The sequence below is a fragment of the Quercus robur genome, chromosome 4, assembly GCF_932294415.1.
Source record: "Quercus robur chromosome 4, dhQueRobu3.1, whole genome shotgun sequence".
Classification (NCBI taxonomy): Eukaryota; Viridiplantae; Streptophyta; class Magnoliopsida; order Fagales; family Fagaceae; genus Quercus; species Quercus robur.
Window position 1 is genome coordinate 47,723,955 of NC_065537.1, and position 67,550 is coordinate 47,791,504.

The 67,550-nt window shown below is 33.5% G+C and overlaps 4 protein-coding genes and 3 pseudogenes across 4 annotated transcripts; 5 read left to right on the forward strand and 2 right to left on the reverse strand.

The window, feature by feature from the left end:
• The first annotated feature begins 13,449 nt into the window (after positions 1–13,449).
• LOC126722488 (F-box/kelch-repeat protein At3g06240-like) lies at positions 13,450–15,216 on the forward strand. Its single transcript, XM_050425646.1, has 2 exons — positions 13,450–14,793; positions 14,997–15,216. The coding sequence occupies exon 1, from the start codon at positions 13,558–13,560 to the stop codon at positions 14,752–14,754; it is 1,197 nt and encodes a 398-aa protein (XP_050281603.1). The 5' UTR covers positions 13,450–13,557; the 3' UTR covers positions 14,755–14,793; positions 14,997–15,216.
• Positions 15,217–22,216: 7,000 nt separating this feature from the next.
• LOC126722020 (putative F-box protein At3g16210) lies at positions 22,217–23,841 on the forward strand. Its single transcript, XM_050425158.1, has 3 exons — positions 22,217–22,598; positions 22,717–23,444; positions 23,648–23,841. The coding sequence occupies exons 1-2, from the start codon at positions 22,217–22,219 to the stop codon at positions 23,403–23,405; spliced, it is 1,071 nt and encodes a 356-aa protein (XP_050281115.1). The 3' UTR covers positions 23,406–23,444; positions 23,648–23,841.
• A 14,169-nt stretch (positions 23,842–38,010) lies between these two features.
• LOC126722022 (pentatricopeptide repeat-containing protein At2g03380, mitochondrial-like) lies at positions 38,011–39,174 on the forward strand (annotated as a pseudogene).
• Positions 39,175–43,110: 3,936 nt separating this feature from the next.
• Positions 43,111–45,720, reverse strand: LOC126722023 (putative pentatricopeptide repeat-containing protein At1g69350, mitochondrial; annotated as a pseudogene).
• A 2,957-nt stretch (positions 45,721–48,677) lies between these two features.
• Positions 48,678–49,682, forward strand: LOC126722024 (protein BEARSKIN1-like). Its single transcript, XM_050425159.1, has one exon. The coding sequence runs from the start codon at positions 48,678–48,680 to the stop codon at positions 49,680–49,682; it is 1,005 nt and encodes a 334-aa protein (XP_050281116.1).
• A 3,987-nt stretch (positions 49,683–53,669) lies between these two features.
• LOC126722490 (putative pentatricopeptide repeat-containing protein At1g69350, mitochondrial) lies at positions 53,670–56,247 on the reverse strand (annotated as a pseudogene).
• Positions 56,248–59,144: 2,897 nt separating this feature from the next.
• Positions 59,145–60,149, forward strand: LOC126722025 (protein BEARSKIN1-like). Its single transcript, XM_050425161.1, has one exon. The coding sequence runs from the start codon at positions 59,145–59,147 to the stop codon at positions 60,147–60,149; it is 1,005 nt and encodes a 334-aa protein (XP_050281118.1).
• The last annotated feature ends 7,401 nt before the right edge of the window (positions 60,150–67,550 follow it).

Sequence of the window (67,550 nt, forward strand, 5' to 3'; positions counted from 1 at the left end):
AACTAAAATTTTTGATATTTATTGTTATTTGGAAAGGGTGTTCTCTTGTACTTTCTTTTATGTTTGGAACCATCTGCTTTGATAAGGAGCTGCCATTCCTTTCTGTTGAGGGCCATTTGTGGAAGCCTAAGCAGACAGAAAAGCCCAATAATGAGGGCTACAAAGAATTGACAAGATAAATAGCAAAAAACCCATTAGGCCCAAGCGGCAGGAATAATGGATCACAGGCCCAACAAATAAATAAATGGGTCTTGAAGAGGCAAGCGGGCTCAAAGAAGCCAGGAAAGAAAGAAATAGCATTCCATGAGCAGTGTATAAGGTAGAAAAGTGAGAAAGGGCCACCACAGGCCCAAGGCAATGTAAATTAAGAGAGTAAGGGGTTTATGGCAGGCCCATGAACCCCAAAGATAAGAATAAGGTTATTGGGTCGGGGAAGCCCAATGAAGTTAGTAAAAAGCTCATGGGAGTGTGGAATTAGCAAACGGGCCGAGGAAACCCAAAGAAAGCAATCGAGCCGTGGATGCCCAAAGGAAAGCCCAAAGGGACATAGGGGCCCATGAGTAAAAGCAAAACAGTGCTCATAACAGGCCACTGAGAAAAGGGATGAACGGCTGGCCCAAAAGAGATACAGCAGGATTAAGTTATTACGGCAGGAATAACAGTTCAACGTTGTAGGAAATAAAGAAAATCAAGAGTGGGCCAAAGAAATGTAAGGCCCATCATCATGCAAAGCCCAGCTTCTGAATGGAGCGGGAAACCAAAGAAAAGCCCACATGCAAGGCCAGAAAACACAGACTGAGAGTCTCCAGATCACGGCAAACGCATAAGCGGCAGGCAGACTCTTGGACATATCTGAAAGGGAAGCACGCGCAAGGCCCAGGCACCACCAGCCTGTACCCAGCCAATATAGGACCAGAGGTAAGAGGCAAGGGGGGTATGGTTTGGTGGTGGGGAGAGGGGAAAAGATCTATTTGCGGCTCCTGCCCAAGCCCTTTTGGGAGGTACGTCCTGCTGGGATGACAGACCACCCAAAAGAGGCAAGTTTGAGGGGGAACCATTGGATGCATGCCTTGAGAGTAGAGAGAGAAAACATTTATACCGTAGCAGGAAAGAAGTGCTATGGTAGACGGAGAAATGAAACCTGCCTTTGTCTGGCAAGAGTGAGTGGCACACACCTCTAGTGGTCAGCAAGTATGCCTAGACCAGACAAAGGCGGTTAAGGGGCAAAATGGTAAAACTTTGGTCACGGCAGACACTATAAAGAGGCCCTTGCTGTGCCCTGAACAAGGGATCGAAAAACAGAGCATTTTTATGGAGTGAAAAGAAAAACAGAGTAAGAAGAAAAGAAAAAAAGATAAGAAAGAAAACAGAGAAGAAAAGAGAGGGAACTAAGGAAAAAAGAGAGATAGTTCAATGGACATGCATTAGTAGATCGGTTTCCCTCTCTCCCCTTCAAATCCTTTTCTCTTCCTAAGCGTAAACAATGATTCATTTTTTTTTGGGCAATAACCATTCAGGTCCGACTCCTTCAAAGCCATTAATCCCCACGACAAGATCTTTTTCCTGGGAGATTATTTGTATTGAGAAGAGGCGTTCTTCCCTCTTTGGCTTTGCTTCGGCAGATTAAGCTTAAAACTTGTTCAGCTGCAAGAACCTGATCTGAAGCACCCTAAGTAATAAAAGATCGACCCCCAGCACCCAACCTAGTAAAGGGGAGAAAGTCGAGTCTCCTCGGATCTCACATCAGCAACTGCTCTCTCAATGTCTGGTGGAGGAACTCGATGTTGAATTGAGGATCTAACATTCTCGAACTCGGGCCTCAAGCCCATAAAAATCTTAGAGAGCCCCTTTATACTCTATAAGGCTATTCTATGTTATATGAAATTCTTCCCGACAAGAGCCTTTAGGGTGCCCCTATCTTAGAAAAGGGTCCCTCATGCTCATCAGCTGGTCCCATAGAAGCCTAAGCCTTCGGTAATATTTTCTTTACTTTCTCTGTGATTGACATTATCATGACTGTAATCATGCCTTATTAGTAGGGATTACATAGCCATTTATTTAAATAGTCAGAATACTCTGTTTTGGTTATTGTTATTATATCTGCTTACCGTAACTCGTCTACAACAGTTCTGCTTGCTGTAAATTTACTCCTGGCAGACAAGGCATAACTTTGTGCACAAATCGGTCCAAGTTGAGTTACAGTTGGACCGGCCCCAACTCCTTTACTCAGAAAATATTCGGGCTCATCATCACAGGAGGCAGCCCAGCCCAATACACCATACACAGAAAAGGCCCCTACACTTTCTAAATCGGCTTGATGTTGGAACCAATGCCACTTCCCACATTTGTGTGTACTTATTATCACATAAGTCCATCATAAGAGGACCATTTTAAGCTTATTGTCACATAAATCCATCATAAGAGGACCATTTTAAGTGCTACTTAAGGGTGTGTTTGGTTGGAGGGGAGGAAAAATGGGAGGATAAAAAAGTGAAAGGATAGAAAAGATTTTAATTTCCTTCATTTTTGTTTGGTTGAGAGTAAAAAAGTGGAGGGATAGAAAAAGTGATTTTGTATAAATTTACTTATATACCCTTATTAAAAAATGATGCACAATTAAAATAAAAAAATGACAAGCAATTAAAAAAAAAAGAAAACAATCACCCAAATTTATTAAACAATAAAAATTATGTCCAGGAAAAAAAATCATGTCTAATTAAAAAAAAAAAAAAACATAACACTACGTACAGCCTAGAAAATCAAAAGAAAAAAGGATTAAAAAAAAAAAGAGTAGGCATCGTTCTCAGAAAGTGAAAATAATAATAATAATAAATAATGCCTTAAAAGGAGCAAACACCTAGGAAAGTAGGCAGAAGAAAAAAAAAGGGGGAAAAAAAAAAGACAATGGGACGAAATTAGTGCAGTGGGCAATTTTGTCATTTACCCATAAAACTCCTCCCACCCTATTTTCTCTCCATTTTGGAGAGACAAGTTTTAGGTGGGCCGGGTGGAAAATGCCTGGACCCCACCAAAAAATTTCCTCTCCCTCCCTCCTTACCAAACAACACCCTTTCTCATTTTCTCTCCTATTTTCTCCCCAAATTTTTCCATCCTCCCTAAAATCCACCCATCCAAACATATTGTAAATGTCCACATGTATAAATTTCTAAGATCATGAATATTGTGAACTAGAAAAAAAATTTACAACTACTTGAGAGTGGCAAGGATAGTGTCCATATGATGTATGTGGTCCTTATGGTGCATCATCATGCATACCAGAGGAAAATATGAGGGGTGGTTGGAGGAATTTCTCCTGATTTATTAGAAACAAGTCAAAGCTGTATAGGCTTACAAATTCCTCGCATAAATTTGTACTGTGTAACACATCAAATTTTTCCAAATTTCCAATCAACCAAATGAATTAAAAACAAGTCAAAGCTAAAGGGTGAAATTTGCAATTTAGATTTAAAAAAATTTATTTGAAAATAGAAACTCAACACATGAAACTTAAAAAAAAAAAAAAAATTAATTTAAAAACATTTATGAAGTTAAAATAGTTGTGGAAAATTCTATAATTCTAACCTTGTAAAGATGTCTTCAATTTCCCATTTCCTCGTATGTATTGCCTATTGGTAATTTACCGACATATATTCTGTGGGAAGCATGCCCAGCCATATCTATACAAGGACACAGTTCAGTAATTACAATTTCTTGCATTGTCTGCAGTCTGCACACATAAGAAGAAGAAAAATAAATACATAAATAAATAAAATCAAAGTGACTTTTGGCAGGGGTTTTTTCCCCCTACACATTTCCTAATGGGCTGGAATGCAATATGGAAAACAGTAGCAGTGTGATTTTAGGCTACCACCGGTTTTTAGGCTCCTTTTAATGTTTTGTTATTCGAATGGAGTCAATGGACTACATACGTCACTTGTTTTATTAAAGTGTTTGGATTTTACATGGGTTATGAAGGTCAGGTTTTTGGGTTGCTCTTTTATCTTGGTTGCACTTCAGTTAATACATTGAGTCATTCAATGACCCGAAGTAAAAAATAATAATTCAAGTAAAGTTGTCTTTAGATATAGTGCAGTGCCATACTGAATTCAATGTCTTTGACAAAGTACACATATTTGACTGTCAAGTAACACTAATACAACAATTTTTTTTTTCCAGTTGTCGATGACCTATTGTGATTAGAACAACAAAAATTTCACCTAAAGCTAGTCCATTTTTATTTTGCACCAATCAGAACAAATTATGTCAGGAATTGTGAAAAATGTTATATCCTTAACACTGATTGATGACAACATGCCTCCTCCAACTGGCTACAATAGTGCGGCAGATGGGTTTTGCCAGCTTTATCACTGGTGGAAGATAATTCTGAGAGGTATGAGTATCAAGTCATAATTGGGCTCCTCTTGGTTTTGTTAATGCTGAGGAAGATGACTTGGTTCAATGGATTTTGTCCCCTAGTAAATAGATATGGTACAGATTCTACATAAGTACTTAAAACAAATATTGGCCAAGAGATAAACCCAACCTGGTTTCATAGAGAAGCTCGGAGCTTTTAAGATTCGACAATTGAGATAAGCCAAATTACTCTATTCAGTACCCACAATTTATCCTAAAAAATTTAGAGGATATATTCTCTCTATTGTGATGCATGATACACTCATCTTGCATACTATAATGAAAACGAATTCAAAATTGTTTAAAAGGAAAAGATGATGTTGCACCTTTATCCTTTGTAACAAATAATAGTGAAACTTACAGTATATCAATCAACACTCACTCTTTTCCATGACCGAATAGTCTGGCTCTGGTATAGTGGGCTATTATCATTATCATAAAATGAGGAAAGAAGCTTTAGAAGTAAAAGTGGAATATCTATTCGCCATGATCGCTTATCCTATAATAATAATAAAAAATAAAAAATAAATTCGGCCCCCTTATTTTATGCTGTTGATGTTGCACCTATTGCATTTCGCATGCAAATTCTATGGTAAGAATGGATTGTATTTTACTTAAAAATGAACATTGGAGAATGGTTTAAAATATATCACCTGTGCTATTAGTTGTTGGCATTGAAGAAGGAAGAGAAAGTATCCCAGTAGAGCCATAGTTCTGAGGCAAATATGGGTATTGTACCATTTGGGGATATTGAACTCCAAAACCCTGAGCCTGCTACTTTGTGCGTATTGTGCAAAGAATGGGTAAAAATTGTGTACATCCCAGGTGGTCCTGCTGCCCAAGAGGTGGCAAAATAAGGAGAGAATTGTTGACCCCCATAAACACTGTAATAGTTCTGTAATATTGACATCAAACTCAAAATCAAGCAATGTAATGTAGTATTTACCATTTGCAATATATGCGCACACAAATGTACTAACCAAGGGGAAACTGGCTTTATCTACCTGGGAATATTATTATGGAAATTCTGACTTCCAGTACTGCATATGGATGATGGAGTATGGTGTGGTTGAGTCTTGGAATAAGCTTTTTGTTTTTGGATCATTTAAATAGAACATTCATTGTAGTGCCTTTACCAAGTACGGTTCACTTATACTCTGCTTCGTCAATCATCGAGTAGAGAGGACGGGATTTGAGTTTGTATTAATTGACACTGAAACTCTACATGAGAAGAAGGATCCTGATATCAAATATCCTTCATATGTAGCTACTTTCAAGGAGAGCCTTCTTTTACTAGATGGATCAAATGTGGTTTCCTACTAAACAGATGGTGCTGTGCATATAAGAATGAAGTCATTAGTGGTATGGATGAAGTCAAACCCTTGTTATTCCTTTTCCTTAAGTTTAGTATTAGGTATGATAGTATTGCAAAAAGCTTCATTTTTATCCCTGGTTTATATTAAACTTCATTTGTGAATACCTTTAATTTTTGTTTCTTGAACTTTATGGTTTCAAAATCATGGATTAACTTGATTATTATTATTATTTTTTCTGTGTTTTGGTAGAATAATTGGCAGAGAGGTGCAAAAAGAAAGAATGAGATGGCTTAGGGCTGGCATTCTGGGTTGAAAGGTGAATTGCTGCCTATATATTTAGGTTGTATTACCAATAAGGTTCTTGAATAAATATCAGGCAGTGTGGAAGGCTGTTAACAAGTATATGGTCGAATTTTTGGGATGCAAATGTAGCTTCTTTGCCTACATCTTATTTAAGATTCTTGTGTACTTGGGCTACACGCCTTTTTTGATTAATAAATATTGTTATTTATCAATTATCTTATATATACATATAACTCTTTTAAACTTGCCAGCTGTTAACTGTTCATATGACAAATGTGAAGGAACTGAAGTGTGTTGCAGTAAAGAAATGAGTCGGAGAAAGTAGAAGAATAAGAAAAGAAATGAATGCATAGTGAGAGAGAAGGAGAAAGACGCACCAAAAATTAAGTGAAAAATAAATTCAATCTTATTCGAATGCCCCAATTTGTAGTACACTACCAATGATCCAATTGGTCTGATGTCACCTCCTTAGGTACTAAGTACCTTGAGGTTGAGGGGGAAGGGAAGCTGGGAAGGGTTCAGGTAGTAGAGTAGAGATTTCTAACCATTTCAAAAAAAAAAAAAAAAAAAAAAATCTATAGTGCATTGATATGTATTTTATACTTGAATCTGTGCGTGTATTGAAGCCAACTAATCCTGTTAGTTGTATAATCTGTTGTAACAAAACATAACAGTAAACGTAATAGACTTTCCACTAGTTAACACAGCTGTAGAAACTGTCTTCAACCGATGATACTACGACATTCGTTTAGCATTATATCATAGGGAGGGAACGATCAGTTGCACTGCTAGGTATAAACGTTTGATGCTTTGTACGACATGTAGTTTGCTTAGTTTTATCATCGCTTGACAAAGATCGACCCAGTGAATTTGAGTGAGCTGCCATTTACTGGCCTAATTACTGCATGATCTTGTGCAACATGTCATATTGTCTCAACAACAAATAGGATGAAGTTGAAGAGACTTCTTTTGGGTGGGGTTGTTGACAAGTTCAGGTTCTTTTTATATGGTTGTAAGGATGTCCATAGTCCATGCTCCTAGTTAATCAAGAGGCTTGGATATTAGAAAAATTAGCCTTATTGGCGGTATGTGGAGTCAACAATCCTAAGGTTTCACCCGATTTCACACATTGTTTTGCCGTTAACTTATGATAGGAGTAACATCACTTTTACATGTGTTATCATTGACACTATTTTTATTATTCTCCAATAATAACTCGATGTGTTAGTTCGTTGTGTTCCTAGACTTGTTGATGTTTACCTTCCTTTTATTTTATTTTCTATGGTAAGAATCAACTTCCATTTTAATTAATTTTTTTTTATGACATGAGTAATAAAATACGTTTATATATAAAAAAAATATAACTTAAAAAGTAGTTAATTCCAATTTTTGGATTTAATTCCTTTTGTTCTTCCTACTCACAATTTTTACTAAGGATTGGCTGGTTCTGGGGAAGAAGATTGCCACCTTCGTCAAACAATGCTGACAGTGAGGTGCAGCACCACTGGAATTTACTTAGTTTCTCTGCTAGTGTCTTGACTTGAGGCCACTACAAATGTTCATTACATGCCAAAGCCTTAAGCAAAATTTTCTTTATTGATATAAAGCCATTGCTCTGTACATTTGAAAATGATAACACAGTTTCTCACTAATTCCATCAATTACATTGCCTGGTACAGATGTTCATCACTTTATAATCTCATCAATTCTACAAAAATAGATGAGATAAGGCTCATGCACAATTAAATTAAGTGCTGCACATAATCAAGACTCGTAGCGATCAAAGATCAGAAATGACCTATGAACCTCTTTGGGAAAGTATCAGTATTAAGAGCTGCTGAAGAAGCTGAAGGAGAAGATGACCACAAAGAATTCTTTGGTGATGAAGCTAGCAAGTTTTTTGCACTAACATCTCTGTCTTCTTCATTTATTGTATCCAGCATCTTTCTTGCTTTGTGCCTGATGACACTAATATATTGTGGAGGTGCAACCTCTGTTACAAACCTTGCTAAACGTGAGTTTGCCATCAAGGAGTTAAGTTGAAGCATTAAACAAAAGTGGAGAGCACTTGTATTTCTTGTAGGAAGAGGATTTGGTTGTGGATGAGCTTGAACACAAGGTATGGTTGATATTTATAGGTGCATTGCCTAAGCTTTGATTAGTCAGTAGTCCCAATCAGTTTCAACAGTTAGTGCCGCCCCTAGCTTTTGATATTGATTGCATTGGAGTCAATCTTGATGTTTGCATGACATTTCATGAAGATATGTTTTTTGATGGACCATATTTTGGTATGTGCCAATTTATCTAAAAGTATGTTTCTGGCTAGGTTCAGTAGCTTCCAAATTTGCACTCTTTTGAGCTTAATCCGAAGCAGCACGTGTCAGTGAATGGTTTGGATAAGCAATGAGTGGCAGGATGAGCTGCAAGTGAGTGTACGAGGTTGGTTTGAAAGTGATGCTACCGTTGCTTTTCTTGACAACCTCTTTCCTTCTCCTCGAGGAAAAAGGGGCTAGTTGGCCGCTAGCTGATTCATTTACTGTGAACCATGATAAAAATTAAAAATTAATATGTATACACACACATACGCATTAGGGCAGCTCGTGCAAGACACATGCTTGCCGTGGAAAAAAATTTATGATTAAGGTCAATTCTAGATTTTATTTCTTTCACAAAATAAAGATATAAATCATTTGATTTTTAAAGTATATAAAAATTTATATTAATCAAAAGAGATATTAATTTTAAGAATTATATTAATTATGTCATAAAAAGTTAATATCATTTGTATAAGAATTTTGATCAACTACAAAGTTAGGATAGCTGTTTAACATATAAATATTTATTTTACTATTATAGTTTTTTAGTAACTACTTGCTAAAGACAATATATCTACTCTCTAAAAGCATCTAAGAATGATAATGAATATCATCATCTTCTAACAATAAACAATTGAGTTTTGCCAAGAATTTTTTATTTTTTATTTAAAAGGATATCAAAAGGAATGTGTCATCGAATTTTTCATTAGATAAATTATATGTTTTAAAAATTTAAACCTAGAAATCAAAGTTCTTTAGATAACAAATAAAACACCTTATATCATCATTTCAACTTTCTAAGAATTTCTACATTTTAATACTCAATACATAAAGAAAATTTTTGGGATGCTAAAATTTAGTAAGAGTAATTTAGACACTACATAATAAAATATTTTAAGAATTATAAGATTTTATTAGAGTTTAACTGAGAGAATGACAATATGACATATTTGCTCTTTTCTAAAATATTAAGGGAAAAATTGTCTGATTGTAAAGTTTAGGGAAGAATTGTAAATTACTCTAAACATAAAGGATGAAAAGTGTTTTTTTCCTAAGTTTTTGTTTTTGTTTTTATTTTTGTGTGTAAAACTACGTGTTTTAACTTAAAATGGTGTATAAAGAAAAATATATACAAAAAGTTAACCCAAGAAAATTGTGTGTGGAATAGTGAATTTTGGCTAAACAAAATTGATTAAACCAACAAGAAATTTCTAAAAGCACAATAGAATGATGCAACATTTTCATAATACATTTATAATTTTGTTATATTATATTTTAATTTGTAAAGAATTGACAACTCAGCAGTTTTAAAAATATTATGATGACATCAAAATGTCCTAACAATTTTCACACAAAAAAATGCTATATATCCTTGATATTTTTACAACAAATTCTAAATAGTAGGTTACTACAAGTTGTTATTTGTGGGCAAAAAAGTAGTTTCATTGGTAAGTTTAAATTAGAACTAATAACAATTTACCACATCTGATTTGTTATGAAAGTGTTGTGAAAATAATTGTGGATGTAGCACTTATTTTTCACAATACTTTTATTTTTAGTTATGGTTGGTTCCAGTATGATTTTTTATTATTTTATTTTGACTTATAATAAGTTAACAACTCAACAATTGTGAAAATATTGTGCCAATTTGTGGTGTTAATATTTTATTATAATGTGAAATAGCGCAAATTGAACAAATCAAAAATAATATAGCAAAATCTATTATAGCTTTATGCGTTCACAAAAAAAGAAAAAAAGCAGCAGTCAGCAAAACAATAAAAATTGAACAAACTAAAACTACTGTAGCGAAATAAATGTAACTCATCCGATTAACTAATTTTATATATAAAAATATATATTTCACTTACAATGTAAATTTATATTGTAAACACATAAAAATTGACAAATGATGTTCACATTTGCAAAATTTGTACAATTTTTTTTTTTTTTTTTTTTTTTTTTTTTTGCAAATGTATATAATATTTTCCACTTTCTGTGTGTATACAATGTAAACTTACATTACAAGTATAAGGTAAACACATAAAGATCATTAAAAAAAAAAAAAAAGCTCAAAACAAATAGGAGATCTTGAAGAAAAAAAAAAAGGAAAAAGGAAAAAGACAACTCGCTAAATCAAAAATACTGTTCATAACACTTTTCATGAGCCTATTGGCTCTTTTTATGTATAGATATTCTTAATAATAGGAGGAATAGCATTGAAGTTGTAAAAGCAAGAGAGTCAAGAAGGGTTTTTATTTTATTTTTATTTTTAACCTGTAGAAGCTGTTTAACCTTAAATCTATTGACTGGTTAAAAATGCTGTGATAAATATATAGATTTATGTTAATAATGTAGTAGAGGAGGGATAAAGAGAGAACTAAGAAATTCAGATTCATGAAAAGAGAAGGAGATTGGTAAATAGAAGTCATGCTAAACCATAGTAATAACAGTCAATAGAATCAATACAAAAGACTTGATTTGGACAAATTGTAAGATACACATAAGAAAGACTAAACTTATTTTTAAGACAAGACTCATTGACTAAAACCACATTTCTAAGGGGCATTAAACTTCTAAGGACTGAGCTTAATACCAAATTATTTTTATTTTACCTAAAATGCATGTTACATATTTTGTTAAAAAACTTATTGTTACTTTATCTAAAGAAATTGATTAGAAAAAATAAATTGTTGTCTCTATCAACTGAAACTTAGATGTATGTTGCATGTTGCATGTTTTGTTAAAAAAACTTATTATTATTTTATCTAATGAGATTGATAAAAATAAATAAGTTGTTGACATTATGACCAACTAAACCTTAAATGCATGTTGCATGTTTTGTTAAAGCAATTATTGTTATTTTATCTAAAATGCATGCTACATGTTTAGTTTAAAAAACTTATTGTTACTTTATCTAAAGAAATTGATAAGAAAAAATAAATTGTTGTCTTTATCAACTAAAATTTAGATGCATGTTGCATATTTTGTTAAAACACTTATTGTTATTTTATTTAAAGAAATTGATAAGGAATAATTAGTTGTTGTCTTTATCTACTTAAACTTAGATGCATGTTGCATGTTTTGTTAAAACATTTATTGTTATTTTATCTAAAATGCATGTTGCATGTTTTGTTAAGAAACTTATTGTTAGTTTATCTAAAAAATTGATAAGAATAAATAAATTATTGTCTTTATCAACTGAAACTTAGATGCATGTTGCATGTTCTTTTAAAACACTTTTTATTATTATATTTAAAGAAATTGATAAGAGCAAATAAGTTTGTCTTTATGAACTTAAACTTGGATGCATGTTACATGTTATTTTAAAACATTTATTTTTATTTTATTTAGAATGCATGTAGCATGTTTTGTTGAAACACTTATTGCCACTTTATCTAAGGAAATTTATTTTGAGAAACACTTTATTTAAAGAAATTGATAAGAATAAATAAGTTGTTATCTATACCAACTAAAACTTAGATGCATGTTACATGTTTATTGCTGCAATTTAGTGAAGCAATTTAGCACAACCTCGACTTATGAGCCAAAATTTTATTATATAATATATGATAATATGATATGATATGATGTTTAATTAGGTGATACTATCTCTAGCAATACATAACTTGACATGTACAACAGGACACAAACCGTTATATTTAAAAAAATAAAAAATAAAAAAAAGAAGAACAAGCGACATGAAGCTATAGATCACATACATACTCAAATACATAGTATAAAATTTATTTTTTAAATTTTAGGAAAGGATTTTTTCCGCAATAGTTTTGGAATACAAAAAGAACTTTATTATATTTTCAGAATATTTATTTAAAGTCTATTTCTTTAAAATATCAAAATTTTAATTGGTTTTCCAACTAGTGGCCCGGATGGTAAAATTTTAAATGGTTTTCCAACATTTTGCATTAGAATATGAAGTTGGGCGGGGTGATTGTAGAATAGGTTGGAGGGGAAAGGAACTGTATTAAGGGTTAGTTTGGATATCGCTTATTTTGCTGAAACTGAAAACTTATTACTGAAATTATTATAGATAAATGTAAAAGTTAGTTAAAATAGAACAAAAGAGTTCATGAATAGTACTAATAAGTGCAGTGGAATCCATGAATAGTAGCAAAAATAAGTTGATAAGTAAAATAATTTTAATTTTTAATCTCTTCCCAAACGCACTCTAAGGGCCTATTTGGATACCGTTTATTATTGAGAATTAAAAACTGAAAACACTGTAGCAAAATAATTTTTAAATGTGTGAATTGTATCATGGGATTCAGTTTTAAAGTTGTTTTCCTAAAAAAAAAAAGTACTTGTGAGTCCCATGAACAGTGCACAGGACCCACTAAAAAATGTTGGATGCACAAAACGTGCTTGACTTGCCGCTATCCAAACAAACACTAAGAGCGCGTTTGGATTCGGCTGAAAAAACTGCGTTTTTGCGTTTTGTCTGTTTTTTTTTTTTTTTTTTTTTTTTTTTTTTTTTTTCACGCGTTTTGGAGCGTTTTGGGTGTTGCAGCTACTGTTCATGCACTGTTCAATGAACAGTAGCCGCAAACTTTGACTTTTCAAATTTTTTTGGACCAATCACAGCACATCGTGTACTGTTCATGGACCCACAAATTTCACTTTTCAGCAACTTTTTCATTAAAAATGGGTCCCACGATACTATTCACACATTTAAAAATTATTTCACTACAGTGTTTTTCAGTTTTCAGTTTCAGTTTTCAGTTTTCAGCTGTATCCAAACGGATCCTAAGTGTGTGTGTTTGGCAAAAAGTATTTTTGTCAATTTATTTTACTATTCAGCTTATTTTTGCTACTATTTATATTATACTTTTTGGTACTATTTATGGGTTCTACGGTACTATTTTAGCTAATTTTTATCTTTATCTACTGTATTTTTAATAAAAAGTTTTCAACTTCAGTAAAATAAATGGATCCAAATAGAACCTAATTCTTTTCTTTTGTATTTTGAATCAATTTACAGTGTCCCCAAAGTTTAAGAGATGATGGTTGGTATGGTATTTTAAACAATATCATACATATTTCCACACACCTTTTCACTTATACATATTTAAAAAAAATACAAACACCCTTACAAAGAACATCGTTAGCAAAGGCCACTTTAGTCTTCCTAACTCTGTTTCTTTTACCCTTTACACACATCTCTCTCTCTCTCTCTCTCTGGAGTGTCTCTCAAAATGTCCCAAATGGGAGAACCACAGATTCTCCAGCGGTGGAAGAACCATCTACCACACGACATCGTACTAAACATCCTGGCTAGACTACCGGTTAAATCAGTGACAAGATTCAGGTGCGTTTGCAAATTCTGGAACTCCTCAATTACCACTCCTTATTTCATCTCCACTCACCTTAATAACAGCAAAAGTAATGATGATAATGATTATGTCATACACATGCCCACGTGGGAAGATAGATGCCGCATAGCAACTTGGGAAGGAAGACCATTAGCCGATACGGTCGCTCCTTCTGACACATTAGTCTGTACGGTTGCTTTGGGTCGCACGTTTGATAGGATTTCTGAGGTTAGAATTCCCTTTGATTTTGATTCTGAGTCTGTCCAAATAGTGGGTTCGTGCAATGGCTTATTGTGCTTTGCCACTTCCGGGGGTAATGTTATATATTTGTGGAACCCCAGCATTAGAATGTTCAAGAGATTGCCTGATACTAAGCGCTTAGGTAAGTTAGACTCTTTTCAACTCGGATTTGCCTATCATTCCGAGAATGATGACTACAAGGTTGTCAGGATTTCACATTCACAATTGCGTATACATGAGATTGTGAGTGAGGTGTACACATTAAGTTCAGATTCATGGAAGAAGGTTGTAATCTCATTGACAATCGGGATTTTCTTCTGGCATCAGAATAATCATTTGCCAGCCCCATTGGTTAGTGGAGCTTTGCACTGGGTGGCAGAAAATCGCGGGGTTGGTGGTAGAGTGATTTTGTCTTTTGACGTCAATAGTGAGACATTAAGAAAACTAGCACTGCCCAAATATTCTACCCATGCCAGTCCCTGGATTGGATTATTCAAGGGGAAACTGGCTTTATCTACCTGGGAGTATAATTATGGAAATTCTGACTTCCAGTACTGCATATGGATGATGAAGGAGTATGGTGTGGTTGAGTCTTGGAATAAGCTTTTTGTTATTGGATCTTTTAAACAGAACATTCATTGGAGTGCCTTAACCAAGGATGGTTCACTTATACTCTGCTTCGTCAATCATCGAGTAGAGAGGACGGGATTTGAGTTTGTATTAATTGACACTGATACTCTGCATGAGAAGAAGGATCCTGATATCACATATCCTTCATATGTAGCTACTTTCAAGGAGAGCCTTCTTTTACTAGATGGAGCAAATGTGGTTTCCTACTAAAAAGATGGTGCTGTGCATGTAAGAATGAAGTCATTAGTAGTATGGATGAAGTCAAACCCTTGTTATTCCTTTTCCTTAAGTTTAGTATTAGGTATGATAGTATTGCAAAAAACTTCATTTTTATACCTGGTTTACATTAAACTTCATTTTTGAATATCTTTATTTTTTTGCTTCTTGAACTGTATGGTTTCAAAATCATGGATTAACTTGATTGTTATTTTTTTTTTCCTGGGTTTTGGTAGAATAATTGGCAGGGAGGTGCAAAAAGGAAGAATGAGATGGCTTCGGGCTGGCATTCTGGGTTGAAAGGTGAATTGCTGCCTATATATTTAGGTTGTATTATCAATAAGGTTCTTGAATAAATATCGGGCAGTGTGGAAGGCTGTTAACAAGTAAATGGTCGAATTTTTGGGATGCAAATGTAGCTTCTTTGCCTACATCTTATTTAAGATTCTTGTGTACTTGGGCTACACGCCTTTTTTGATTAATAAATATTTTTATTTATCAATTATCTTATATATACATACAACTCTTTTAAACTTGCCAGCGGTTAACTGTTCATATGACAAATGTGAAGGAACTGAAGTGTGTTGCTGTAAAGAAATGAGACAGAGAAAGTAGAAGAATAAGAAAAGAAATGAATGCATAGTGAGAGAGAAGGAGAAAGACGCACCAAAAATTAAGTGAAAAATAAATTCAATCTTATTCGAATGCCCCAATTTGTAGTACACTACCAATGACCCAATTGGTCTGATGTCACCTCCTTAGGTACTAAGTACCTTGAGGTTGAGGGGGAAGGGAAGCTGGGAAGTGTTCAGGTAGTAGAGTAGAGATTTCTAACCATTTCAAAAAAAAAAAAAAAAAAAAAATCTATAGTGCATTGATTTGTATTTTATACTTGAATCTGTGCGTGTATTGAAGCCAACTAATCCTGTTAGTTGTATAATCTGTTGTAACAAAACATAACAGTAAATGTAATAGACTTTCCACTAGTTCTATCAATCGTAAGTAACACAACTGTAGAAACTGTCTTCAACCAATGATACTACGACATTCGTTTAGCATTATATCATAGGGAGGGAACGATCAGTACTGCTAGGTATAAACGTTTGATGCTTTGTACGACATGCAGTTTGCTTAGTTTTATCATCGCTTGACAAAGATCGACCCAGTGAATTTGAGTGAGCTGCCATTTACTGGCCTAATTACTGCATGATCTTGTGCAACATGTCATATTGTCTCAACAACAAATAGGATGAAGTTGAAGAGACTTCTTTTGGGTGGGGTTGTTGACAAGTTCAGGTTCTTTTTATATGGTTGTAAGGATGTCCATAGTCCATGCTCCTAGTTAATCAAGAGGCTTGGATATTAGAAAAATTACCTTTATTGGCGGTATGTGGAGTCAACAATCCTAAGGTTTCATCCGATTTCACACATTGCTTTGCCGTTAACTTATGATGGGAGTAACATCACTTTTACATGTGTTATCATTGACACTATTTTTATTATGCTCCAATAATAACTCGATGTGTTAGTTCGTTGTGTTCCTAGACTTGTTGATGTTTACCTTCCTTTTATTTTATTTTCTATGGTAAGAATTGACTTCCATTTTAATTAATTTTTTTTATGACATGAGTAATAAAATATGTTTATATATATAAAAAATATAACTTAAAAAGTAGTTAATTCCAATTTTTGGATTTAATTCCTTTTGTTCTTCCTACTCACAATTTTTACTAAGGATTGGCTGGTTCTGGGGAAGAAGATTGCCACCTTTGTCAAACAATGCTGACAGTGAGGTGCAGCACCACTGGAATTTACTTAGTTTCTCTGCTAGTGTCTTGACTTGAGGCCACTACAAATGTTCATTACATGCCAAAGCCTTAAGCAAAATTTTCTTTATTGATATAAAGCCATTGCTCTGTACATTTGAAAATGATAACACAGTTTCTCATTAATTCCATCAATTACATTGCCTGGTACAGATGTTCATCACTTTATAATCTCATCAATTCTACAAAAATAGATGAGATAAGGCTCATGCACAATTAAATTAAGTGCTGCACATAATCAAGACTCGTAGCGATCAAAGATCAGAAATGACCTATGAACCTCTTTGGGAAAGTATCAGTATTAAGAGCTGCTGAAGAAGCTGAAGGAGAAGATGACCACAAAGAACTCTTTGGTGATGAAGCTAGCAAGTTTTTTGCACTAACATCTCTGTCTTCTTCATTTATTGTATCCAGCATCTTTCTTGCTTTGTGCCTGATGACACTAATATATTGTGGAGGTGCAACCTCTGTTACAAACCTTGCTAAACGTGAGTTTGCCATCAAGGAGTTAAGTTGAAGCATTAAACAATAGTGGAGAGCACTTGTATTTCTTGTAGGAAGAGGATTTGGTTGTGGATGAGCTTGAACACAAGGTATGGTTGATATTTATAGGTGCATTGCCTAAGCTTTGATTAGGCAGTAGTCCCAATCAGTTTCAACAGTTAGTGCCGCCCCTAGCTTTTGATATTGATTGCATTGGATTCAATCTTGAGGTTTGCATGACATTTCATGAAGATATGTTTTTTGATGGACCATATTTTGGTATGTGCCAATTTATCTAAAAGTATGTTTCTGGATAGGTTCAGTAGCTTCCAAATTTGTACTTTTTTGAGCTTAATCCGAAGCAGCACGTGTCAGTGAATGGTTTGGATAAGCAATGAGTGGCAGGATGAGCTGCAAGTGAGTGTACGAGGTTGGTTTGAAAGTGATGCTACCGTTGCTTTTCTTGACAACCTCTTTCCTTCTCCTCGAGGAAAAAGGGGCTAGTTGGCCGCTAGCTGATTCATTTACTGTGAACCATGATAAAAATTAAAAATTAATATACACACACACGCATTAGGGCAGCACGTGCAAGACACGTGCTTGCCGTGGAAAAAAATTTATGATTAAGGTCAATTCTAGATTTTATTTCTTTCACAAAATAAAGATATAAATCATTTGATTTTTAAAGTATATAAAGATTTATATTAATCAAAAAAGATATTAATTTTAAGAATTATATTAATTATGTCATAAAAAGTTAATATCATTTGTATAAGAATTTTGATCAACTACAAAGTTAGGATAGCTGTTTAACATATAAATATTTATTTTATTATTATAGTTTTTTAGTAACTACTTGCTAAAGACAATATATCTACTCTTTAAAAGCATCTAAGAATGATAATGAATATCATCATCTTCTAACAATAAACAATTGAGTTTTGTCAAGAATTTTTTATTTTTTATTTAAAAGGATATCAAAAGGAATGTGTCATCGAATTTTTCATTAGATAAATTATATGTTTTAAAAATTTAAACCTAGAAATCAAAGTTCTTTAGATAACAAATAAAACACCTTATATCATCATTTCAACTTTCTAAGAATTTCTACATTTTAAAACTCAATACATAAAGAAAATTTTTGGGATGCTAAAATTTAGTAAGAGTAATTTAGACATTACACAATAAAATATTTTAAGAATTATAAGATTTTATTAGAGTTTAACTGAGAGAATGACAATATGACATATTTGCTCTTTTCCAAAATATTAAGGGAAAAATTGTCTGATTGTAAAGTTTAGGGAAGAATTGTAAATTACTCTAAACATAAAGGTTGAAAAGTGTTTTTTTCCTAAGTTTTTGTTTTTGTTTTTATTTTTGTGTGTAAAACTACGTGTTTTAACTTAAAATGGTGTATAAAGAAAAATATATACAAAAAGTTAACCCAAGAAAATTGTGTGTGGAATAGTGAATTTTGGCTAAACAAAATTGATTAAACCAACAAAAAATTTCTAAAAACACAATAGAATGATGCAACATTTTCATAATACATTTATAATTTTGTTATATTATATTTTAATTTGTAAAGAATTGACAGCTCAACAGTTTTAAAAAATATTATGATGACATCAAAATGTCCTAACAATTTTCACACAAAAAAATGCTATATATCCATGATATTTTTACAACAAATTCTAAATAGTAGGTTACTACAAGTTGTTATTGGTGGGCAAAAAAGTAGTTTCATTGGTAAGTTTAAATTAGAACTAATAACAATTTACCACATTTGATTTGTTATGAAAGTGTTGTGAAAATTATTGTGGATGTAGCACTTATTTTTCACAATACTTTTATTTTTAGTTATGGTTGGTTCCAGTATGATTTTTTATTATTTTATTTTGACTTATAATAAGTTAACAACTCAATGATTGTGAAAATATTGTGCCAATTTGTGGTGTTAATATTTTATTATAATGTGAAATAGCGCAAATTGAACAAATCAAAAATAATATAGCAAAATCTATTATAGCTTTATGCGTTCACAGAAAAAGAAAAAAAGCAGCAGTCAGCAAAACAATAAAAATTGAACAAACTAAAACTACTGTAGCGAAATAAATGTAACTCATCCCATTAACTAATTTTATATATAAAAATATATATTTCACTTACAATGTAAATTTATATTGTAAACACATAAAAATTGACAAATGATGTTCACATTTGCAAAATTTGTACAATTTTTTTTTTTTGCAAATGTATATAATATTTTCCGCTTTTTGTGTGTATACAATGTAAACTTACATTACAAGTATAAGGTAAACACATAAAGATCATTAAAAACAAAAAAAAAAGCTCAAAACAAATAGGAGAACCTGAAGAAAAAAAAAAGGAAAAAGGAAAAAGACAACTCGCTAAATCAAAAATACTGTTCATAACACTTTTCATGAGCCTATTGGCTCTTTTTATGTATAGATATTCTTAATAATAGGAGGAATAGCATTTAAGTTGTAAAAGCAAGAGAGTCAAGAAGGGTTTTTATTTTATTTTTATTTTTAACCTATAGAAGCTGTTTAACCTTAAATCTATTGACTGGTTAAAAATGCTGCGATAAATATATAGATTTATGTTAATAATGTAGTAGAGGAGGGATAAAGAGAGAACTAAGAAACTCAGATTCATGAAAAGAGAAGGAGATTGGTAAATAGAAGTCATGCTAAACCATAGTAATAACAGTCAATAGAATCAATACAAAAGACTTGATTTGGACAAATTGTAAGATACACATAAGAAAGACTAAACTTATTTTTAAGACAAGACTCATTGACTAAAACCACATTTCTAAGGGGCATTAAACTTCTAAGGACTGAGCTTAATACCAAATTATTTTTATTTTACCTAAAATGCATGTTACATATTTTGTTAAAAAACTTATTGTTACTTTATCTAAAGAAATTGATTAGAAAAAATAAATTGTTGTCTCTATCAACTGAAACTTAGATGTATGTTGCATGTTGCATGTTTTGTTAAAAAAACTTATTATTATTTTATCTAATGAGATTGATAAAAATAAATAAGTTGTTGACATTATGACCAACTAAACCTTAAATGCATGTTGCATGTTTTGTTAAAGCAATTATTGTTATTTTATCTAAAATGCATGCTACATGTTTAGTTTAAAAAACTTATTGTTACTTTATCTAAAGAAATTGATAAGAAAAAATAAATTGTTGTCTTTATCAACTAAAATTTAGATGCATGTTGCATATTTTGTTAAAATACTTATTGTTATTTTATTTAAAGAAATTGATAAGAAATAAGTAGTTGTTGTCTTTATCTACTTAAACTTGGATGCATGTTGCATGTTTTGTTAAAACATTTATTGTTATTTTATCTAAAATGCATGTTGCATGTTTTGTTAAGAAACTTATTGTTAGTTTATCTAAAAAATTGATAAGAATAAATAAATTATTGTCTTTATCAACTGAAACTTAGATGCATGTTGCATGTTCTTTTAAAACACTTTTTATTATTATATTTAAAGAAATTGATAAGAGCAAATAAGTTTGTCTTTATGAACTTAAACTTGGATGCATGTTACATGTTATTTTAAAACATTTATTTTTATTTTATTTAGAATGCATGTATCATGTTTTGTTGAAACACTTATTGCTACTTTATCTAAGGAAATTTATTTTGAGAAACACTTTATTTAAAGAAATTGATAAGAATAAATAAGTTGTTATCTATACCAACTAAAACTTAGATGCATGTTACATGTTTATTGCTGCAATTTAGTGAAGCAATTTAGCACAACCTCGACTTATGAGCCAAATTTTTATTATATAATATATGATAATATGATATGATATGATGTTTAATTAGGTGATACTATCTCTAGCAATACATAACTTGACATGTACAACAGGACACAAACCATTATATTTAAAAAAAAAAAAATAAAAAAAAAGAAGAACAAGCGACATGAAGCTATAGATCACATACATACTCAAATGCATAGTATAAAATTTCTTTTTTAAATTTTAGGAAAGGATTTTTTCCGCAATAGTTTTGGAATACAAAAAGAACTTTATTATATTTTCAGAATATTTATTTAAAGTCTATTTCTTTAAAATATCAAAATTTTAATTGGTTTTCCAACTAGTGGCCCTGATGGTAAAATTTTAAATGGTTTTCCAACATTTTGCATTAGAATATGAAGTTGTGCGGGGTGATTGTAGAATAGGCTGGAGGGGAAAGGAACTGTATTAAGGGTCAGTTTGGATATCGCTTATTTTGCTGAAACTGAAAACTTATTACTGAAATTATTATAGATAAATGTAAAAGTTAGTTAAAATAGTACAAAAGAGTTCATGAATAGTACTAATAAGTGCAGTGGAATTCATGAATAGTAGCAAAAATAAGTTGATAAGTAAAATAATTTTAATTTTTAATCTCTTCCCAAACGCACTCTAAGGGCCTATTTGGATACCGCTTATTACTGAGAATTAAAAACTGAAAACACTGTAGCAAAATAATTTTTAAATGTGTGAATTGTATCATGGGACCCAGTTTTAAAGTTGTTTTCCTAAAAAAAAAAAGTACTTGTGAGTCCCATGAACAGTGCACGGGACCCACTAAAAAATGTTGGACGCACAAAATGTGCTTGACTTGCCGCTATCCAAACAAACACTAAGTGTGTGTGTTTGGCAAAAAGTATTTTTGTCAATTTATTTTACTATTCAGTTTATTTTTGCTACTATTTATATTATATTTTTTGGTACTATTTATGGGTTCTACGGTACTATTTTAGCTAATTTTTATCTTTATCTACAGTATTTTTAATAAAAAGTTTTCAACTTCAGTAAAATAAATGGATCCAAATAGAACCTAATTCTTTTCTTTTGTATTTTGAATCAATTTACAGTGTCCCCAAAGTTTAAGGGATGATGGTTGGTATGGTATTTTAAACAATATCATATATATTTCTACACACCTTTTCACTTATACATATTTTAAAAAAATACAAACACCCTTACAAAGAACATCGTTAGCAAAGGCCACTTTAGTCTTCCTAACTCTGTTTCTTTTACCCTTTACACACATCTCTCTCTCTCTCTCTCTCTGGAGTGTCTCTCAAAATGTCCCAAATGGGAGAACCACAGATTCTCCAGCGGTGGAAGAACCATCTACCACACGACATCGTACTAAACATCCTGGCTAGACTACCGGTTAAATCAGTGACAAGATTCAGGTGCGTTTGCAAATTCTGGAACTCCTCAATTACCACTCCTTATTTCATCTCCACTCACCTTAATAACAGCAAAAGTAATGATGATAATGATTATGTCATACACATGCCCACGTGGGAAGATAGATGCCACATAGCAACTTGGGAAGGAAGACCATTAGCCGATACGGTTGCTCCTTCTGACACATTAGTCTGTACGGTTGCTTTGGGTCGCACGTTTGATAGGATTTCTGAGGTTAGAATTCCCTTTGATTTTGATTCTGAGTTTGCCCAAATAGTGGGTTCGTGCAATGGCTTATTGTGCTTTGCCACTTCCGGGGGTAATGTTATATATTTGTGGAACCCCAGCATTAGAATGTTCAAGAGATTGCCTGATACTAAGCGCTTAGGTAAGTTAAGACTCTTTTCAACTCGGATTTGCCTATCATTCCGAGAATGATGACTACAAGGTTGTCAGGATTTCACATTCACAATTGCGTATACATGAGATTGTGAGTGAGGTGTACACATTAAGTTCAGATTCATGGAAGAAGGTTGTAATCTCATTGACAATCGGGATTTTCTTCTGGCATCAGAATAATTATTTGCCAGCCCCATTGGTTAGTGGAGCTTTGCACTGGGTGGCACAAAATCGCGGGGTTGGTGGTAGAGTGATTTTGTCGTTTGACGTCAATAGTGAGACATTAAGAAAACTAGCACTGCCCAAATATTCTACCCATGCCAGTCCCTGGATTGGATTATTCAAGGGGAAACTGGCTTTATCTACCTGGGAGTATAATTATGGAAATTCTGACTTCCGGTACTGCATATGGATGATGGAGGAATATGGTGTGGTTGAGTCTTGGAATAAGCTTTTTGTTATTGGATCATTTAAACAGAACATTCATTGGAGTGCCTTTACCATGTATGGTTCACTTATACTCTGCTTCGTCAATCATCGAGTAGAGAGGACGGGATTTGAGTTTGTATTAATTGACACTGAAACTCTGCATGAGAAGAAGGATCCTGATATCAGATATCCTTCATATGTAGCTACTTTCAAGGAGAGCCTTCTTTTACTAGATGGAGCAAATGTGGTTTCCTACTAAACAGATGGTGCTGTGCATATAAGAATGAAGTCATTAGTGGTATGGATGAAGTTAAACCCTTGTTATTCCTTTTCCTTAAGTTTAGTATTAGGTAAGATAGTATTGCAAAAAGCTTCATTTTTATCCCTGGTTTACATTAAACTTCATTTGTGAATATCTTTAATTTTTGTTTCTTGAACTGTATGGTTTCAAAATCATGGATTAACTTGATTATTATTATTATTTTTTCTGTGTTTTGGTAGAATAATTGGCAGAGAGGTGCAAAAAGGAAGAATGAGATGGCTTAGGGCTGGCATTCTGGGTTGAAAGGTGAATTGCTGCCTATATATTTAGGTTGTATTACCAATAAGGTTCTTGAATAAATATCAGGCAGTGTGGAAGGCTGTTAACAAGTATATGGTCGAATTTTTGGGATGCAAATGTAGCTTCTTTGCCTACATCTTATTTAAGATTCTTGTGTACTTGGGCTACACGCCTTTTTTGATTAATAAATATTGTTATTTATCAATTATCTTATATATACATATAACTCTTTTAAACTTGCCAGATGTAACTGTTCATATGACAAATGTGAAGGAACTGAAGTGTGCTGCAGTAAAGAAATGAGTCACAGAAAGTAGAAGAATAAGAAAAGAAATGAATGCATAGTGAGAGAGAAGGAGAAAGACGCAGCAAAAATTAAGTGAAAAATAAATTTAATCTTATTCGAATGCCCCAATTTGTAGTACACTACCAATGACCCAATTGGTCTGATGTCACCTCCTTAGGTACTAAGTATCTTGAGGTTGAGGGGGAAGGGAAGCTGGGAAGAGTTCAGGTAGTGGAGTAGAGATTTCTAATCATTTCATAAAAAAAAAAAAAAAAAAAATCTGTAGTGCATTGATATGTATTTTATACTTGAATCTGTGCGTGTATTGAAGCCAACTAATCCTGTTAGTTGTATAAGCTGTTGTAAGTGGCGGAGCGACATGTTAGGGTGGCCCCCCCCAAATTTTTGAAATTTTTTTTTTACCATAGAGAAATATTTAATATTTTAATAATTAGCCCTAAAAAATGGGACTCCCCCCCCCCCCCCCCCCCCCCGGCGCCCCCCGCCCCCCAACTATTTGAGTTGGTCCAATAATGTTCTTAAAAAAAATTGTCCAATTTGTCTGGTAGTTATAGAGAACGTATTGTTTCTCAAATTCATTTTTTATGGTAAAATGTGTTCTCGTATTTTTAAGGTTTTGGATCATTTATGTCTTTGAACACTTCATTAATTCAATTTAAATTTTTTTACTCATAATGGCAGACAATTTGGTAACTTATATTAAAAATGAAAATTGTAAGAATTTCACTATGGAAGATGGTGAAAGATTGTGAGAGTGCCTTTTCCGTAACACTTAGGCCCAAGGATTCCGGGCCGAATAGTTGTAGTTTGGTGGACCGGGCTTTGATTCACCGCAGCTAACGGGCTGTTTAAAAATCAAATGGTGCACAAGGCATGCTTCCTACAATACATATAAACTGACAAACAAGGATATTTGTATTGAACAACAAATCAAAACAACAAAGTAAATACAGAGAACACAATAATAAAAGCACAAAGTAACGTTTAGGGATCCTTAAATCAGTGGAAAGTCTTTCATTGAATTTTCTTTATTATGATTACAGTATGCTCACTAAGACGTGATACAAGGTTCAAGCAAGTTCAAAAATTACAGTCTTAAATGGCTATCCTAACCTTTAAGACTTGCAAAATTTGATTATTTTTGAATCCGAGTATGTGCTATAATGGCTTTTTTCTAGGATACGGGGAAGTAGTTTTTACTAGTTTTCTCTAAGTTTTCTCCTCTTGACAGAATTTTATCAATAGTTCTCCCATTTCCAAATTCTCTGCCCTTCTTCGCAATCCCTCCACCCTTTTTATAGTGATATTCTGGAGTCCCAGGGGAACCATCGGTTCTCCTGTTTTGTCCTTTGGTCACCAGAGCATGTATTGTGCCCATCGCTCAGCAGGTTCAGTTTCCCTGTTCTTCATCCTTTCCTTCCTTTTAGTTTTGTTTCTTTGAAAGTCTATGGTTGGCTACCTATTTCGGAACATGCTGAGGTCACGCCTTTCTCGATCCAACTTTTGGGCAGTTCTTCTTCTTTATCTTTTTTCTCAGTCGAGCGGAATCCCATTCTGCCGATTTGAAAGTCTTCCGCTGCTATTCCCTTTTTTATACTTCTTCATTCTGGTTCCCCAAGGCACTTCCCACTTGCGCCATGAGAGGTCGCTGATTCTTTCCTCTTTTCTTGCTGGGTCGTCTGGTGCTTAAGAAGGACGTGGCTTCTCCTTTATTTCTTATGTTTCTTTTTATCTGTTTTTTCTTTCAAACTATCTTAATCTTTTGTTGGCTATGCTTACACGCTTAGGGGGATCCGAGCTTTTTGGTGGTCTCTGAGGATCCCGGCTCAGCTTTCTTTTTCAATCCTCTGACATGGGCTTCTTTTCCTTTTCTTTTTTCTTTTCTCATAAGCCTTTGGGCTTCCCCCTTTTTTCCTTCTTGATGCTTTTTTGGCCTTCAAGCCTCTTGGGCTTACCATTTCTTCTCTTTTTCATAGCCCCTTTGCACTTATTTCTTTGGGCTTGGGTACTGTGATTTTTTAGACCTCAACAAAGATTATTTTAATTATATGAAACATTTAATTTTAAGGATTTATTATGAAAGATACTAATTTTTTGTGTGTGTATAGATACATGTGTTTGTGTATGTGTATAAAAATTTGTATAGACTAATAAATTAGCAACACAAATCGGCCCTCTCAAACAAAAATTTCTGGCTCCGCCCCTGGTTGTAACAATACATAACAGTAAGTGTAATAGACTTTCTACTAATTCTATCAATCGTAAGTAACACAACTGTAGAAACTGTCTTCAACCAATGATACTACGACATTCGTTTAGCATTATATCATAGGGAGGGAACGATCAGTTGCACTGCTAGGTATAAACGTTTGATGCTTTGTACGACATGTAGTTTGCTTAGTTTTATCATCGCTTGACAAAGATCGACCCAGTGAATTTGAGTGAGCTGCCATTTACTGGCCTAATGACTGCATGATCTTGTGCTACATGTCATATTGTCTCAACAACAAATAGGATGAAGTTGAAGAGAGACTTCTTTTGGGTGGGGTTGTTGACAAGTTCAGGTGCCTTTTATATGGTTGTAAGGATGTCCATAGTCTATGCTCCTAGTTAATCAAGAGGCTTGGATATTAGAAAAATTACCCTTATTGGCGGTATGTGGAATCAACAATCCTAAGGTTTCACCCGATTTCACACATTGTTTTGTCATTAACTTATGATGGGAGCAACATCATTTTTACATGTGTTATCATTGACACTATTTTTATTATGCACCAATAATAACTTGATGTATTAGTTCAGTGTGTTCCTAGACTTGATGTGGAATACCTTCCTTTTATTTTATTTTATTTTTTATGGTAAGAATTGACTTCCATTTTAATTAATTTTTTTATGACATAAGTAATAAAATATGTTTATATATATAAAAAATATAACTTAAAAAGTAGTTAATTCCAATTTTTGGATTTAATTCCTTTTGTTCTTCCTACTCACAATTTTTACTAAGGATTGGCTGGTTCTGGGGAAGAAGATTGCCACCTTTGTCAAACAATGCTGACAGTGAGGTGCAGCACCACTGGAATTTACCTAGTTTCTTTGCTAGTGTCTTGACTTGAGGCCACTACAAATGTTCATTACATGCCAAAGCCTTAAGCAAAATTTTCTTTATTGATATAAAACCATTGCTCTGTACATTTGAAAATGATAACACAGTTTCTCATTAATTCCATCAATTACATTGCCTGGTACAGATGTTCGTCACTTTATAATCTCATAAATTCTACAAAAATAGATGAGATAAGGCTCATGCACAATTATGTGCTGTCAAGACACAATTATGTGCTCAGTCTTCAAGACTCGTAGCAATCAAAGATCAGAAATGACCTGTGAACCTCTTTGGGAAAGTATCAGCATTAAGAGCTGCTGAAGAAGCTGAAGGAGAAGAAGATGATGACCACAAAGAACTCTTTGGTGATGAAGCTAGCAAGTTTTTTGCACTAACATCTCTGTCTTCTTCATTTATTGTATCCAGCATCTTTCTTGCTTTGTGCCTGATGACACTAATATATTGTGGAGGTGCAACCTCTGTTACAAACCTTGCTAAACGTGAGTTTGCCATCAAGGAGTTAAATTGAAGCATTAAACAAAAGTGGAGAGTACTTGTATTTCTTGTAGGAAGAGGATTTGATTGTGGATGAGCTTGAACACAAGGTATGGTTGATATTTATAGGTGCAATGCCTAAGCTTTGATTAGTCAGTAGTCCCAATCAGTTTCAACAGTTAGTGCCGCCCTTCGCTTTTGATATTGATTGCATAATTTGCATTGGATTCAATCTTGATGTTTGCGTGACATTTCAAGAAGATAAGTTTTTTGATGGACCATATTTTGGTATATGCCAATTTATCTAAAAGTATTTTTCTGGATAAACAATGAGTGGCAGGATGAGCTGCAAGTGGGTGTACCAGGTTGTTTGGAAAGTGATGCTACCATGGCTTTTCTTGACCTCTTTCCTCCTCCTCAGGGAAATGGGGCTAGTTAGCCGCTAACTGACTCATTTACTGTGAACCATGATATAATATATATATATATATATATATATATTCTTAATAATAGGAGGAATAGCACTGAAGTTATAAGAGCAAGAGAGTCAAGAAGGGTTTTTATTTTTTATTTTTTATTTTTAACCTGTAGAAGCTGTTTAACCTTAAATCTATTGACTGGTTAAAAATGCTGTGATATGAATATATAGATTTATGTTAATAATGTAGTAGAGCAGGGATAAAGAGAGAACTAAGAAATTCAGATTCATGAAAAGAGAAGGTAAATAGAAGTCATGCTAAGCCGCTTACTAATTACAATCAATAGAATCAATACAAAAGACTTGATTTGGACAAATTGTGAGATACACATAAGAAAGACTGTACTTATTTTTTAAGACAAGACTCATTGACTAAAACCACATTTCTAAGCAGCTTTAAACTTCTAAGGACTGAGCTTAATCCCAAATTACATAGCCCACTATGACTATACATCAATTTTCTTTAAAGGAAGCATTAATTTGTTGGGTCACTCTTAGACATGGCAAAACGGGTCAGAATTTTCTAACCCGACTTGAAAAATACTCGACCCGAACCCAATTTTTTTTGACCCGAAACCAAAACGGGTTGATCCGTGACCCGACTTGTGTTTTTTGCAGGTCAACCTGACCTGACCCACAGCCCAACTAGAACCGAACCATTTTTTAAAATTTGTTTTGAAAATAAATAAATAAAATTTAGACAATATTGGTTTAATTGTTTGTTGTAAGCTTTAAGGAAACAATTGAGACATTTACATAAATGCATGTAAATTAGTTAAAAGATGAATGGTAAACATTTTGTAATAAGTAAAAATTTTTAGATATCAAATAGCAAAGTACATGCCAAGATAATCTGATTACAGTAGAGTTAAAAACATAGATTTAAAATTGTAGACATATATGAGAAACATTTACAAGTGTGAAGATAGTGAAGCCAAAGTATCAAATTAGCATAAATTATGAATTCTTAAACTTATTTTTTAACAATTTATGTCCAAAATAAACGGTTTTTCAAAATAAATTATGATATTTTCTAGAGTGTGTGTTGCTTAACAATGATATGATATTCATAAAAGAGATCATGTATAAATAAGTAAACAATCAAACTTTAATATATATTTCAAATTGAAATAGAGTGCCAACCACAATTTATAATAGATTATAAAATCAATTTTCAAAATTGTAAATTTTTTATATTTTTTTATTCTTTATAAAATGAGTTATCTAATAAGTCATTTGTAATTTTGTTTTATATTTTGGGATGTTGATATTGTGTAGAAATAAAACTTGTGTATTTGTTTTATTTATCTTTGTGTTATTTTGTTTTAAATAGCAATGTTAGGATTTGTATAATTTTAAAATTTTTGAATAGGCATTAATAAGTTTAACTTGTGTATTTGTTTTACTTATTTTTGTGTTATTTTGTTTTAGATAGCAATGTTAGGATTTGTATAATTTTAAAATTTTTGAATAGGTATTAATAAGTTTAATTGAGTTCATTCTTGATATAAGTGGTGAATTCAAAGTAATCCATTTTACATTAAGTAATTTGTTGTATGACTTTTCAAATGGCAAATATATGTTGTTTTCTTTATAAAATAAAAAAAAAATTCATGTGAAAAATACGGGTCAACGTGACCTGACCGGACCCGCAACCCGAACCCATTTTTAATCTGTTTAAAATGACCCGTTTTTTTACCCGTAACCCATTTGACCTGTAACCCGATTGACCCAATCCAAATCCAACCTGCCTCGCCCCGCCCCACCCATTTTGCCATGTCCAGTCACTCAAGGCTATAGATCCTGTTCTAAATAGTTTTATCTTAGTTATACTAGTTAATCCCCTTCCCTCTACCCCTGTTTGTGTGAGTTTATTGTCAAAAGTACAACATTTTAGGCCAGAGCTTTCTTTATATAAAAATATGCTTTTGTTAGTGAGTGCGGAGCAAGTCAAAGTATATTTAATACTTCATTAAATGATTCTTTGATTATATATATTTCTTCTAAAATGTAAAAGCAAATTGTGCACGTATATCTAAGAAAACACATACAATCATAAGCTTGAGAGCACTGTTTTAAACAATAGCTACCAATTTATTCATGAGGACAACAGATACAATAATGGGTGATTTAAACCCTTTATATCTTTATTGAAAATACTAGTTAAACTACAAGGTTTTTATCAAAAACTCGCTCTCTTATCTACAAACATTTTCCTCTTATCCACGCATGAATCGTCCAAAAACAGCAAATGTTGTGGTCCACATACTTCGCAAGTTTATTTCTTCACATGGTAGCTGGCCCGGGGCACCAGGAAGGAATAGACACAAATACTTCACTGCCATAGTTATAGGATAGACAAAGAGTAACGTATTCGTATTCGTATTTAGTATTTACTAGTACTACTTAGGGTATTATTTAAGAATGTGATTTTATGTTGTTGTATAGTATGAGACTCTATCTATTGTCTTAAGATTATTTGTAAATTGAGGGCAAGATTGGGTCTAGTGCTCTTATATATTGGATCCGTTGAAATTTGAACACGTGAAAAATAATTATTGTCCAAAATAGATATTTCAACAGGACTAGCGCTAAGCCGGTCATTCAATTAAACTAATAAACTTTATAGATAAATATCTTTTAAATTTAATATGTAATTATATATCTGTTGCCAACTAATTTTTCACACAAAGACATGAACCCATGAACGAAGCACAAGAATCAATGAGTTTGGGCCTTAAGAGAAGAGAATGCAAATTCATATCGGGGCACAAGCATAATCCAGCTTATTGGAATAAAGAAGATAAAGAAGTAGGGAAGACTAAAAGAATTGTTTTTGACAAAATGCCTTTGGATGAGGCAATTAATGAATGGTCTTTCGCAAGACAACCTTTAAATGGAGGCAATGGACGTGTTGACACCCCCACACACCCCCACAACACCTCTTGATGTTTGGAGGTTTCTTGGCAAGACATGTGTGAAAGTGTGTAATTAGTGTGGATACTTGCGTGATTGTGTATGCATTAGTGAGTCCATCTATTGTCTTTCCATTTTTGCAGTCTTCATTAACCATTGGTTTCTAAGGTGTGATTAGTCACCTATGTCTAATTCATTTTATTTTTAATTAACTAAGGGTGTACTTAAGGTTTTTTTTTTTTTTTAAGCTAAAAAAGATAGGCAAATGCCTTGAATTAAATACATGGACTCAGAAGTTCTATCAGATGTAAGGAAGGTATCAAACACCTCACAACGTCTATCCTAAAATAACCTTATTTTGATTACGTCTTTAATTTTTATTATTTGAAAAATAACTCAAGAATTGGGAAGTTGGTTTTTGAAAAAAAGTTATGTTAAATCTACGTATTTTGTGCCAACGGCAACCTGTAACGACAAAGTATATACATTTACGTGTGAACTATAAATACAAATACTAAGCATGTGAAACTCAAGTACATACACTAGCATTTGAAATTTGAGTACATATACTTTGCCTGTGAAATTTAAGTACAACTAGGCATGTATAAGAAAATTGCATTTGCAAGTGCCAAGAAACTTATATCACTCCCTGAGGATAGCATGACAAGCCCAAGTTGTAACTTATTCCCTCAAAGATTTTTTTTTGTTTTGTTTTGTTTTTGTTTTTAATGCAAAAAAGGCATAAAGAGACAAAAAAGAATACAATGGTTAAATTCTTATCAAGTGTGAAAGTAATGTCATTTGATAATTTATAAATCCTGGAGGAATACTTTTTATTTTCTTTAATTATTTTGAAATTTAGTGTTGGAATGGTGATTTTTGCAAATCTTGGAAGTTTAAGGGATTTTTTTTGCAATTTTTGGAAATTTTCAAGGTCTTTTGTAATTTTGGGAAAGTTTTTGGGTCAAAGTATGATTTAGAAATATTTGGGGTTGAAAAAGTAATTTGGGAAGTTTGAAGTAGAAAATGTAAGTTTGTGAAAGTTTGAGGATCTAATTGTAACTTTGTGAAAGTTTGGTGGTCAAATTGTAATTTAGGACTTTAATAAAATAAATAAATAAAACTAGAACTAATTTTGAAACATGATATAAACCATAAGCCTTTTTTTTTTTTTTTTTTTTTTTTATTTTTTACTTAAATAAAATTATTCTAGTTCTTGTTTGCAAAATTTTTTTTCCCCCTTCTCATTTCACATGTACATTAAAAAAAAAAAATTCTATGTACAATTGTTACTTTTTTTTTTTTTACTTAGCTTATTTTTTAAATCTTACTATTATTCAAAATAAATTCTTTCAACAAACCCCTTATGTTCTTTTAAGTTCATAAGGAAGAACTTCACACTTAAGTCTGTTTAGGTAAACATTTTCATTGGGCAAAAGCACATTTTAAAAAAAACCTAGTGTTTGGCCCTTGATTCTATGAGATTGCATTTTTTTTTAAATGCTCAACAATCGCATTTTAAAAACAGAGGTAGTGTAAAAGACCACGCCCCCAACTCAAACCCAAAAGAATTAAGTTTTGACACTTAACCTATGCGAATAGGGTGTAGTCATGTTATTGCTTTTCAAGTGACAGTGGGAGGATCTTGCTGTTGTTATTCTCCTTCCTAGGTTAAGGGTTTTAGTTTACAATGGAGTTACCACTTTTTTGATTGGAAAAATAAGAAAACAAAATTGAAAGGTGCATCATTCTTATTGATGAATTGAAAATGTACATCTCTTTGATAATAGCTAAAAATTACATTGCTTTGGTTCTAAATACATTCTACAACAAAAGTATAGTACTTTTATTCCTAGTTACAATCTAAAAAAAAAAAAAAAATTAAAAGGATAAGTCCAATCTACTAATCATTCATCTAAGTTCAAAGGTTAGGTTACATGACTGGAAAGGTGTTAGACACCCAACCTGCCTGGTGAAACTAGTCTTCTAGACTGTAGTAGTCAATATCATATCATATCATTCAAGCAGTTTATATTATCTAAGAGCAAGTAATTGAAGAGTGAAACAAACATTGATAAGCATGATGAAACCCTATTCTAGGCATGAAAATAATAAAAATTGAAAGACATGGTGAATATATGTGTGATGTGTGATAAACCCTAATCTAGAACATGTGAACATGTTATTGAATTGAAAAACTCTAATCATGCAAAGACTAAGAACAACCTAGATCTAGCATACTAGCAATCAAGAACACGTGAAGAACTAGAAATAAAAGTATGCTTAAATCTAACTAACTAGGGCATAATTAAAAGAAAGGTTTAGAAACCTTACCTGTATACACAACACTACAAGCTTAAACAACACCATTTCTGAGAATTTCTGAAGTTTTCGAGGGACTCCATGTGTGTTTTGAACTGATGATAAGGTGGGTGGGGGGGGGGGGGGGGGAAATCTATACTAGATGTGTGGGAACTAGGGTTTTGTGTCTAGGCAATGTGGTACTTAGGAAAATTAGGTTTTTTGAAGGAATAAATGTAGGATCAAAGTCAAACTGAGTGGGAAGCAAGCTGGGCCAAAAAAAGAAAGGAGATCTGGGGATTCTGGTGCAAGTGTCAATTGTCACTTGGTCCATATCCTCCTCAGATCTTTTCCTTTTTGGTTCCGATTGAAACTATTCCAGCTGTTATTTGATTCCCTTCGAATTTTAACTTCATTTTTTTTTCTTTGTCCTTAAGGTTGGCAAATTAATTCCAAAATTTTTAATTAATTAAGTACTTGTCTAACTAATCAATTTTTACCTATTACATTAGGAATTAATAAATGTTTTGACTCGAATTAAATTTGATGCATGCAACCTTACCATAAACCATATCCTCAGCCAATAGTGTTAGGGTCATATTTTTATGTAATTGGCATATCCTTTGGCAAAATGCACTCTACTTGTATTTTGATATTTTTAAGTGGACTTAAGAATATCAAGAAGTATGTTTGATAAACCTTACAAGTGGTATTATTGAAAACATGAAGACTGTACAAAGAAGCAAGTCTAAAAAAGCTGAAATCCATCAACTTAACACCTAGCTTGATACAAGTTGCTTTCGAGAATTAATGAATCTTGATACCTATTGATCTATCGAGCTTCGCAGATCCATAATTTTCAGATATGATTTTTGGCTTATGATGACATGGCATTCTAGGGTTTCGTTCTCTAATGTACTAGATAGGGGTGTGCACGGGTCGAATTGGGTGGGTAAAGGCCAATATTTCTATCCAATCCGCCACTAGTGAGTTGGGAAAATTCCAATAGTCTTAATCTGGTGGATTGGTTACAAATTTTGGCAATTTCAACTCAATGAGTTAGACAGATTTAGTGGGTTGGCATCAATAGTGTTCTTTTAAAAAATATTATCACAAACTACAATTTGTTATTGAATAATCTCAAAATATAACTAATGCACACAAAAAATTATAGGTAGATTTCATTGAATAATCTCAATTCCAACACAAACATAGGGTCAATGAAAAAGAGACATATCATCTCTAATAGACCTTGTCTCCACACCCAACAACAACAACAACAACAACAACAACAACAACAAAAAAAAAAAAAAAAAAAAAAAAAAACAGTAGGTTGCTACCTTACATCCGAGGGAAATTAAATCAACAAACTCAAAGTCTTAACATTTCCTAAGTCACATCAATGATTCAAAATAATAACATACCAAGATAACAAATAAACTTCAAAATGGTATGCATGTTCTTAAAAACAATTGTCTCAAACTACAGTTAGTTACTGAATACAGAGTGTATATATATTTGATAAACTATAGAGAATATATAACCAACCTTGGTGCCTAAACTAACTGTATTACAAATTATAAGAACCACTAAGAGTATTACAGGTGCACAATAGTATAACTAACTCTATTATTAGAAACTAAATGACCTCCAGCTTTTCAAAAAGGTTAAGAAAGAAAAATACAAAACAACAAGAAAGAGAAAGGGGGAGGAAGTAGTTGAAGGTGAAGGCTAAATACGGAGTGTAGTATATGGCTAAAGTGAGTTTAAGGTTTCAATGTTGACTTTTTGTATTTTGATTAAGGAATTGATTACTGATTAGCTGTAAAAATTAATTAGGTGAATTGATTAACTTTAAATACAAAATATACGGTTGAACAATTTGAACTAATATATATATTATTTATGAATAATTAAGCGGGTGGGTTGGGTTGTAGCAAGTTGGCAATTTTTCAATTCGTTACCCAACCCAATCCGCTATTTTGGGGGTCTAACTCGCCCAACTTAAACCGCCTAACTTGATGACTTGCACGGGGCAGGTGGGTCAGCTGGGGGTTGGGCGAGTTGCAGGTCAAGCGGATATTTTGCACACCCCTACGTACTAGATGATATAAAAGGATTATTTTATAGCTATCATCATACATAGAGACTTACACAGAGAATTTATACACTTATTGTGAAGCTACTATGTTCTTATACACCTTAGGGTTTTATGACCAATTTGCTTTCTCTTCTTCAAGTGTATTGAAGAAATTTGCATCCAACAAGAAGTTTCAAGTTTTTGGGAATTAGTTACGTACTATAATCTATTGTAGAAGAAGTTTCTACAAAATCAAGTCCAATTGGGGATTGACGTAAGGATTCTACTATAGGTAGGTGCTTTGGGATAGGCCAAGAGGGTAAGATTCCTTGTATTTGTAATCACTTAATTTTGATTAGTGGATTCTTGGGAGTGGTAACCTGAAAATCACCCGGTGGGGTTTTTTGCCTATAAAGGTCTTCCCCATTAGTCAAAAAATTACTGTGCTACTTTCTGCTGCACTCTAGATTATTTGGTGATTTGTTTATGCCTCCACGATTTTTCATGTAATTTGACCTAATCAATCACCACAGAATTGCAACCCACCACCACCACAAATAAACCCGCCACCACTGCAAACAAAACCCACAAATCTCAAAAGATTCAACAATAGTTATAGATCGGTCTATACCCAACAATAGCTCACCTCTCTCTCAAAAGATTCAACAATAGTTACTGTGCGAAATCCTACTAACAAGGTTCATTCTATCACTTAGAGTTGGACTCAACCTATGTCATAGAGGAATACTTTCTATCTTGCAAAAGTATGCCGATGTTTATTCCCTTAAATTAATGCAACTCATTATGTTTTTAAATTTCAATTGGATTATGTTTGGTGTCTTTGGAAGTTGATTTAATCGTATTCTTTATCAAAATTTATAGGATTTTAAAAAAAATTGATAACAAGACCCTATGATTTTAATAGTTTTCTGACCATCTTAAGAAGTTAAGAATTTGATCAAGCAAATCATGGAGTTATCAGATTTGTTAGTTTTGAGTCTTTTGACAAAGACATATTATTGCAGGAATTGGCCAAACAGATTTTTCTTTTGGGTGAGAGCTTTTCGATTAACCAATTTGTTGAGTCAATGTTCCAATTCAAGAATGGCCTTGTTAAATATGCCTTCGGATCTGCACTCAGGGCACTGCTTTTGGTAGTTTCTTTGTGTTGTAAGTCTTGTGATTATTCATTGTCAGTTTGTTATTGACTCACGTGTGTTTAATTTAATTTGCAATTGAAAATTTGAAATGTCATTGTTGTTGCCATCTATTTTTTTGCTGTTGAATTATTATAGGTTTAAACAGCCAAGTTTGACCCCAATTTAAATGTTTTTTTTATCCATATCTTCCAACATAGAAAATAAATGACATGCAAAATTATAAAACAAAATTTTACATGGGAGAAAGGAAGAATGACATTAAAGAATAAAATGGAGTCCCTGAACATGTGTGAGTACTAAGTAGAGAAAAAAACAACAAAACCAAGACAATATTTGAAATGATCATAAGTGCATAGAACATCCTTCTTTCAATGCAATCCTACATCTACCTACTAAGCAGTTGCATTTGGTCATGGATGGATATCATACAACATAAATTGCTCAATTATTTACTAGTGTTTGAAGTAGATAATAGGCAAATTTCTATCAATGTTCATTCTAAATTTACTATTTCAGTCACATTGGGATGTTTTGATTTTAAGCCTTTCATGTCTATGAAATTTTAGGGTATTTTTTTTTTCCTGGAACAATACTCCATTAGGTTAGTTGCTCATTTAAGACTTGCTGGCCAAGAATTAAGTTACTTCCATTCCTAAATGCCTTTGGATTGGATTTGTGAAAGAAAATAATTCATACTTTATCCTCTCTTTTTTTATTTGGTGTCTTTTTTCCCAAAAAATGATTATTCTGTTCTGTAGGATAACCTGCTCTGTTATTATGTATTGAAGAATTTCACACTTGATGCAATTGAGTAGAGATGTTAGTCTTTTCTTTGGTATTTGATGCCCTTATTTTGTAGATATTAGAATAAATTTCTATACCAAAAAACAAAGGTTCTAACAGTATCTACAACCATGAACAAGTCTTCTATCCCTTTGAAGACTATAGCTCTGTTACCATTTCTGTGAATAAATTAATGGGATTATCTCCAATTTTGTTTTGAAGATAGGATTTTTGAGGGTTCTTTGCCACCCTCTTACTAATTTCACATTGAGTTGCTGATTTATAGAAATACAATATTAAAAAAAATATTCTGCAATTACAAAATAGTATCGCCTTGAAATTAGTAGATGTAGATGAAAGTAAGCAATGTTTATGAGCATATAGTTATGCTTTTATATCCTGTTGCAACAATATACATGTCTTTAACTATCTTATACATAAAAAATACTGCAGAGAGGAGGTCACTTTTGTCATTTCCTTTCCCTTTTTGTTAATTTTGCAGCTGTTGTAACCAGTGATTAAGTTAAAATATCAATTACATGCCAAACAAAAAGAAAATATCTAATACATATCAGCTGAAGGTTTGTGTACATTTCAACTGAAGTTATGTTGACCAGTGATATTTTTTGAATGATTTGTATGAGGACATTTTTGGGTTCTCTACCTGTTTGAGAAAATGCCTCAGAGAGTGGTGGTAATGTTGTGGATGTCGATGATTGTGGGGTATGTGCAGAATGATTGTCTGGAGAAGGGTTGGTCTTGTTTAATAGAATGAGAGAAGGGTTAGTTGAGGGAAACGAGTTTACCATAGGGAGCCTAGTCACTGCATGTACAAAGTTAAGAGCTTTGCGTCGGGGGAAGTGGGTTCATGGGTATGTGATTAAAAACGGTATTGAATTTAATTCTTTCTTGGCGATTGCACTTCTAGACATGTATGTTAAGCGTGGGGATGCTACAGATGCTCGTTCCGTCTTTGACGAGCTTTCTGTTATTGATCTTGTTTCATGGACAGTTATGATTGTTGGGTACACACAGTGTGGTCATCCCAGTGAGGGCAGTAAAGTTGTTTATGGATGAGGAGTAGGTTGATATATTACTGAATTCAGTTCATGATATTGGGATTAAGCTTGGGTTAGGTGATCCTACAGTGAGAAATACTCTTATAGATATGTATGCAAAATGCCATGTTGTCAGAGATACTCGTTATATATTTGAAGCAGTTATGGTCAAGGATGTGATTACTTGGAACTCAATTATTTTTGGGTATTCCCAAGTTAGTTTTGCATATGAACCTAAAGCTTTTGAACTCTTTCATCAAATGAGATCAGATTCTATCTCACCTGATGCAGTCACACTTGTTAGTGTTCTCTCAGCTTGTGCTTCCCTTAGTGCTCTTGGAGTCGGTTCTTCACTTCATGCTTTCTTCATAAAGGGGGGCTTACAATCATCTAGTGGCTATGTGGTCACCACATTTCTAAACTTCTATGCCAAGTGTGGGGATGTGAAGTCTGCTTGTGTAGTCTTTGATGGGATGGTAGAGAAGAACAGTATAACATGGAGTGCAATGATTGGTGGTGATGGAATGTAGGGGGATGGTAGTGGGTCCCTTGCACTTTTCAGTGAAATGTTGAAAGAAAATTTAGAGCCGAATGAAGTGATCTTTACAACTATATTAACAACCTGTAGAAATACAGGGATGATTGGGGAGGGCTGGAGGTGTTTCAATTTGATGTGCCGGGACTATAATTATGTTCCTTCCATGAAGCATTATGTATGTATGGTAGATCTATTAGCTCATGCTGGCAGACTTGAAGAAGCCATGGATTTTATTGAGAACTAGTCGCAAACCTGCGCGTTGCGCGTGATAATTATTTTTATGGTGGTTTTATTAATTATTATTATTTTTTTACAATTTAAACTAATCTAATAATGAGTAATGTATTTCGTAATTATATTTTTATTTATTATAGGAACAATTTAAAACACCAAAAAAACGTAAACTAAAAAAAATTAATAAAACTTAACAATGATCTTTTTTTTTTTTTTTTTTTTTTTTTTTTTTTTTTTTTGAGAAACTAACAATGATCAATTGAACCATTATTAGGATAAAATTTTGTTTTTGATAATCTATTAAGGTTATTTTCTTTGTAGAAATTATAATTTCGGCCACCCAAAATATATTATCAAATAAACAATTATTAGCAAAATCTAAGAATTAAATTTCTATACATGCATTGTAATAAAATAATAATAATAAAAATAAAATTGTAAAAGTTAAAATTTGTCAAATCCGATTATTTTCGTTTGGCTAACCTTTTCTTTTCTTTAAATGAATGGCATTATAGAGTACTTCTAATACAACTATTAAAAGTACTTTGTCCATCACAAAGGATTAGAAAATAAACAAAAATTAGTAAAGTCTCATAGTTTAACACCTAAATTGAGCACTATAAAAAATCATGATATGTAACAGAATAAATACCAAATTATCAAAATCATGCTATGTAATAGAATAATATTTTATTTTCATATGCTATATTTAATTCTTTAGAACGCAATAGGATAACATTTAACAATCAAAGAGAATAAAAAATAATAAAAAACAACAACAATTTAAAAAACAAAACTAAATCGCATTAACCCAAAATAGAGTTTTAAAGAATATAAAAAATTATCAACCTAAACGTAGAGATGCAAGAAAAATAAAAAAGTCCAGCAAAAATTTAGAGAGAGAGAGAGAGAGAGAGAGAGAGAGAGAGAGAGAGAGAGAGAGAGAGAGAGAGAGATTTTTTTTTTTTTTTTTTTGGTGAGGGAAGACTATGCATAGAATAGAAGAGATAGTGACAAATTTATAGTAAGAGGGTGTTAATAAGAAAAGACAAAAATAAAGAAAGATGAAAGGAAAGAGGAAGAATGATATTATTGTAGAGGGTAGTGGGGAGATGAAAAGGTAAGGGAGGGAGAAAGATTGAAGTAGTGGGGAAATGAAATGGTAAGAGAGAGAGAAAGGTTGGAGAAGTGTAAATATTAAAAAAAATAAATGTTAAAAACAATTATAGGAAAATTGGAAAGAAAAAAAAAAAAAAAACCCTAAAGCTTGAAAGGCTTCAACGTTTGTTTGTTTGTTTTTTTTGTTTTTTGTTTATAAAAAGGCTCACACAAAACTTTAAAGCTGAGTTGAATAGGCTTTGGGTTGGGCTTGATAGTGGAACTAAAAAAAATAAGAGATGGACTGGATTAATTATACAGATTTATTATAGGATGATAATGGAAGTAAATAAATAAGTAGTGGATTGCATTTATAGGGTTGAAAATTGTAAAAACCATTTTAAAATTGTAGGACAAATTATATTTAAAAAAAAAAAAAAAGAATGATGTGGCAACTGATGTGGCGCAACGTGAGAGTAGCAGCATTAAATGCTACGCTTCAGCTTTTAGTAATATATAGATATGCCAATTCAACCAGAAGTTAGTTTTTTTGGATCTTTTCTCCATCGATGTGGACTCCATGGAAGGTTTGATCTTGGAGAAGTGGCAATACGCAAAATGCTAGAGTTACATCCTAATGAAGCTTGTTACTATGTACTCGTGTAACTTGTATGCTTCAGATGGAAGATTGAGTCAGGTTAATCAGGTGAGGGAGCTGATGAAGCAAAGAGGATTGAGGAAGTCCCCAGGGTGTAGCCAAGTGGAGATGGATATGTGATGATATCTCACTTCCTAAAGTTGCATCGCTTTGGTAGTTATATGATTCATCATAAATGCGCAACATAAGAAGATGATAGGGAGTTTTCAAAGCTGCGAGGCTCATTGTCACCAACTTGAATGCAATTTTGTGGGGTTGTAAAGGTTTATTACTTTTAAAAACTGACATTGGACTGTTGCCAACTTCCCTGCTCCACTATTGTTGAAAAGTATCTGAGGGATGGCTTGGAACAGTTACTTTACGATGCTCTAAAATGTACATACTACTAACACCATGATATGATAAAGCACAAGAACTCAAGACATGGGTATCTATCTAAGAAATACATTTTTGGCTGGGTATCAAATTATCAATGAAATTATTTATTAAAATTGTAATGATTGTAGGCTTTATAAATAAATAAATATATTTATTTATATATATTAATTCTAATTTATAGATAATGTGGGAATTAGCTTCTTCAGAAATGGGGATGAAGCTGCCTACCAACTACCTTTCTTAGTTAGACCCCATAAAAGCAGGAGTTTTATGCACATTTTCTTAAGGTAACAAGGGTATCTTCTCTTGTAGGTGAGACCATTTTCCAGGACACATGGAAGCACATCTACCTACACTTGCCAAGTATACCTGCAAAGTCCTTTGGGGCTGGCTGTGATGGCCTGGTGGGAGAAGTTGAGCCCGGGACCTCTGCTTTTATGAGTTGACTAAGTGTCAAATTCTTGTTGTGAAGATTTTTCTTGGCTTTTGCAACCCCAACATATAATAACCCTTGATATAACTTTCTGAAAGTCTTATGCTTTTACAATAAATGCATAAGACCACCTAGCACGACTATGAAGAATGATACGTTTACTACACAATACATCCATGGAAGTGTATATTAATTTGTTTAGAGGTGATAGTCAAGCCTTCAATGTCAGTGGTGACTTCAACGCGATATTGTGAGCCATTGTTCAAGAAGGGTAACACAGAATTGGCATTAGATGGTGGTAAGAGTTGACGGAAACTATCTATTTATGTGGAAACCTTTGTTTATTGAATAAGACTGGGCACAAACATTTTCCCTTTTTTTTTTTTTTTTTTTGAAATGTTCTAGGCATATTGTATCGATTGAAAACTGTATAATGATTAATTTAGGACTTTATAAACCGTATCTATTTGCTAATCCATATTGCACATTAAATATATTTCTTATCAACTTGTTTTCTCATTGAAAACGATTAAATTAGTAGGAAATTTATTTACATTGTAGAGGATGTCTAGAAGAGAGCTCACTGACTTGTTAGCAACTATCAAGAATTATGTGATTAAGTGGTTTTGTCCTATTTTCTCAATAATGAAAATTTGCAACGTCTATGTACACAAATAATTTCACAAAAAATTGACACTGCCTAGGTGTCAAGCTATTAATGGTAGGTAAGTGATGAGCCTATATGAAAATCAATAAAATCTTGCTAAATCAATTGTCATGAAAAAAGTAGTAAAAATTGTTGGGCCTGTAGCATTGTGTAGAAAATTTGGATTCGATTCCCCCTCCTCTCCCACTTATAAAAATGTTTTAAAAAATCATTAGGAACTCCTAAACAAAAACAGAAAGTAAGAAAATCAATATATGTTGGACAATCTTGTCAAGTTTTACCTAGCAAGTAGAACATTATGCATGCAGAGGGATACTCAGGAAAGAATAATACGTTATAGATTTTGACTATGGTACAATTTAAATAGTGAAAAATGTATATTCATATACGTCAGAATGATGTTAATATCAATCTTTTTCCTAAAACTATAAATTTATATCATTTGTAAAAGCATGAACTCTTTGAGACAAAAAATGTTTAACAAAACTTGAAAAAATTGAGGAGCATGGAAAAAAAGGGTTAGGAGAGCAAAAGAAAGGCAAAGGAAAAGTTAAATTCATTCTTATTTGGAGGAATTGGTGAGAAAGGAACATGTTTTATAAATTCCGAAATACTTAAAAAATTGAAACACTGTTTCTCTCTTCCTTTCATTTCCTCCCGAATTCGGAGTAAGCAAAATGTATACAATGCACTATAAATAACACTAGCTTGTTTAATGTCTTGATTTGTAAAAGAGCAACCATGTTACATGAAAAAATGAAAGCAAATCAAGTTTTGTGAGATTGTCTCTCTGCCTTTGACTTGTACAATGTCGATGAAAGAATGACTTTCTACAAACATTAGGGTTCTTTAAAATCTACAGTGTTGTTCCTAGAGTGATATTGATTTATTCCAAATTCAATTGCTAACTTCTCACTGTGAACTTGCAAAAAATACCTTAGAGAAAGATTAGATATTGACCTTATTTATATTCTACATCACATCCTTGTTCAAGAGCCAAAGTTGGAAAATTATCCAAAATCCTGTATATTTCATTGGTTTGCAAATGAGAAGGGTCCCCAGCTCCAAACCTGTAGACTCTATTATCAAGTTCAATTGTACTCCACCCAAGAACCTTTGTTAGACCTTTCATCATTGACCTCACCTTCCCAAATTCATCCCAGTCTCCCCCTTCTCCATATATATTAGATAGTAAGGTGTAGTATCCAGTATCATTTGTACTAATATCTACAAGATCAATTTCTATGATTTTAATCATGTCCATTCTTCTGTAGATTCGACATCCATTTAGCAGAGCACTCTAGATGCTAGCATCCCCATGAAATGGCATTGATTTGATAATTTCATATGCACCACTGAGATTGCCGGCTCAGCTCAGAAGGTCAACTACACTAGCAAAATGTTTTGTATTAGGCTTGATGCCAAAATCCTTCATTGAGCTAAAATATAACTTACCTTCTTCCATAGATCCTACATGACTACAAGCTGATAGTATATTCATGAAGGTGACTTCATTTGGTTTTATTCCTGAATCTACCATCTGATTGAAGAGTGAGATGGCAGCATTGATCTGACCATGTATTCCATAGCCAGCAATCATGGCACTCCATGAAACCACGCTTCGCTCTGAGATGTTATCAAAAACTCCTTGGGCTGCTTGAAGATCTCCACACTTGGCATACATGTCAGTTAAAGCTGTATCTACATAAAGATCTTTCTTCAAACCACCAGTAATGAGCTTGTGGTGAACCCATTTTCCTTTTTCTAGATGATCCAAATGGGAGCACGCTTTAATTACACATAAGAAAGTCACTTCATTCATCTCAATTCCATTCATATACATTTGATCAAACAACCTGATTGCCTCTTCTGAATTACCATTCTGAGAAACTCCCCAAACCATAGAACTCCAAGTTATCACACTTCTCTGTTCAATCCTTTCAAATATCTTGTATCCACAATTCGCAGGGCCACATTTTGAGTACATGTCAATTAGTGAATTCTGGACAAACTCATCCAAAATACCCCTTTTGATAACATGACCATGAATCTGATGTCCAAGCTGTATTGAACCCACACTTCCACAAGCTGAAAGAGAACCTGTCAGGCCATATGAATTTGGCATCAGTCCTTGTGTCTGCGTCTGCACAAATAACACTAATGCTTGCTTCAACAATCCTTTCCGAGCATAAAGAGATATTAGCATGTTCCATGAGACAATATCTCTCTCCCCAATTACACGAAGAACCTCCTCACAATAATTTAGTTTTCCACATTCAGCATATAATTCTATTAATGCTGGCCCAACAAAATCAAGGTCAGCATCTAACGCTTTTCTGGTTACAAAACAATGAACCGACTTCCCTTCTCTAAGCAAACCTAACCTAGCACAAGAACATATGACAACCATCATGGTTACTGAATTGGGTTCCACTTTAGACTCTTGCATCTCAAGAAAAACACCTATTGCTTCTTGGAAGCAACCAGTTTGGTTGTAGCATGTAATCATTGCAGTCCACAAAGCAGAATGCCGTTGAGTAACATTTTGAAAGATCTTCTCTACACTATGTAAATCACCGCATTTAGTATACATTACAATTAAAGAATTATCCAAAGACCCTTCACTTTTAATTGTCCTTGTCACAACTTGACCATGAACTAACCTTGCTAGTCTTAGAAAACCTAAGTCACCACAAGCCTCAGCTACACTAAGCATTGTCACCGAATCTGGTTCAACACCTTGACAAATCATCCAATGAAACAAATCCAATCCTTCACTTGCCTTTTCATTCTCAACGTAATACGATATAATCGAACTCCACAAAACCACATCTTTCATCGGCATTCCATCGAATATCTTGCGCGCATTATATAAGCATCCCATTTTACCATACATCCTAAGCAATGAAGTTTCAACATTAGCATCAGTATCAAACCCGCATTTGATTATCCTCCCATGGACCTTGCCACCAATACGCAGATCAGCAAAACCAGAACAAGCTCTCAAAATGTTAGGATATATAAATCCATTGACATGGACTTGATGGTACAACATTTTATGATACAATGAAATGGACTCTTCAGAGAAGTGGTTCCAAACATGACACTTAATAACTACACCCCACATGAAAGAATCTGGTGAAGGGAAGGTCTCAAAGACAAGTCTTGAAGTTTGGAGGTCACCCATTTGAGAATAAGACTCAACCAGTTTAGTGGTGGCAAGTGGGTCTTTGTGGAGGCCAGTGACAAAGAGATGGGCATGGAGTTGGGTTAGTGTTCTTAAAGTGGTACAAGACCTGAATAGAGGCATATAGAGTGTCATTATTCTTCTTTTTGAACAACTTAACAAGGTGTGCTTATTTAGTTCTAGAGTCTAGTTGAACTTTAACTCAATGTCAGAGCATGGAAGTGATGGGACAACAAAAAACGGGTTTTAGGGAGATGGGCAGTGCACTGGAGACATAGGAAAAGAAAGAGAGAGAGAGATGTTGTTAATCCAATCTCTCTATCTTTTGATCGTGTAATAAGCTAGCTTCGCAGGCTACTGCGGACCATCTCAAAGCCATTTTTCTTCATCTGAGAGACAGATGAGAGCCCTCAATAAAATCAAATAAAGGGTTTGAATTTAGAGCAAAAACGTTAACAAAAAATGAACGAAATAGAATTCAGAAAAACAAAAAAACATTCATTAAAAAAACAATAACTTTGATGATGTTAACAAAAGGCCGATCAATGAAGTTTCTCTGTTTCAAAGAGAGTGGCTGAAGAAGGCCAAAAATTATATAATAACTCGTGCTTCTTTTTTTCTTTTCGCTGAATATATAACTCGTGATTGATTTTTGGGATAATTACAGTAAACCCACCTGGGGTTAGGCCCGTTTACACTGTGCCTACCCGTGGTTTAAAACTTATCACTTTGCCCACCTGAGGTGCCTTCCGTTAGGGATCTGTTACCCACCTCTCCGTTTGCCGTTAGAAAAACACATTTTTAAAGAAAAACAAACATAACAAAGATCAAAAAGTAGGGTTTTTATTTCTTAAGATCTTCTATAAGAACAAAACATAGGAATAGCAAAGATCAAATGCTCAATGAAATCCCTTTTAATCAGGAGGATCACGCAGAGGTGGGAGTATAGGACAATGCCTTCAATAAAGACTTCATCAAATAGTTCCTAACAATCCAATTACATGCTCCACACTTGGAAAACCCATTGAAATGTGGATTAGGAAGCAATTACAGAACCCAAAAAAGAATTCACAAAAGAACCCAAACGTGGAAAACCCAATATTTTCTGGTGTTTGGAAAAGAAGAAGGAAAACACAAATCCAGAAAAACACAAGCCACAACCTAGAAAAAAATCATCAACGTCGCGATCTCGCGAACGGATCGCGATCTCGCCGGCACAATCTCGCGAACGGATCGCGATCTCGCGATGGTGCGATCTCGCGAACGGATCGCGAACTCGCCGGCGCGATCTCGCAAAGGCGAGATCGCGATCAACGTCGCGATCTTGTGAACGGATCGCGATCTCGCTGGCTTCGCAAGATCGCGATCAACGTCGCGATCTCGCGACGGTGCGATTTCGCGAACGATCGCGATCTCGATCCGGCTCGATCTCGCGAAGGCAAGATCGCGATCGACGGCGCGATCTCGCGAACGCAAGATCGCGATCGTCGGACTGGTTGGAGAGAATGGATTTGGAATTGAGGACAAGGATTAACAGCAAAATATATTTCTGGTAATTTGTTTTCTGGGATTTGGAAATTTTTTTTTTTTGGGGTTTGGTTTGGTTATAATAAAAGTTGGAGAGATCTATAAAAAAAACAAAAATAAAAAAACAAATGCTCAATGAAATCACTTTTAATTAGGAATAGCATTTGATCTGTGCTATTCCTGTGTTTTGTTCTCAAAGAAGTTCTTAAGCAATAAAAAGTCCTAACTTTTTGATCTTTGTTATGTTTGTTTTTCTTTAAAAATGTGTTTTTCTAACGGCAAACAGAGAGGTGGGTAACAGATCCCTAACGGAAGGCACCTCAGGTGGGCAAAGTGATAAGTTTTGAACCACGGGTAGGCACAGTGTAAACGGGCCTAACCCCAGGTGGGTTTACTGTAATTATCCCTTGATTTTTATTAACCGGCTCTTCGTATTCAACTACCACGGTCTATTTTTAGTTAATTGTCTGATGGTTTTTTTTTGGACGAGAACTAGTTGATGGTTGAATAAAAAATATAGAGTTTAATTTTTGTTTATATAAAAAATTGATTGATTTTTTTTTTTTTTTATGAAACTGATTGATGTCTTAATCTAATGATAAAGAATTATTATCAGGAGTGAATGTCATATATTAAACTTATCTTTAAAAAAAAAAAAAAAAAAAAAACAACTATCATCTATTCTCTTTTCTTTTCTCAAAAAAAAAAAAAAAAAAAAAATCCATTATCTTTTTGGGGCTTGAATGGAGGGAAGTTGTATCCACCTACACCAAAAATTTATTGATATCTTGATATAATAATAAAGAGCTATCATCATAAACAAATCGTAATAAGTTGAACTTATCTTAAAAAAATAAAAATAAAAAACAACTATCATCTATTCTCTTTTCCCTTCTTTAAAAAAAAAAAAAAAAAAAAAAAAAAATCTCTTTTGGGGCTTGAATGGAGGGGAGTGGTATTGGGTTTGAAATATGGAAAGATTATACAGCCCATAGAACCTTTTTTATTTTTTGGTATTGTATGGGCTGAAGTATTTTTGAAGCAGCGAACTATTTCTTTTGAACTGTTATCTTGATTTTGGGCTTTATTTTTTTAGGGTATTTGTAATAATTATATGCCCTTCTATGATATATTTTACGGTATTAGTAATAATTTTATATATAATATAATATATATAACCGCCCTAATATTGTTCCAAAATATATATATAATATATATAACCGCCCTAATAGGCCGCCCCTTCTTAGCCTTGCGATATATATTACACGCCTTGCCCTAATAGACCGCCTCTTTTCGTCACAAAAAAAATAAAAATAAAAAATAAATAGACCGCCTCTTATATATAAACATAGATATTCAAAGTTTCTAACTTGTTCCAGAAAAAAAGTTTCTAACTCTGAGTTTGAGACTTCTTATATTCATCAAACATTCATCAAAAAGTTTCATAATATTTATTTTTACATTCATCAAAAAGTTTGAGACTATCAAACGTTCATCAAAAATTTCATACGATTTCTTACGTGTTTATAGAAGAGGGAAAGAAAATTCTTTGATTTCCTGAAACAATGGAGATGGTGGGGTTTCGATATGATCCTACAGATCAAGAGTTGATGAAGATTTTAATGGAGAAGGTCAACGATGCTGAACAAACTCACCTAAATCATCATTTTGATTTTATTGTGAATGATTGTGAGGTATATGACAAAATTCCTCCATGGGAAATATATGATTCTCATACCCACTATCATTTACACACTTTCCACCGCAAGCTCTACGTCTTCACCGACCTCAAAACAACAACCGGCAATCGTGTGTGCAGGGCTACCGCTTGCGGAACCTGGCTTGAAAAAAGCAAGCCCAAAAGAATCTATGATTCTCAGGGCAATGTTATTGGGATCGACAGGATGCTCTCTTTTAAGGCCAAGGATCTTCATTCGGCCAAACTCAATAAAACTAATTGGATAATGCACGAGTTCTCCTTGGCGAATCAGGAATTTGGAAGAAGCAACACGGTCCTGTGTGTCATCTATAAACTAAACAAAGGGTCAGGTTCAGATTGTGAGGAGGCCAACGGAAGAGGTCTCAAAAGAGCTTTCTCTTCTACTACTGCTGATGAAGAGTTCTCATGCTTCAATACAAATGCTGCTGCTGTGATTTCACTTGAGCCTGGGCCTGAGCCTATGATGCCTAGTGCTGATGATGAAGAGTTTGCCGCATGGGTTTCTGGATGTTTTTCTTCTACTGCCGCTGTCGCTGAAGAGGCCTCAACCTTCAATACAACTGGTGTGATGTCACATGGACAAGAAGATGCCCAAGCCCAAGAACACAAAAAAAGACGGTTGGATACTGATACTTTTACGGATGAAGAGTTTGCTGCATGGATAACTGATCCCACATTCCCAGATGAACCATTGAGTCAAATATTTTCTGATCTACCACTCCTGGTTGACGTATGCAGTCAATCCAAATCAGACTCTGTTGCTGATGCTGATTTTGATGCATTAATTACTTCATTAATTTCTGATCCGGCACAATCCGACGAAGCATGGAGTAAAATCTTTTGTATATGAGAATTCTTTTTCTTCTCTTTTAGTCTTGCATAGATTTTTTGTTCTTCTCTTTTCAGTTTATAGTTAGCATGTCTATAGTTAGAACTCTAGCAAATGGGTTATTAGCAATGTAGCTTAAGAATTGAAGGATTGTACAAAAACTTGTTTTGATGGTGAAGGAGCTATTTGTCAACTCAAAGTTATAAACTTCTTATGCTTTCTTCTCTTATTTGCAATCTTTATGTTTTAATATATAAATGTGTTGTGAAGGTTTAGATATAGTGTGACTCATTATTTCTTGGTTTCATTTATCACTTTTTTTTTTCATTCTCTTCCCTCTTAGCAATACTTGGATGCTATTGGTTAGTTTTTTTTTCAATGATTGATTTTAAGGTGCAATTCCAATTTCCCTTGTAACTAAAGATGATTTCTGGTCACTCTAAGCACCTTGTCAATTGAATGAATACATATGGAAGCTTGAAATTTCTCTTTTGGGAATTAGTTTAGAATCTACTCATAGTTTCATTGGCTAATAGTAGCTAGAAGAAGTTTCATAGCATGGGTACTATTCTAGAACTGTTTATGAAGGTTGCTCATAATTTTTTCAACATTATCATCATCATAGCATCATATTATGTGGCATTGTGAGTATTCTAGGGAATTATGGTATATGGGTTTGTGCCTATTTGGCGTGCAATGGGTTATGCCTAGCCGTGTAGTGGACTTGCTGGCTGTTTGGACAGGTCGGTGTGGTAAGTTCAGTAGGGGAGGCAATTGCTGGAAGGCCATTCCTTTGTGCCTTATGTGGATCATTTGGCGTGAACGGAACAATCGGGCTTTTGAAGGAATTAGAACAGAACGCAAAACAATGGAGGTCAAAATAATTTTAAGATCTTTGTTTTGACTAGATGGCTGAAACATCTATGTACTTGAGATCCATTTTTTATTTATTTTCTTGACTCTTGTAATATGTCATAATTCTGCAGTTCTAGTACGCAGCTTGTGTACTGGAGGTGCATTTCTTCATTCTAATTAATTTTCTTATTTACCTATAAAAAAAATATATATATATATATTTGGAATCTCCTTCCCTTTTTGTCTATGTGTGTGTGTGTGTGAGAGATGAAAAAAATTATTTATGATCTTTATAGTATCCCATGCTCTCTTACTCTTTTCTCCTCAACTTCAGTCTTGATGTTTATGAGAATCCTCACATCTCATTATGTAGAGGAGGATTTCCTTGAGTCCTTGCCTAGAAAGATGATAATAGACCTTTCCACCCTTTTCTTCTCTATTGTAGCCATGATGACAACCTTTTCTGCTGCTCTTTTTCTTATGCTACATCAACAATCATGGATTTTCAAACCTGTCATTTATTTGGCTAGTATTCCTATCACCCTCATTGTATTGATGTAGTTCCCCTTTCTTGTTGCCATGGCAATTTCAACTTACAGACCTAGCATCTTCTATAGGAAAATGAAGCGTTAGTTTTAACATATTCATTATTTGTGTTTTACTTATATGATGTACTAGTGTCCTGTTAATAATTGGCATATATCAGTCAAACATGATGTACTAGTGATCTTTACAACTATATTTTCAGCCTGTAGCCAATGGGAAGGGCTGGAGGTGTTTCAATTTGATGTACTGGGACTATAATTTTGTTCCTTCCATGAAGCATTATGCATGTATAGTAGATCTATTAGCTCATGCTGGCAAACTTGAAGAAGCCTTGGATTTTATTGAGAATATGCCAATTCAACCATAAGTTAGTTTGTTTGGATCTTTTCTCCATGGAAGGTTTGATCTTGGAGAAGTGGCAATCCGCAAAATGCTATTACATCCTAATGAAGCTTGTTACTACGTACTCATTTGTAACTTGTATGCTTCAGATGGAAGATGGAGTCAGGTTAATCAGGTGAGGGAGCTGATGAAGCAAAGTGGATTGAGGAAGTCCCCTGGGCATAGCCAAGTAGAGATCGATATCAGTGATGATATCTCACTTCCCAAAGTTGCATTGCTCTGGTAGTTATATTCTTCATCATAAATGCGCAACATAAGATGATAAGGAGTTTTCCAAACTACAAGGCTCATTGTCACCAACTTGAATGCAATTTTGTGGGGTGGTAAAGGTTTAGTACTTTCAAAAACTGAAATTGGACTGTTGCCAACTTCCCTACTCCACTATTGTTGAAAAGTATCTGAGGGATGGCTTGGAATAGTTACTTTACGATGCTCTAAAATGTACATACTTGATACTACTAACACCATGATGGGTATTAAATTATCAATGAAATTATTTATTAAAATTGTAATGATTGTAGGCTTTATATATATATATTTAAATTCTAATTTTAGGACCTTGATGGGATGGTAAGTGTCCTCCCAAGTGATATGTTGTGTAAAAGCAACTACCTTTGAGAATTAGCTACTTCAGAAATGGGGATGAAGCTGCCTACCAACTACCTTTCTTAGACCCCATAAAAGCAGGAGTTTCACGCACATTTTCTTAAGGTAACAAGGGTATCTTCTCTTGTAGGTGAGACCATTTTCCAGGACACACGGAACCACATCTACCTACACGTGCCAAGTATACTTGCAAAGTCCTTTGGGGTTGGCTGTGATGGCCTGGTGGGAGAAGTTGAGCCCGGGACCTCTGCTTTATGAGTTGACTAAGTGTCAAATTCTTGTTGTGAAGATTTTTCCTGGTTTTTGCAACCTCAACATATAATAACCCTGGATATAACTTTCTAAAACGTCTACTTCACAATACATCCATGGAGTACATTAATTTGTTTAGAGGTGATAGTCAAGCCTTCAATGTCAGTGGTGACTTCAACGCGATATTGTGAGCCATTGTTCAAGAAGGGTAACACAGAATTGGCATTAGATGGTGGTAAGAGTTGACGGAAACTATCTATTTATGTGGAAACCTTTGTTTATTGAATAAGACTGGGCACACAAACTTTTTTTTTTTTTTCTTAAATGTTCTAGGCATATTTTATCCCATATAATGATTAATTTAGGACTTTGTAAACTGTATCTATTCACTAATCCATGTTGCACATTAAATATATTTCTTATCAACTTGTTTTCTCATTGAAAACGATTAAATTAGTAGGAAATTTATTTACATTGTACAAGATGTCTAGAAGAGAGCTCACTGACTTGTTAGCAACTGTCAAAAATTTTGTGATTAAGTGGTTTTGTCCTATTTTCTCAATAATGAAAATTTGCAATGTCTATGTACACAAATAATTTCACAAAAAAATTAACATTGCCTAGGTGGCAAGCTATTAATGGTAGGTAAGTGATGAGTCAAGATGAAAATCAATAAAAGCTTACTAACTCAATTGTCATGAAAAAAGTAGTAAAAATTGTTGGGCCTGTGGCATTGCGTAGAAAATTTGGATTTGATTCCCCCTCCTCTCCCACTTATAAAATCATTTTAAAAAATCATTAGGAACTCCTAAACAAAAACAGAAAGTAAGAGAACCAATATTTGTCGGACAATCTTATCAAGTTTTACCCAACAAGTAGAATTATTGGCTTCCTAAACATTATGCATGCAGAGGGATACTTAGGAAAAAATAACACATTATAGATTTTGACTTTGGTACAATTTAAATAGTGAAAAATGTATATTCATATATGTTAGAATGATGTTAGTATCAATCTTTTTCCTAAAACTATAAATTTGTATCATATGTAAAAGCATGAATTCTTTGAGACAAAAATTGTTTAACAAAACTTGAAAAAAATTAAGGTGCATGGAAAAAAAGGGTTAGGAGAGCAAAAGAAAGGAAAAGGAAAGGTTAAGTTCATTCTTCTTTGGAGGAATTGGTGAGAAAGGAACATGTTTTATAAATTCCGAAATACTTAAACAATTGAAACACTGTTTCTCTCTTCCTTTCATTCCCTCCCAAATTCGGAGTAAGCAAAATGTATACAATGCACTATACATAACACTAGCCTGTTTAATGCTTGATTTGTAAAAGAGCAACCATGCTACATGAAAAAATGAAAGCAAATCAAGTTTTGTGAGATTGTCTCTCTGCCTTTGACTTGCACAATGTCGATGAAAGAATGACTTTCTACAAACATTAGGGTTCTTTAAAATCTACAGTGTTGTTCCTGGAGTGATGTTGATTTATTCCAAATTCAATTGCTAACTTCTCACTGTGAACTTGCAAAAAATACCTTGGAGAAAGATTAGATATTGACCTTATCTATATTCTACATCAGATCCTTGTTCAATAGCCATAGTTGGAAAATTATCCAAAATCCTGTATATTTCATTGGTTTGCAAATGATAAGTGTCCCCAGCTCCAAACCTGTAGACTCTCTTATCAAGTTCAATTGTACTCCACCCAGGAACCTTTGTTAGACCTTTCATCATTGACCTCACCTTCCCAAATTCATCCCAGTCTCCCCCTTCTCCATATATATTAGATAATAAGGTGTAGTATCCAATATCATTTGTACAAATATCTACAAGATCACTTTCTATGCTTTTAATCATGTCCATTCTCCTGTAGATTCGACACCCATTTAGCAGAGCACTCTAGATGCTAGCATCCACATGAAATGGCATTGATTTGATAATTTCATATGCACCACTGAGATCGCCGGCTCGGCTCAGAAGGTCAACTACACTAGCAAAATGTTCTGTATTAGGCTTGATGCCAAAATCCCTCATTGAGCTAAAATATAACTTACCTTCTTCCACAGATCCTACATGACTACAAGCTGATAGTATATTCATGAAGGTGACTTCATTTGGTTTTATTCCTGAATCTACCATTTGATTGAAGAGTGAGATGGCAGCATTGATCTGACCATGTATTCCATAGCCAGCAATCATGGCACTCCATGAAACCACGCTTCACTCTGAGATGCTATCAAAAACTCCTTGGGCTGCTTGAAGATCTCCACACTTGGCATACATGTCAGTTAAAGCTGTATCTACATAAAGATTTTTCTTCAAACCACCAGTAATGAGCTTGTGGTGAACCCATTTTCCTTTGTCTAGATGACCCAAATGGGAGCACGCTTGAATTACACTTAAGAAAGTCACTTCATTCATCTCAATTCCATTCATATACATTTGATCAAACAACCTGATTGCCTCTTTTGAATTACCATTCTGAGAAAATCCACAAACCATAGAACTCCAAGTTATCACACTTCTTTGTTCAATCCTTTCAAATATCTTGTATCCACAATTCACAAGGCCACATTTCGAGTACATGTCAATTAGTGAATTCTGGACAAACTCATCCAAAATACCCCTTTTTATAACATGACCATGAATCTGAAATCCAAGCTGTATTGAACCCACACTTCCACAAGCTGAAAGAGAACCTGTCAGGCCATATGAATCTGGCATCAGTCCCTGTGTCTGCATCTGCACAAATAACACTAATGCCTGCTTCAACAATCCTTTCCGAGCATAAAGAGATATTAGCATGTTCCATGAGTCAATATATCTCTCCCCAATTACACAAAGAACCTCCTCACAATTATTTAGTTTTCCACATTCAGCATATAATTCTATTAATGCTGGCCCAACAAAATCAAGGTTAGCATCTAACGCTTTTCTGGTTACAAAACAATGAACCGACTTCCCTTCTCTAAGCAAACCTAACCTAGCACAAGAACATATGACAACCATCATGGTTACTGAATTAGGTTCCACTTTAGACTCTTGCATCTCAAGAAAAACACCTATTGCTTCTTGGAAGCAACCAGTTTGGTTGTAGCATGTAATCATTGCAGTCCAAGAAGCAGTATGCCGTTGAGTAACATTTTGAAAGATCTTCTCTGCACTATGTAAATCACCACATTTAGTATACATTAAAATTAAAGAATTATCCAAAGACCCTTCATTTTTAATTGTCATTGTCACAATTTGACCATGAACTGACCTTGCTAGTCTCAGAAAACCTAAGTCACCACAAGCCTCAGCTACACTAAGCATTGTCACCGAATCGGGTTCAACACCTTGACAAATCATCCTATGAAACAAATCCAACCCTTCACTTGCCTCTCCATTCTCAACGTAACACGATATAATCGAACTCCACAAAACCACATCTTTCATCGGCATTCCATCGAATATCTTGTGCGCATTATATAAGCATCCCATTTCACCCTACATACTAAGCAATGAAGTTTCAACAATAGCATCAGTATCAAACCCACATTTGATTATCCTCCCATGGACCTTCCCACCAATACCCAGATCACCAAAACCAGAACAAGCTCTTAGAATGTTAGGATATATAAATCCATTGACATGGACTTGATGGTACATCATTTTATGATACAATGAAATGGACTCTTCAAAGAAGTGGTTCCAAACATGACACTTAATAACTACACCCCACATGAAAGAATCTGGTGAAGGGAAGTTCTCAAAGACAAGTCTTGAAGTTTGGAGGTCACCCATTTGAGAATAAGACTCAACCAGTTTGGTGGTGGCAAGTGGGTCTTTATGAAGGCCAGTGACAAAGAGATGGGCATGGAGTTGGGTTAGTGTTCTTAAAGTGGTACAAGACCTGAACAGAGGCATATAGAGTGTCATTATTCTTGTTTTTGAACAGCTTAACAAGGTGTACTTATTTACTTCTAGAGTCTAGTTGAACTTTAACTCAATGTCAGAGCATGGAAGTGATGGGACAACAAAAAAGGGGTTTTAGGGAGATGGGCAGTGCACTGGAGACATAGGAAAAGAATGAGAGAGAGAGATGTACATTGTACAGTGAGAAAGAAGGCCAAAAATTATATAATAACTTGTGCTTTTTTTTTCGCTGAATATAATAACTCGTGATTGATTTTTATTAACCGGCTTTTCGTATTCGACTACTACGGTCTATTTTTAGTTAATGTCTGATCAGTAGCGACGCCATGTTCAGTCCAGGGTGTTCTGAACACTCTGAACTGAAAAAAAAAAAAAAATATATATATATATATATATACAATAATTAAATTTTTTATTTATTTACCCTTAAAAAAAATTAAGAACGCTCTCGATCAAAATTAGAAACACCCTCAAATTGGAAAAAAAAATTATTTATTCTACTTTCCAGCAAAAAAAAAAAACCCCAAAAAAAATTTTGAACTAAAATCTATAAAAGAAAAAAAAAAATTGTAACAGAACAAGTAGCAAACCCACGGATTCTCAAAAAAAAAAAAAAACAACGGACGGCAAGCCCAACAGCGGATGACGACGCAATATTTTTGCAAGATGTTTATGACAATAAATTGAAAAAATCTTGCATTTTTGTTGTTTGTAACTGAGGCAGAGAAGGAGGGAGAGGAAGAGATTTGTTAGGAAGAGAATGAAGAGACTGAGAAGGGCAGAGAGGAAGAGACTTGCAAGAGAAAAAAAAAAAAAAAAGATAGGAAAAAGAGAGAACCTTTGAAGAGTCTGAACGTGTAGATGAGAGATGATTAGCTAGGAACTGGGAGGGTATAAGTCAAGGCATTGGGAAAGTAAGAGAAGTTTAAATGTGTGGATGAGAACCATTCTAGACAATATTTAAAAAAAAGAAAAAGAAAAAAGATGAGAGAATTAAAAATTGGTGGAAAGGAAAAACTGGATATCAGCATATGGGGTGTGTTCTAGTGCAACTAATAAATAATAATTTAATTAATCAATAATTAATTGGAAGAAGTAACTAATAAATAATAATTAATAATCTAATTAACCAATACATTATAAAAGACAAACAAATCAAATTATTTAGGCTAAACAACAATTAATAATCTTATAACTAATGAAATAACAATATAACAAATTATAATTTATAAAAGACAAACAAATTAATGAAACAACTAAACAACAATAATTAATAATTTTATTAATATTTCAAATGAACTTATAGTTTATTGTTTATTCTTTTCCTAGACTTATAGACAAATATTTGATAAGAAAACCACGTAGAAGGCAATTGTAAACTTTATGTATTTGTGTTTTTTTTTTTTTATTGTTATTGTACGGCACCGAGATCCAAAGACCCATATGGGCCTTGGGCCCAGGCCCAACGGAACAGCCCCATTGCCCTAAGCCCTTCTTGAGATTGCCTTAGCGTAAAAATGAGTTTTGGGCCTTGAATTCTGAGAAGTGTTCGGCATAAGCTTTCCCGAACAAGCGTATGAACCGTGTCCGGGAAAATCATGATATGCTCGGGAAACTGCATTACCGAGCACAATCGACTAAGCTGGAACCAAGTTCCAAGGCCATAATTATTGCACCCGACTCTCACCTAAACACCCACTTAAATCAGATAATATTGGACCTTCAATAGCACTAGCGGTGACTGTAATCATAATCTCCCCACTAACCTTAGCTATAAATAGCAGAAGTTTGGGAGGAAGAAGGGATTCAGAAAAATAGAGAGAAAACAGTCAAGGGAGAAGAGAGATTGAGTGTTGTTTTGAGTCTCTCTGCTGAGAACGACTCAGAATAGGAAATCCTCAAGCCCACTACAAATAAATTGTGAGCCGAAGTGAGTTAAGGCCTAACAGTCTCATCTCTGGTGCCCACAGTTATTATTGTTAACATACAAAATTTTCTTTTTATTAAATTGTGTAATTTATGCTTGTTAAGGAACACCTTGAAAAAAATTCCTAGAGTCGCCACTGTGTTTGATGGTTTTTTTTGGACGAGAACTAGTAGATGGTTAAATTAAGAGTTATTATCAAGAGCGAATGCAATATATTGAATTTATCTTTAAAAAAAAAAAAAACTTTTTATCTTATTGGGGCTTGAATGGAGGGGAGTTGTATCCGCCTACACCAAAAACTTATTGATATCTTGATATAATGATAAAGAGCTATTATTATAAGCAAACGCAATAAGTTGAACTTATCTTAAAAAATAAAAAATAAAAAACAACTATCATCTATTCTCTTTTCCCTTCTATAAGAAAATTAAAAAAAAAAAAAAAATGTATTCTCTTTTAGAGCTTGAATGGAGGGGAGTTGTATTAGGCTTGAAATATGGAAAGATTATATGGCCCAAAGAACCTTTTTTTTATTTTTTGGTATTGTATGGGCTGAAGTATTTTTGAAGCAGCGAACCATATCTTTTGAACTGTTCTCTTGATTTTGGGCTTTTTTTTTAGGGTATTTGTTATAATTATATGCCCCTCTATGGTATATTTACGATATTAGCAATAATTTTATATATAATATATATAACCGCCCTAATAGACCGCCCCTTCTGAGCATGCCCTAATAGACCGCCCCTTATATTTACAAAGTTTCTAACTTGTTCCAGGGAAAAAAGTTTCTAACTTTAACTCTGAGTTTGAGACTTCTTATATTCATCAAACATTCATCCAAAAGTTTCATAATTTTTTTTTTTTTTTACGTTCATCAAAAAGTTTGAGACTATCAAACATTCATCAAAAATTTCATACGATTTCCTACGTGTTTATAGAAAAGGGAAAGAAAATTCTTTGATTTCCTGAAACAATGGAGATGGTGGGGTTTCGATATGATCCTACAGATGAAGAGTTGATGAAGATTTTAATGAAGAAGGTCGACGATGCCGAACAAACTCACCTAAATCATCATTTTGATTTTATTGTGAATGATTGTGAGGTATATGGCAAAATTCCTCCATGGGAAATATATGATTCTCATACCCACTATCATTTACACACTTTCCACCGCAAGCTCTACGTCTTCACCGACCTCAAAACAACAACCGGCAATCGTGTGTGCAGGGCTGCCGCTTCCGGAACCTGGCTTGAAAAAAGCAAGCCCAAAAGAATCTATGATTCTCAGGGCAATGTTATTGGGATCGACAGGATGCTCTCTTTTAAGGCCAAGGATCTTCATTCGGGCAAACTCAATAAAACTAATTGGATAATGCACGAGTTCTCCTTGGCAAATCAGGAATTTGGGAGAATCAACACAGTCCTCTGTATCATCTATAAACTAAACAAAGGGTCAGGGTCAGATTGTGAGGAGGCCAACGGAAGAGGTCTCAAAAGAGCTTTTTCTTCTACTACTGCTGATGAAGAGTTCTCATGCTTCAATACAAATGCTGCTGCTGTGATTTCACTTGAACCTGAGCCTGAGCCTATGATGCCTAGTGCTGATGATGAAGAGTTTGCCGCATGGGTTTCTGGATGTTTTTCTTCTACTGCCGCTGTAGCTGAAGAGGCCTCAACCTTCAATACAACTGGTGTGATGTCACATGGACAAGAAGATGCCCAAGCCCAAGAACACAAAAAAAGACGGTTGGATGCTGATACTTTTACGGATGAAGATTTTGCTGCATGGGTAACTGATCCCACATTCCCAGACGAACCATTGAGTCAAATATTTTCTGATCTACCACCCCTGGTTGAAGTATGCTGTCAATCCAAATCAGACCCTGTTGCTGATGCTGATTTTGATGCATTAATTACTTCATTAATTTCTGATCCGGCACAATCTGACGAAGCATGGAGTAAAATCTTTTGTATATGAGAATTCTTTTTCTTCTCTTTTAGTCTTGCATAGATTTTTTGTTCTTCTCTTTTCAGTATATAGTTAGCATGTCTATAGTTAGAACTCTGGCAAATGGGTTATTGGCAATGTAGCTTAAGAATTGAAGGATTGTACAAAAACTTGTTTTGATGGTGAAGTTGCTATTTGTCAACTCAAAGTTATAAACTTCTTTTGCTTTCTTCTCTTATTTGCAATCTTTATGTTTTGATATATAAATGTTTTGTGAAGGTTTAGATATAGTGTGACTCTATTATTTCTTGGTTTCATTTATCACATTTTTTTCATTCTCTTTCCCACTTAGCAATACTTGGATGCTATTGGTTAGGTTTTTTTTTTTTTTTTTTTTCAATGATTGATTTTAAGGTGCAATTCCAATTTCCCTTGTAACTAAAGATGATTTCTGGTCACTCTAAGCATCTTGTCAATTGAATGAATACATATGGAAGCTTGAAATTTAAACATTTTATGACTACAAAATTATCTTGTTTGTGCTGCAATTTCTCATTGTTGGTGAAATCTCCATGTTTGACTTAAAAGAAGAAACATTATAAAATAAATTTAGAGAATTTCTAAAATATGATGCTTTATTATCTGTAAATGTTTTCTCTTTTGGGAATTAGTTTAAAATCTACTCATAGTTTCATTGCCTAATATTATTTTGCCGAATAATATTTGCTTTGCACTGGATGGGGCGTATCGAAGGAGAAGAGACTGAATTGATTATGGTATTTGATGTCAATAGTGAGAAATTCACAATTCTAGCACTGCCTGATGGTTTTACCAACGTAAACATCTTTCAGAGATGTCTTGCATCATTCAAAGGGAAACTGGCTTTCATTACATGTGCATGTAATGAACAATTTGGCTTCCCCTGTCAATACTCCATATGGGTGATGAAGGAGTACGGTGTGGCTGAGTCTTGGAATAAACATTCTGTTATACTTATACCATTTGAAAGAGTGGTTTGTTGCCTTGCCTTCACTGAGTATGGTTCACTTTTGCTATGTTGCCTCAATAAACGATTAGAGGGCAGGGGATCTAGGTTTGTATTAGTTGACACTGAAACTCTACATGAGAAGGAGGATCCTATCCTATCCAACATCCTTCGTATGTAACTACTTTCATGGAGAGCCTTATTTTACTTGATGGAGCAAATGTGGCATCTTACTAAGCAGATGGTGATAGTGGCATGCATATAAGAAGTGAAATCATTAGTGGTATGGATGAAGTGAAACCCTTGTTATTTCTTTTCCTTTAGTTTAGTTGTTGGCATGGCAGTATTGCTAAAACTTCATTTTTATCCCAATTTTACATTATCCTTTTGTGGCAATATTTTATATTAGTATTTGATATTTGTATGTGGATTGTTGTTGTGCATATATATCAAAAGGCCATGCTATTCTTATAAGATCACTCTTTTGAACTAGCCAACGTTACCTGTTCATGTGACAAGTGTGAAGGAATTAAAGAGTGTTGCAATCTTAGATTTTCTGTTTGAGTTGATTGTATTTTTACAAGGTGCTTTATTCATCATCATGAACATAGATTCAACCTTTTATTCTCAATAAATTCTATTACTTATGACAAGGAGAAGTGCGTGGCAGTGCAGGAATGAGTCTGAGGAGAAGAGGAGAAATGAATGCAGAGTGACGGGCAAGGATGCACCAAAAATTGAGGAGGCAAAAAATTAATTCAATCTTATTTGAATACCCCAATCGGTAGTAAATTGATAAGTGTTTATTCTTGTATCTGTATATGTATTGAAGCCTAAGTATTCTTGGCAGCCATATAATCTGTTGTAACAATACATGACAGTAAGTATAATAAACTTCGACCAACTCTAAGAATTATAACCAAAACTACTGTAGAATTGTCTTCAACCAATGATAGTCGTTTAGAATATTTATGTCATAGGAAGGGAATGATAACTTGCACTGCTAGGTATAAACTTCTGATGCTTTGGACGACATGTAGTGTGCACAGTTGTCTTATTGCTTGACAAAGAACGACCTGTTGAGTTTGAGTGAGCTCTTGTTTTGTAGCATAATCACTAGCATAATCTTGTGCAACATGTATTCGTCTCAACAGTGAATAAGCTGGAGAAGTTTACCTGGACTTCTTTTAGGAAGGTGTAAGTGACAAGTTCAGATGCTTTTTATATGGTAGGAAGGATGTCAGTACTCATAGTTAGTCAAGAGTCTTGGATATTAGAAAATATATATAGCCTTATTGGCACAATGTGGAGTACTTTCTTTTATTTTTTGTTGTTGGTAGGAATGATTTTCACTGTAATTAATTTTTTTGTACGACTTAAATAATAAAGTATGTTTTTATATTAAAAATTAAACTGAAAGAGTAGTTAATTCCATTGATAAGGTATTGATAAATTGTGTATATTGAATTAAACTTTTCATAAGTAATTTTCAAATTCATCTTTTGGGACAACATCTATGTAGGTTAGGAATTCTAAAATTATGGGGAGAAAGGGATATGAAGAATTTTAAGTAAAAAATCTTACAAAGTTTTCTTCAGCCATGCATTCATGTTTCGTTTCAAAACCTAAAAAACTGTCGATTGGGTTGCTATAAGTAAAATCCTCATCCAATAAAAATGAAGAAGTGTGACCTAAATTGATAATTTTGTTCAATTTCTATGAAAATACTTAAAGGTCCTATGGCAAAAATATTGTTTTTTTTCCCCCTGGAAACGTAGATATTCTATATATAAAGATATAAAAACATTTCAAACACACAAGGAAAAGACTCCAGGGGAATTATATTACGTGGAGATGGGATAGACCAACAAATCCGAATTTCTTACTTCTATAGCAAGCCTGTATGCACAATTTCTTACTCATATACGTGATCAATTGATGGTCTTTGTAGTGGGAAAAACTTCTAATGTTTTTGATGGATGCAGTATCACAATTTCCTGTGTACAGTTATCACAATTTCCTGTATATCTAATCAATTTATATATATATATATATATATATATATATATATATATAAAAGTAGATACCTCATGCAAGAAAGCTTGAGGTTCTGCCAAGTGGCGCCTTCTATGGTTAGCTCTTTTATTTAAGCCATCTAGCTTTTTTTTTTTTTTTTCCCTGTTAAATGTTAAAGTTATTACACCTCACTCCTCTCTTTCAATTGACTATAAAAGATTAAAATCACGTTTAAAGGTTTTCAATTGATTATAAAATAACGCTTAAACTTTCAAGTATGTCTCTTAGGAAACCCAAACGTCTCCTTAATTACACAAGCTTATTTATTTTTACCTCTTGCTATTTTGAATTCTGACCCTTCTTATTTCCGTCTCAATCTCCTCTATTTCCCGTACATTTGGTCAAAAAACCAATCTTTCCTAAACTATGTGGTTGAATCTCAATCTTTCCTTTAGCTAGTGTCAAAAAGAAAGTAAAGGCTCAAGTTGATTTTTATTTTTTTTTGGTGCAGTTAGAGTTGTCCAGGGCTCTAGGTAATTGGTTTTGATCTTGGGTCCTTGACATTAGTCATGTAAAATAGGTGTAGGTACATAACTAGAAGTCTAAGGTTGTCAATTAAATGCAGAGGCATATGTGTTCATGACTTTTGCTGGATGTTGAAGAAGCCACAAGATTTTCTGATGGTAGTTAATCAAGGTAAATTTATATCTGATGGTTCAGCCAAATCCCACAAATCAAATGAATGAGTTTTGATACTTCTGAGCTTCTGAAATTGGCTTTCCCTGATAGAATACCTTTATGGACCTAAAATACATAGTTAGCAATCTCTAGACCAAGAACAACCAATTGCCAGAGTTGCAGAACTCTATAATCTCTATAAATGGCAATGGAGTAAGAACTAATACTACAAAATCATATATAACTACACACCATAACTGCGAAAAAAGCCCAAGCTATAAGTGTCAAGCTTCTATTATGTATGGCTACAAAAGGTGAGGTTAAGTAGTGTATTAACAATTGGTCATTATTTTGCAAGAAGTAGAACCCAACATAAATAATGTTATAGTTGGTCTTAAGTAAAAAAATTTCATCTCTTAGCCAAATTTTTGGAGCCCTTCGCCATAAGAAAAAAAAAATCCTTTTGTTTTATACCTTTTATCTATTTTTTACTGCCTATTCTCTTCCCTACTCAAATTTTTCATGTGTTTTATAGTTGCCTTAGAAATTTTCATAATTTTTTGTTCTAGGTATATTAGAGCTTGCATATTATCAATTTTGTTGTTAATACATACGCTCTTTAAAAAATTTATAAACTGAAATGGTTAATCTTAGTTCTTATCCTTTCAATCTTTGAACTTTTTATTTATTTTACCTTGGTTGGATCATGGTCCCCAAAGACTCAAACAAATTTCCAAAGATTGCATTGTTTGCACCTACCTCACTTCAATCAGTTGTGTATCAAGTGTTGCTCAAGATTGAGGGTTGGCATGCCTATCCACAAAAGGTTAAAAAATTAATTTTTTTATCCTCTTGGCATGCCTATCTCACTTCAATTAGTTTTTTATCCTCTTAAGTTTTGTCAAGCAGCCTAAAAAATTAGTATAACTACTGATTCTTTAATTTTTATGTTATTATCATAGTTCTAGACTATGAACCAGTTCCAATTAGAAGTTGCAACTTAGCATATGACATTCTTTGAGTATTTTTCAAAAAATTACTATCAAATTTTGTCACTACGGCTACTTTTCTTGACTATGTGAAATTCTTTATGAATCTATTAGTTCTCCAACTTGGATCATGATTGCAATAAAGTTGATCTATGAAAGAAAATTCAGTATCCTTTTTTAAATTTTCTTTCAGGCCTTAGCTGCAGTGTTTGATTACTACATAGGCAATGCTTTTATTATAACTAAAGACATATTTGCAACACTTGGATTGAAAATTCATGGCGGCAAAAATGTCCCTTTTGTGTGGAACATTTTTAGGGTATTAGTTCTTGGTATGTATTCGATATATTCTAGAGAAATACACAATGAGAGTTCCAAGTAGAAGACTTGGTCTTGGTGCCAAAGGATATATTTCTTAGTGAATTTGGCCATAGATAATGTGTATTGGAAGCTTCAAGGATGCTAAAAACTCATTATAAATGAATCATTACGCTACTATTAATAAGTTGAACAATGGTGAGAGATATCACTCTTTCATTTTCTTTATAAAGATGGTTGTGGTTAAACAAAAATATCTTCCTTCTGAACTCTATTCCGTAGTGATACAATGATTGAGAAATTAATGCATTGGGCATAATATGGTGGTTTACATACAAGACTTTACTACTCTTAGGAGTACTTTGGGGTATATTTGTTAAAAAATCAATACCATGTAGCTCCTTGACAATTAGTATCTTTGCTGTAGCTAGCTGATAAGATTCAAGAAATACTTGGAGTAATTTACTTCATAATGATTTGGCAATTTAAGGGTGTGTTTTTTGCACCATGTTGATGAAATATGTAGTTTTGGTATCTATTTCTGAAACCATTCATTGCTAGATATGAGTTAGGTTTCTTCTCCAAAAAAAAAAAAAATAATAAATAAATAAATAAGAGTTAGGTTAATACTCATAAACCAAATCAATTATATGCTCGCTCTCTTTCGAAGGATGTGAAAATAATAATTGTGCGTGTAACTTAAAAAATTAAATAATCATGAATTCACTCATGCAATACATACATATTCTTAGTTATGTTATGCTTAGTAATTTATGTTTCTTTTTTAATAAATGAGATAATTGAAGCTAATTATGTAAATATTATACCACAAGATTACATATTTTATATGGTTTATAAAAATTAGTTATAAATTATTTGAAAGTGAAATTATAAAGCATCGATCCGCGCATCGCGCGGGATATCATCTAGTTCATATAATCTTATTACTTATCAAAAAAAAAAAAAGTGGACCAGATCATTTGTGAGCATATTACCATTCCCAATTCATGTTCAATATCTGATTGTTCTTTGTCCATTGCTAAGGTATGTTTTCATGAACCAAGAATAAGGAAAAGTTATGTGTTACTTCAGTCATTTGCATTCCTAATTTTGTAACTATTCAATGAATATAATATTATTCTAAATTTTATAGTTATCATGCTACTTTGAAATTGAAATTGAAGGTGTGGGTTCTAGTTAGCTAAACTGGTAAAGTCTCTGATGGTTGTATAAGAGATCTGGGGTTCAATCTCTGCTTACACCAAAAACTGATTAGTGTCTTGGTCTGATGATAAAGAGCTATCATCACCATTGCTAAGGTATGTTTTCATGAACCAAGAATAAGGAAAAGTTATGTGTTACTTCAGTCATTTGCATTCCTAATTTTGTAACTATTCAATGAATATAATATTATTCTAAATTTTATAGTTATCATGCTACTTTGAAATTGAAATTGAAGGTGTGGGTTCTAGTTAGCTAAACTGGTAAAGTCTCTGATGGTTGTATAAGAGATCTGGGGTTCAATCTCTGCTTACACCAAAAACTGATTAGTGTCTTGGTCTGATAATAAAGAGCTATCATCAAAAGCGGACACCATAGGTTGAAACTCTCTCAGAAAAAAAAAAATTTTGAAATTGAAGGTTAGCAATAGTGTAATAAAAAAAATAAAATAAATAACTCAAAAAAGGGGGAAAAAAAAAGGTAACGTGGGAAGTTAAGACAATTTGATTGAGACTGATTGATGTAGACTACTTTTTCCTTCAAGTTTGAGTTTTTTTTCGCTGGGTAATTATTAAATACTTCTGGAGTATCATAAATGCATATTTCTCCTCTTTCACATAACTGTGGATCCCACTAATTAAATTTATGGTGAGACCCACGTGAGAGAGGAAAGTACGCATGGTACTTCCGGAGTATTCAATAATTTTCCTCACTTCATTATACATGTAATTAACTTTCTAATCTCAATATATGTAACTTTGCAATTGTTCTATTCATGATGACTATCACCTTAGATTTCCTATGTTCATGATTCTTTGTTCATGTAACTTTGGATTTACTGTAAATAACTTAAATAAAATTTGCTAAAGTTATTTATTGTCTAAAACCACTATTAGTCATTTCTAGCACTTATTATATCCATACTAGAAGTGCATCCCAAAAGGCTTTGTTTATGTCTTTGTATTTGTTATTTGTCTATGACATTATATATGAATTGGTGTAGGGATTACTTTGGTCAAGAATGAGTTGTGGACTACTGAGGATCTTTTAATTTACAAAAAATTATTGGGTTTGGTTTTTCATTGTTTCATTCTTAATCAAATTGGAACTTGCCACATAAAATTATTAGTCCATATCCCCCTAAAATTATTGAGGATTTTTCTACACGTTAATTTTTTATGCTTCAGTAATGGGACATGTTGCACGATTTTGTGCATCGACTAG

Coding starts and splice junctions, on each gene's coding strand:
- LOC126722488 (XM_050425646.1), top strand. CDS start 13,558: ATGTCCCAAATGGGAGAACCACAGATTCTCCAGCGGTGGAAGAACCAT.
- LOC126722020 (XM_050425158.1), top strand. CDS start 22,217: ATGGGAGAACCACAGATTCTCCAGCGGTGGAAGAACCATCTACCACAC. Junction 22,599..22,716: donor TGAGTTTGCCCAAATAGTGG/GTTCGTGCAATG, acceptor AGGTAAGTTAAG/ACTCTTTTCAACTCGGATTT.
- LOC126722024 (XM_050425159.1), top strand. CDS start 48,678: ATGGAGATGGTGGGGTTTCGATATGATCCTACAGATCAAGAGTTGATG.
- LOC126722025 (XM_050425161.1), top strand. CDS start 59,145: ATGGAGATGGTGGGGTTTCGATATGATCCTACAGATGAAGAGTTGATG.